This window comes from Centruroides vittatus, unplaced genomic scaffold (genome assembly GCF_030686945.1).
Source record: "Centruroides vittatus isolate TY-2023 unplaced genomic scaffold, ASM3068694v2 contig_503, whole genome shotgun sequence".
NCBI lineage: Eukaryota > Metazoa > Arthropoda > Arachnida > Scorpiones > Buthidae > Centruroides > Centruroides vittatus.
Genome location: NW_027122290.1, coordinates 160956 through 233044, shown reverse-complemented (window position 1 = coordinate 233044; position 72089 = coordinate 160956). Strand labels below are relative to the sequence as shown.

The 72089-nt window shown below is 31.6% G+C and overlaps 4 protein-coding genes across 4 annotated transcripts in view; 1 reads left to right on the top strand and 3 right to left on the bottom strand.

Annotated features, from left to right (window-relative positions):
• Positions 1-36, top strand: part of LOC136978312 (cytochrome P450 4C1-like) — a 2114-nt gene extending 2078 nt beyond the window's left edge. The window contains exon 6 of the mRNA XM_067274018.1: positions 1-36. This exon is cut by the window's left edge and continues 203 nt beyond it. The gene's annotated coding sequence lies outside the window, so the exon portion shown is untranslated.
• Positions 37-15449: 15413 nt separating this feature from the next.
• On the bottom strand, positions 15450-21669 carry LOC136978303 (nucleotide-binding oligomerization domain-containing protein 2-like). The gene is made up of 4 exons (XM_067274010.1): positions 21414-21669; positions 19878-19929; positions 18512-18637; positions 15450-17353 (listed from the first exon to the last, which is right to left on the bottom strand). The coding sequence occupies exons 2-4, from the start codon at positions 19915-19917 to the stop codon at positions 15450-15452; spliced, it is 2070 nt and encodes a 689-aa protein (XP_067130111.1). The 5' UTR covers positions 19918-19929; positions 21414-21669.
• Positions 21670-30365: 8696 nt separating this feature from the next.
• On the bottom strand, positions 30366-37441 carry LOC136978302 (NACHT, LRR and PYD domains-containing protein 2-like). Its single transcript, XM_067274009.1, has 4 exons — positions 37367-37441; positions 36234-36285; positions 32694-32819; positions 30366-31645 (listed from the first exon to the last, which is right to left on the bottom strand). Exons 1-4 carry the CDS (start codon positions 37439-37441, stop codon positions 30366-30368), a joined length of 1533 nt encoding a protein of 510 aa, XP_067130110.1.
• A 9744-nt stretch (positions 37442-47185) lies between these two features.
• On the bottom strand, positions 47186-57459 carry LOC136978318 (NACHT, LRR and PYD domains-containing protein 3-like). The gene is made up of 2 exons (XM_067274027.1): positions 57335-57459; positions 47186-49350 (listed from the first exon to the last, which is right to left on the bottom strand). The coding sequence occupies exons 1-2, from the start codon at positions 57438-57440 to the stop codon at positions 47507-47509; spliced, it is 1950 nt and encodes a 649-aa protein (XP_067130128.1). The 5' UTR covers positions 57441-57459; the 3' UTR covers positions 47186-47506.
• Positions 57460-72089: the final 14630 nt, after the last annotated feature.

The window sequence follows — 72089 nt, the reverse complement described above, 5'->3', positions numbered from 1 at the left end:
TACATAAAAATTGACTTATAATCTAGACAAGTACGATTCTAAACTGTATTAAAATCTCTTGTTTTCGCCTATTACACAAGTAAAGTATAACGTATTATTATTGGTACTTAGACAACTGTATAAAAGTACTTAGCTGTTATAAATAATCATTTATAAATTGTAATTCATGATAAAAGTCATAAAAATAAATTTTAAATGATGGACTCTTGTTTTAGTTTAACGTGATATCGTTCCGCTTAAAATACCTTTTAATCCGATGTATGCATTTTTGCAAGTTTTATATAGTGGTATAAAATTACGTTTCTCAAGTTCTCTCTATAGAAATGTCTATTAACCAATCTTGTTTCAAGGAGGAAATGACGTCAGCGTGTGGTCCAAGCAACTCGGGTGCACATCCGAAGTTAGAAACATTTTTATAATCAGTCGATCTTAGAGATTTTAGCTGACGTCAAGTCTTGTCATTTGACTACCCACATTAAAGTTTGGGATGAAGCCATACTGAAGCGAAATGAAAATAATATTATTTAGTGCTTTTTTTTGTCTTTTACTTTTCAAAGGAGTAAAAATGAAGAATGCTTTTTCTAATGTATCAACATCAACATTTTACAATGCGATCTCAGCACCAACGATTAAAATATTATAAGTACAGTAGAGACTCGTAAATCGGAACCCCGGTAATCGGAATCGCCGGTAATCGGCACGATTTTCAGTCGGACTGTGTCGTGCTGAATCGAACGTTTTTGATACTAAATTTACTTCTAAAGTATAATTTTCATGTTTTTATATCCTTCAATATATTTATTTTGTTTCTACAAAATGCAGAAATAATTTTTAACGATACGAAAGCCTCGATTATTATATATAAAAATTTTCGTTACGCTTAAAATCGACGAAAATTCAACACGAAGCGACACGCAACGGAGAAAAATTTGAACATCGGACAGGTTAATATATTTTTTCGTACATAATCGGTAATCGGAACAAATCACTAATCTGAACAACCCCAGTCCCGAATTGATTCCGATTTTCGGTTCGCTACTGTAGTTTTTTTTTTTTTTATTTAAGTTTCACGAAAACGCTTTGTCAAATTGTTTCAAAATATTATATAAAGTTTTGGTAAGTTTAAATAGAAAATTTTGTAAATTTTGCATATATGTTGGCTTCATAATATGAAAAGTAATTTATTTTCCAGAGACTAACGATTTTTGATATTTACTCTGTTTTTCTTTTTTCTCTCTGTTTATAAAAAGAAAGAAATAGATTAGACGATTCTTCATGTTTACAAATGAGAATTATTTTCATTCTGCTAAATATACGTTTATTTTCAGATTTTCCATTAAGACTTAATAATGTATTATATTTAAAAAATTAGTATTTCTTTTTAGTATTTTTTTGATAAAGAATAAATCTAAAATGAAATTAATCCAATATAAACAAAGGTTATTTCTAAAATATATTTATAGTATTTTCATAATGATTCTTATATTCTAATGACTTACTTATAAAACAATTTTTGTCCCACCTAAAAATGTTCAGTTTAGTGCAATTGTATTGGTTGCACCAAACCAATTGGTTTCACAAAGAGGAAAATATTTTTTGGGAGAAAATTTGCTACTGAAATTAGTAAGAGTAAACAGTCTTATACACCGTATCTCATCACACCATTTAAAGGCTTTATTTCCGGAAAAAAATGGGCACAATTTTATCATTGGACTGGACATTTTTACTCTCGATTCCTTTTCTAAATGCGATAATACAATTCAATATAGTTTTTTTTTACCGCACATTTAGCGAATTTCTATCAGATTTCTCAATATATGTGAAATATACTCCATTCTCATTGGGTATCAAAATTACAGAATATTTGTACGTTATCGTGATTCGTTTGATTTTCAATTTATGATTCGCGCTCACAAACAAATCAAACTGAAAGGAACGTGGGAACAAGTTTGTTCTTATGCTAAAATATATTCTCATTGCACAGATCTTATTTATGTTGAAAATCTATTGAACTTGTATGAATTTAAACAATTATATTTACGTTTTTACCAGATCACAGATACATACGTAAGTGACTTCCAAATCCGCTGCAATTTATCGAATAAATTGAAGTTTAATGTAATTATCGAAATTCACAAACCATTTTCGGTTGATAATTTATACGATATCAGAAGAGTCGTTGCACACATTATTGACGTTATTGATGTGAGGAACATAATTAATGCCGACGTTAATTTAATTCTCGTACACCCTATTTCGTTTTGTTTGTTCTTTGATTGTTTCACGAATGTAAATTACAATTTAAATTTTTCTAACATCCGAGAATTATTAAATATAAGTGAAGACGAACAATTAGTTGCATTGCAATGTTACAACTACTTGAGAGGATCCATCAGGTGTATTCTATCAATATCCCAATACGAAACTTTAGGTGATCGCATCAAATTTCGCATCAGAATTCCAAATTACGTCACACATTTTAAACAGAGTTCAAAATGTGTGGTGTTGTAGATAAAATTAAAAATATATATTATGTTTTCAAACGAAAAAAAATTGTTTAAATTCTACTGATAAAATTAAACGTCGGTCTATCAGTGACGAAACACAAAGTAATCAAATTGATAAAGTAAACGTTGCGGGTCGTCAACTGGAACATTTTTGTAAGATTTTAACTTACATAATGAGTTATAATGAGTTAAATTGCTTTTGTTGAAAATATTTCAAATATACAATGTTGTGTATACAACCGTTTTGTAGACAAATAAAGCGCAATGTATTAGATATAAATGGAAAAAATGTATAGGAAATTCCATTTTTGTTCCGTCCGTGAGTGAAAATAGCAACGAAATTTGTACAGTTTGTTAAACGATGAGATAAACACAAACATTTTCCGTATTAAATAAGGTATTTGCAATTTGTTTTCAAGATAACGGTAAAGAGCAAATAGACCGAAAGGAATTAAACATATCCAATATATTTAATAGTATTTCTGTAGAGAGGTAGAAACGTAGACTCTGAGGATCGAACCATTGTTTCTCAAATGATAATAAAGAAACATTTTTCTTAACCATTCCACATCATGAAGCCAGAGTATACGAATTCTTCGATAATTCATTATAGTGTGAAAATCGAAAGACATAAAACAAGAGCCTTTTCGTAGATTGAGAAGATTTATTTAGACTTTGTTTTAATTACCGTGGAGAGGTCTTATCTGATTTGTTAATGATACATCTGCTAGTTTGATTCCCTCCTAAAACCTCGTAACACGTGTAACAAATTGACTCCCGATTGGAAAAGATTTGGGGATAAAAAAGGGTAAAATCCCAGTTTCGAGGCTCTCGTCCGTCTCTCCCTCTAGAAGAGCTTCTCTACAATTAAATAAATAATAAATTAAAATATATATTCCAAGGTGTACGCAGGAGAACATTATTTAGATGCACGTGTTTATATAAAAATTATTCCACTAATTAAAGTAAATCTTAGTAATTAATCAGATTATTAAAGGAATAATTACGGAAACACTCGACTCCCTTCTTTGTTACTACGATAAATCATTGATGCGAACCACTCCAAAATTAATGTATCGATATTAAAACCTGTAATTTTTGTACATTGACAATAGAAATGTTTAACACCCGTTCAAATTTTAATTATAATATTTAATCTAAAGCTAATTTTCAACTTAAAATTGTAATAAATATATAATTTATTTAAAACGAACACTTACCGAGTGTTTTCCTGTTTGGTCTTCGAAACTTTACGCTTCTACTTCGAATTTTAATCGACTTAAAAACATCAATTTTTGTTCGTTTTCTATTTTTGACAAAGACTTTGTGTGACGTTATTTATTTAATTACAGCTTGTTGATACTGTAAATTAGCGGATATTAGTTATTAAAATAACGTTCATATTATCGTAAATAGATTTATTCAATTCCTAAATTCCCTTTAATTGGTTCGAAATTTAAAGAAAGGCGGAAGGTAACAGAGGGGTGGAAATATAACAGTATTATATGTTTATACAGTTTTCATTACTTTCGTATTCGAAATTAAAATCTTTAGTGCGGAAATAAACAAACCGTCTACTGCGAAACTAACAATATACAAAGGAGTTAATATTTATTGTGACAAAGGCACAATGCCGTGCTGCAATATTTAATCATATTGTTAATTTATAATACGAACTCTTCAACACAAAGTTAGTGATAATTTTTTTTTTTCAGTCAACACTGTCAATTTTGTGCTTATATATTTATTTGATTTTGAAGAAATTTGATAATTAGTTAAGTAAACACGTCTTTTATCACAAATAGAAGACGTTAACGATCTTCCATACAGAAATGTATTTGCACTTAATTACTGCATCCGGCAGCACTCGAGGTGTTGATAAAGTAAAAGAAAAAACAAAAAAAAAAAAAAACATTTTACGAGAAATTGTTTAATAATTAAATATTTTAAATGTTCTGGACAAATTGTGCAATTTATTTAGTAACGTGTTCGTTTCCTAAATTTAAAAACAACACGAATTTACTATTTAATACATTTGTCTGTTTTCCAGAAATAACATTTACTCTGTTGTGTTTTATTTCGTTTATATAAAATAACAGAAATTAAAATTAAGTGAACTGATTTTCTGCTTGTTTAATATTATGTTTATAATTACAACAGCTTATTTAATTGTATTTAAGTTAGAGTTTTAAGACTCGATTTAAGAAAATATTCTCGATAATATTCATGAGTTAACTGATAAAAATTGGTAACTGCAAAATAAAAAACTGAACGTTTTGGTGATTTTGGACGGGTTGGATGAAATTGTAGAAGAATCTAAAATTATTAAATTTATAGGAGAGGAATCTTTCGATATATCGCGAACAATGACTATTTTGGTAACGAGTCGACTTCAAGCAGCGGAAGAAATCAGAGAGGAGATGAAGATGAGAATAGAGATAAAAGGATTCTCTCCAGAATATCAAGAAAAATATGTTCAATTAATACGACTTATTCTCAAAAGCTATTTAAGTTGTATGAATTCAAAGAAGTATACTTATATTTGACCAAAGAAGAATACGAAAAACGGGAGGATTGCGTAAATAACTTCTCGAACCACTTGAGTTACATGAAAAATTTAAAAATTTACCTTTTTCTTCTACGTTACGAATATTTTTCGAATAATTTATACGATATCAGAGAACCTGTCTCGGACATTATCGATTTCCTTCAAGTAATGAACGTAATTAACGCGGACGTTTATTTTATTGGCGTAGAACATTATGCAACTGATCATCTCTCTAGGTTCACCAACGTAAAATACAATTTGAATTCGTCTGAGATCCGGGAATTATTAAATGTAAGTGAAGACGAGAAGTTGGTTGCATTGGAAACTGTTGACGAGTTGGAATCATCTAACAGTTTCATCCTGTCATTGGAACAATACGAAACCTTACGTGATCGTATCTTATTTCAGTCTGCCAGTAAACTGAAATTAAAACGTGTTATGACGTGGAATTCTTTTGAAATATATATTAGGTTTTCTATGAAAGAATCGCGTGACTTCTATTTATGAAATTACACGCACTTATCGGTGACGAAGTTTTGCATAATGAAATGGATAGACTGAATTCTTGAACGTTGTGACTCGTCGTTTAAATCAATTTTCTAAGATTATAAAATATGTAAAAAATAAATAACTGTGTTTATATGCATAGTATAAGTCTTATGTTCAAATTGTTTTCGTAATATTTATTCGTGTTTTGCAGTGTTACAGTATTAATTAGCAAACAATTTACTTTAATTGGTGTTTCGACTATACGTTAAATATGAGGTGATTATCAAATACATACGAAATCAACGAATAAAATACACCAAACTTCCCGTAGAAGTCAAATCAAGTGTGATAACACATTAAAAACTATTTGGATTTTTGTTGTATAAATTCAAATAACTTTTTCACATCAAAATTAAGTGTGGAGGATTGGTATTGGTCAACATTATTATGGTTAAGATCAACGTTATATAAAGGTTAGAAATGACGGAAAATAATCTTACAGCATGTAAATTTGTACCTTATTCTTTCATACAGAATAACATATTCCATTTATATTTACACAAAGTAGTGAAATAACTGGATATTTTTGGAAAATAATAAACAAATCATACCTGTGCTACTGAATAAAATGCAGAAAATTCGATAATAATAAAGTGTACATTGATAAAAATATTGAATAATTGCTATTAAGAAAGTAGTTACATACAGTTTATACAAATGTTTGAATTGATACTACAGTTAGGAAATGATAACATTATGCAGGGTGCATAGAAAAGTCCCTTTGACCGGAAAATTCTTGCAAATGGTGACAGCAACAGCTATGCAAGTAATGTAAATGTATATGTAAAATTCCCGGCGTTATTTGAAATTTCATGAGAATATTTAAAATCTCTTTTTCCCTTAATTCGTCCATTTCCTCTTGGGAGGTCAAGAAAGTAATTATTTTATTGCTCCTATAATTTTTTCACGCGTTACAAAAGTGACCTTTTGGTCTTTGAAAGCCATTCTCGTGTGTCATGACAAATCTCTCCCCTCGCAAACAGGTGTCGGTAGACTCCCCACCTTCGTCATAAGGGAAAGACGCTAAACCAATTAGCGTCAGTCCGACAGTGTCACCTGATATAGAGTAGCCAAAAAGGGTCACCCCTTTCGAAGGGGGTCCGAATAGAATCAACCCCCCACAGTTCCTGTCTTACGCTTTATGCAGATGCAATAATTGACAACATTTGGCGAAAAGAAGTAATAAATTTGATAAGACGTTCGACTTTTTGACAGTTATTATAAACAATTCCCAGGCACAAGTCGAACTCTCACAGCACCTGTTGCATTAGTAACTTCCGCAAAATCGAGTATAAAACGGGGCCTTATCCAAGCCTCGGGCGGACTTCGACGGCGGACATCAGCGGACAAGATCAAGGACCCAACTCTGCCATACACTTCCCGACTCCTCAATGCGGACATCCATATACTTCTAAGCCTACACCTCCTGCCCAACTCCGCATACTCCCGATGATAACAAGTAGTTAATGTCGAGTATGTTCGAAAACTTGTTATTGCTGTGTGACAGTTCGCCTTCCCGTTGTTTTGTATTTCCGTGAATTTGCACGTTATCCTTTAATGCAGTAAAAGAAATTCCATTTATAATTTTTCACGGATTGGTGAAATATCTCAAAATTGTATTTGCGCCGTCAAATAAACTGCGAAGAAAAAAAAATGAAACGACGTAACACACACATTTAGCAGTTACCGTTAATAAAAATAACAGTAGTTTCTTATTACAAATAACAGTTTATATTAACGTGAGAAGAGAAAATTCCGATAGGAAACTAAATACAATATTTTCAGTTTATGGGGAGATTTTTATATGTCTTAATTTAATTTAGAAACAAAAATGAATCAATTAGAGTTTTCGCTTCTATTTTTACGGAATAAAAAATAGAACTATTTAATTTATTAGCCTAAATACAATACAAATATAACGATTTTATTATTAATAAATTATTAAGAACAAGAATACGTTCCCTAAAGTATTATTACATTATAATTTACACTCCTTTAACTATTAAACCAATACACATGATCGAAATTTCGGCACGCTTACAGCTCGTTTACTATTATTCAGTTATAATTTTAAAAAATTTCAACAACAGATGGCAGCAGTTAACAGTAAAACCTCTCAAGGTTAAAATACAGTTGTCATTTAGAATTGCGTAAAATGGGCGAGTGGTAATTAGTTATTTTACGGTAATAAAAGAACAAAGTACTTTTATTTTGAAAAATTAACTTTTTACCAAGATAAAACAGTCGAAATGAAAACTAGGCTGAAAATGACAATGAGTATATGAGCTCTTTTCGAGGGATGTCAGCTTATTCGTCCCATCTTTGATATAATTCGTTTTTTCTGTATTTTCACTCAATTTACGTAAAAATTATTCTATTGTCCTGTTTATAATTAATAGCCTGTCTTTGTTTCTGTTTACTGAATGGAATTTCACAGTAAAATATTCGGAAACTAAATTATAAAAGCCAAACAAATTAAATAGCTTAATTTTTACAATATCCACTTAAACTGGATAAAAGCATTATTACATATTTATTATTTATTCGTGCATATCGACGTCTTTCGAAGAAATAATCATTTATTGTAGAGTTTTTATAAGCTGAAAATTATTCTGTTGTCTTTGATAAAATTTGTTACAATTTACTAATTTTTACAGAAACATTACATTTTAAACGATGATATTAGTTAATATTTATTAATATGTAGGGGAGAGCGGGGCTAAAAGTTTCCGGGGTAAGTTGTTCCGATTGAAATAGCTCCACAAGGAAAACATATATATATATAATTAGTAAATATTTCATGAAATCGAACGTTTCTGCGCACCGACGGCAGCTATCTTAATCAGGCCAGTGACGTCCGGTACATTGGAAAGAGAGCCTGTACGTCGCTGATCCACATAAGTAAATATTTTCGTGTTTAATATTTTTGGTATATCTGGCGAATTTAAATAGTTAGCGATTAGTTGTTTGGTATTTCTATTCAAAAATATATCGAGTATCTTGATATACTACGCTAAAACTGTATGTCTCGTAACCTAATCTAGTAGCTGCTGTTTTGAACCCATGTGCGATCGGGGCTAGATGTTCTCTTCTTTCGGGGCATGTTGTGACCTTGAAACAACTTGCCCCAGTTCATCTGTACCGGTAATGCAGTAAAAATAATGTTTTTTTCCTTTTGCAGTATGCGGACTTATATTCGAAAAACAACACAGGGTTCTGTATCTCAGGAGTTGATGCAAAGAGCTGCAGATGCAGTTATTAAAGATGGTAAAAAAATAAAAATAAAAACTGTTGCCAAAGAATTAGATATTTGTCATATGACGTTATATAGATTTGTAAAGAAGTTGAAATCTGGAGTAGAAAACGCTGCGATTGGATACAAAAAAGTAAAATTGGTCTTTATTGAAGAACAGGAAAACAAGTTAGCAAAGTATTTGTTAAATGTAAGCTTTACTGACGAAAGACAAATCTTGGATCAGCCAGGGTGATCAGGAGTTGTAAATTTGCCTGCAACTTCTGGTGTTATACAAGAACTTGGAAAGGATGTTCCTTTCTCCCCTTTTCTTTAAGAAAAAGTTATAAATGTTGAAACGTAAAAATGTTTTCTTTATAATAAATTTAAGAAAAACAACTAATTATTGATAAGATATTATTGATTAGTCTTTAAATAGATACTTAGTTAAATAAACTATTATTTTTTTACATATTACACCTTCCATAGATCTTGAAACAAATTGCCCCACCCTGTTAACAACTAGCCCCGAACCGGGGTAAGTTGTTACTTTCTGACTTTAAGTATTGTATTATTAATTATAAAAAAACTTACAAAAAATCAACTCCAAAAACTGTATTTATAGCAAAGTTAGATATATTACTAAATTTTAATCTCTTAATACTTATGCTAGAATTATGTTTCCTTAACAAAGTATAAGGTTGATTAAAAAACGGAACTTGTAGCCCCGCTCTCCCCTACACAAATATTAAATTTTAGGCATATTTCTTCGTATTTCTTGGTGATCACGTGACCGAAAGCTATTTTTTATCTTGGCGGGAATTTTCCCACATTGATCTTTGTCATATCTAATTTGCATATTAGTGATAGTACATTACTAATCTTTATTAAACAGATCTAGACAATTTATATTATTTAAATTTGACTGGATTAGTAAAATAATTATATAAAGTTTTTAGTATTTTTCAGGAAAACTTTAATCCAGGTGATGTAAGAGTCATTCATGGTTTGCGGGAGAATTTGCCCAATAAACTTTTTTATATCTAATTTGCATAATTATAATAGAAGATTATTACTCTTTATTAAACAGATTTAGTTATTGTGAATTAATTAAATTCATCGGTTTTTGTGGAAGAATTCTTTAAAACTTTTAACGTTTATTTAGAAATTTTTTGTCACTTGATGGCATTGGACAAGAGCATTTTCCTTTTGTCTATTGTATATGATCAGTTCGCGCCAGATTTCGTAGAGTGCGGTTTAATGTTTCTGTGTTTCTCGTTTTTTCGAAGTTCACTGCGATAATTTTTTATTACGTGGATCCATACATTTTGCGTTGTTTTTAACGGATGAAAGGTGGAAATTTTACTCTGAATATAGAACTTGTTTTTCAGAATATGCTACTTTACAGAAAGAAAAGTTGAAAATAATTTATTTTTCGACAATTTGGGAGAACTGATCTTTGTTTGGATGTAAATGAAGGCATGTATTATAGGTTTACTAATTTATTTCTGCATATAATTATCTAGTTCTAATTTCGAAACATTTATGGTATTTAGTGTTTATAAACGTGTTATTTAGACATGACTACCAATTTAGTGCTAAAACGTAAAAACTACGTCAAAGAAGAATACAAACTTTAATTAGCAAGTAGTCCCTTTATTAGCAAATTAATTTGTTGGTAGATTTTTTTTACATTTAAAGTGTAATTAGATGAAACTAAATGGATGTGAACATAGAAAGTAGAATATGGCAAGAGTAATAGATAAAACTATTATTACATATTACTCAATTAGAAAAATTTATACTTGAAGAATTTTGTTTTGATAATTATGGCCTAGTGTTTATATCAAACATATTTTTTAGTTATATTTGTAATTACAGTTACAAATTATGTAAAATTCAGCTTGATATTATCATATGTCATTCGAATAGTAATGGCGCTTAAATATTTATAGGATTAATTAAAGATTTCGAATTTTGTTTGACAAAACTGAGGAAGGCAAGAGTATCGGCAGTTGTATAATGAACTGAATTTAAGTAAATTAGGTGACTTTGTGTGTTTCGATGTAGTTTTTTATAATATTACGATATACGAACTTTCGATTTTGTAAATTGTATTATACTAAAAAATAAAGTTTTTCGTTATTCTCCTACTTAATGATGTATTTATAATGTTTCTGAACTAAATAATACTTATTAAATTGAAATCCAAGCTTTACAAAGTACTATGAATATTAGAGAAGACCGTTTTACTATAAACTACTACGTTTTACTACAGCTTACTCCAATGTTGATTCTACGAAAAGTAGGTCAGACAAGGACCGTTAGACTAATGACGTAGGCTGTTTACTTTTTCCGGTCGCATCGGTGCACTCCCGATAGCGTCATTTACAGAAGTCACACCTACTTTTTTCTGACGCGAGCCAATTAGGAATATTAATTTTTTTAACCAATCAGATGACGGCGGGAAATTTAAATTTGATTTATGTCGATAGATGGCCGTCTAAAATTTTATATTTATTTTAATTTTCTTTCTTTTATTGTAATTTCTCGAGAACTAAAGGATATTCCAAAACAAAGTTGGAGAACTCAACTACTCGTGAAAATTCTACTACTTCACGAAATGGTCCAGGTATTTTATAAGAACTTTTTAACGACTATAGTCGTCCCTCACCACTGCCACTCGATCGCCTTGGACGACTATTTACGTCCCTCACTGTTAAGAGGTTAACCGAACCGATAGGAATTTACAGGTATGTTTTTATAATAGTTCTGTATAGTTGACAAAAGTTTTAAAAAATTCATTAAAATATTTGATATTTTTATTATTCTCTCCCATCTTATATTACTTACGGATTTCAATGTTAAACCAGTGATATTACGATTTCGTACCTTCCATCTATAAGGGTATGTAGAAAAAAACGTGTACAATTCTTGTACAATGTTAAAAAATTAACTGTTACTTTGGCAGCATCAATTACAACCAAATTTAATGAGACGCACGAGGTACTGTACAAAAAAGCTCCAGAATTAATTTTCCTTAAATTTACGATTTATATATCCGTTGTCATAAAAATTTGTCTTTCCAGTTTTTACCCAAGACTACAAATATTCAGGTACAAAGTAACCGGTTTCAACTTCTTTCTACTTAAGAAGTAAGTAAATAATTTTTTAAAAACTATTTCCGCCCTGTGGACACTAAGACGGCCTCTTATAGCAAGTTCATTATGGGGTCGGCCAGGCCGACAATGTTGCGGCCGGGTGGTGAGGGACAGAAACCGACATATCCAAATGCATCACCTCCGAAAAATTCCTGGGGATTTTTCGATCCGTCTAGATTCGATCCCTGGTCCCCCAGGGCAGCAGGCTGCTAACCGCGATCGCTCAGCCATCTGGCCGTAATTAGATAATTAAGAGATTAGGGAATTGGGGACATAAATAAAACCCTGCCGAAAGAGCAGGAACTTTACTTAAACAAAAGCTTAACTGAACCAATCTCTTGCCGAGTACAGTGCGGACTGATTTCTTCGTAATATTAAGGAGGATGCACACATGCGGCGCGGCAAGGAAAAGCGGTGACGCAAACGCGTCTTCGCCGCGCGGCAGCACGACCACACAAGCGGCAATCCGTTTACATTTCGGCGCATGCGTTCAGTATTCAAGATGGCGAACGATATCGACACTCCGCTATCCACGTGTTTACAAATTGTTTTGTACGGCTCGTTTTATTTAGCTAGAAGATTTCGTCGAAGATTCGAATGAATATTTTGGATTAGAGATATCGTATTGGCAAGAATCTTGCCGAGATATTTTGTTGGATCGATAAAGAACTGATGTACAAAATAGGCTTATTCTTCGATTAAGATCTCTCGATAAAGAATACTATTTCGAGTAAGATTCGGTTGTTTTGTTCTTTGAATTAAATTATATATGATTACTGTATCTGTGTAGAACTTGTGTTAAATTTATTATTCTTTCCTCTTTATTCTGATGTTAGTTATCTCGGTTAACCACGTCGAACTTTCCGCCATTAAAACACCGCGTGATTGTATTTTCTCACGTGACTGCCAGACGAAATATTATTGGCTGATAGAAACGCGTCTTGGCGGCGGCCGCCGCGAAAGATAGAATTCGACCAACTTTCGCGGCACGAGAAAAGCGGCACAAAGTAGACCTTTGCGGCGAGAAAAAGTGACGTCATTCTGCCGCTTTTCCTTGCCGCGCCGCATGTGTGCATCCGGCTTTAGACCAGTGGTTCCAAACCTTTTCTAGGACGCGGAACACTTTCGTGAGCAATTTTCTTTAGCGGAACACTTACTTAAGTTAATATGAAATACATAAGCTTGTCATCAGTTATTTTATTAGAATTGAGCAGTTATAATTCAAAATCTCTACTCATATTATTAACGCCAATTCTAAAACAGGAAAAAATATACCTAAATAACTTTAATGGGAATCTTGTGCCTGATGTTTTTTACATATTTCATTCAGTTTTTATCATTGCCTTTATCTTATTCGAAACAGTAGTACACTCCATAAGTACGAGTCGTACATATATATTTAAGTTTATGAAAATTTTATGATTTTAATTTTTTGATATTCGGCGGCTCGAATACGATTGTACACTTTCCGATTTGCGACTAAATCTGCGGAACACTTCGGAGATGCTTACGGAACACCGGTTGAGAACCACTGTATTAGACAATAAAGACAGAAATTTTTCCAGTTCAATGAAAGTGAGTAAAAAGTTGTAAATTTTGAAAATAAAATTTTCGTGGTCACTGGTCGTAAAACGAATTACAAAACAAATGACGGACAATCTACTTAGTATTAAGTTCAATATATTTAGATTTTTACAGCTATGGTGAGAAACGTTTAAAATTTACAACAACCCTGTCGCGTTTTTTGAAGTGATTCGACAAAAGGCATTTGACATTGACCGGGATTTGCATGCACACCTACCTGGACCGTCTCTGATTCCATAATTAGCCACTCGTATCGAGCTATTTGACTAAGTGGATTGTTTTAAAATTTAAAAAGTAAAGAATATTTTATGTTAATTTTATGTACGTTTCTTTACAAAGCTATATTTAATTATGATTTTCTTTAAAAGTATATTAATACAATCGAACAATATATTGTACCAGGTATGTATATCTACCGCACATTTTATTTCACCGAGTAAGTTTTTATAATTTATTTTCAATTTTAGCCGTTATATCGTGGCTAGCGATTCAGAATGTAATTGTGATATTAAAAATACATTTAGAGAAGTCTTACAGTTTTTACTGGCTTATCGAACAAATGAATACGAATGGACTTTAGACCAGGGATGAGCAACCCTTTTCTGTGTAAGGGCCGCATTTTAAGACTTTTGAACTGATGCGGGCCGCATACAAGAGAAAGAAGGGGGAAAATGTTGGTAAATCAAAATTATTTATTCATATATAATTATAAATTAGCATAGGTATACTTAATTTAGCTTCCGGAACTGATGTAAACATAATATATTAGAAATATTTGGTTAAATATTCGTAACTGCTAGTTTTAAATTAGTTCCGATGTGTCTGTTAGCCGGTTTCTTGTTTTAATTTTTACTAAATTCATTGCGGGAAAAACTATTCACGTACAGAAGTTGTAAAAATGACGTTTGAATTTTCGCTGCATACTTTCTTAAGCTGGGAAATTGATATATTTATTCACATTTTATTCGTCGCGGGCTGCAAAATATATGAATGCGGGTTGCAGGTTGCTCATCCCTGCCCTAGACCGTCACTGACGCGCAATTAACTGATTGCCCCTGGAAGTCGGCTTCTTACAGAAACACAGCTTCGCTGTCATCAAATGTCATGGCACGCCACTGGTATTATACAATTTTCCTATTCGAATGCCATCATACCGCCTGTACAATAGAAAGAAGAGTGTTGCAGGAAGTCGAAGTAATTCGACCAAAAGTAGTCGTTGACCTTTTCCCGAAGAGAGAATAATCAACGACTATTAATTAATACTGACGGCGATAACAACCCACCCAACACGGATCACTTTTCCATTATTAATAGTAGTCCAGTATTAATTGTCATCGACCATTTTCTCTTTCGGGAAAAGGTCAAACATGTTAACAAGAATTTGGTTATTTTAGCCTACGATTGTCACGATTGTCACGTTTATTCTCATACTGTACGAAATGGCACCATTTCAGTGGTCAAGTAAACAGCAATTAAAATGCATGTTAAAAAAAGTTAAGATTTTATATTTTTTGTAATGTTAGCTGTAACAAACTGTTCAATTCACAGCGGAATATCACATGTAATCTGACAACGAATGAAATTTGGCGAAAAATAGACTAAACATGTAAACTGGTCATCCATTAAAACCACTTAAAATATATATTGTGCACGGCGGTAATCTCGTATTATGTAATTTTCCAATTCGAATGCCACAATACCGCTGGTTCGATAGATAGAAGGGACAAGTAAAAGTAGTTGTTGAGATTTTTTGGCAATGGATAATTATATTAATCGCAGTTTCGTTACTCAAAAATAATTGTAATTTTAGAAATAAAAATCATACAATTCTTTTCTCTTAAAAACCTGATATTTATCTTTAATATCTTCTACATCATCACACATTTTGAATTTTGTTTATTCGTAGACAGAATTATGATACGATCACGTAAAATTTCAAATTGCTGTAATTCAAGAATGAAACTCATAGAAAGTTTTTTGTTGTATACAGATTCCAATGCAACCAATTTCACGTTTTGACTGACATTTAATAATTTCAGCGTGTCACCAGACAAATTCAAATCGAAATTTACATTGTTGAATGTATCGAACAGGATATTGGCATTTCTCTTTTTGGCGTAAGTTATCTCCTCTTGAAAAATCGACGGAATACTTACGCCAATAAGAGAAATGTCCAAATTATTTGTGTTCTTTTTTTGAATTAAATCGATAAAACGTGAAACTGGTTCTCTGATGTCGTATTTATTTTCCGAAAACGATCGGTAAAGCGGCAGGATAAAATAAATCTTCAATTTATTTGGAGAAATATAATTGTCGAAGTTATAAATTGCGTCATTAAAATTTTCACCGTGTTCATCCTCTTTCTCATAGAAATGCAAATACAGTTCCTTGTATTCGTATAGCTTAAATTCCTCTTTGAAATCAATAACATCTTCTTTCCACGAAGTAGACATCACTTTCGAAGGAGATTGTTTCAACAATTGTTTCCAATTTGTAATATGTTTGATTTCTTTGCGAATGCGATGAATCAGTTCAGGATCAGACAGTGTTTCGTACATGATTCTGAACAAGATTTTAGGTAAAGGTTTGTGCTTGTAAAATCCCAATAGAAATAATAATTCCATATCTGTGATAAGATTTGGAAATGAAACATATCCGAGATACATTAATAAAGCCGAAAGAAATTCTTTAAATGTGAGATGCACAAAACAGTATTTAATTACATTATCGAATTCAGAAAACGAATCCAGAGTAAGAATGTCCAGTCCAATAATAAAATTGTATTCACCTTCTTTCGCAAACGAAGATTTCAAGAGTTGTGATGTGATACAGTTTGATGTTTTGTACAATCTTCCCAATCTAACTAGCAAATTTTCTCCCACGAAATATTTTCCTCTTTTTAACTTGCCGTTTTGATTATTTTTTCTAACATAACGTTCAGTAATGAGAGAGAATATTCGAATGTATAAATCAGTCAACGTTTCAACATTTTCTATTTCTCCATTCTGATGAAGGCAACACAACATATGCAGCATTAGAGGACATTCTGATATTTCTGTGTAGAAACTGTCTTCTTCCATTTTCTGAACAAGACTTCTCCTTTTACTCTCGTCTTCTCTAAACATTAACTCAATATATTTCTTCTGATGTTCCGGAGAAAACCCTTCTACTGTAAATCTCATCTTCATGTCCTCTCTGATCTCTTCCGCAGCGTGAGGTCGACTCGTTACCACAATCGTCATTCGACGAGAAATATCGAAAGATTCCTCCCTTATAAATTTTAGAATTTTATTTTTATGTAGAACTTCATCGAATCCATCCAAGATCACCAAAATGTTCAGTTGCGTAAAGGGTAATTTCCAATCTTTATCAATTGACGAGTTCTCGTGCAAGTTATCGAGTAATGCTTCTTTTACACATGTATCAGCTAATTTTCTTAAAATAATACATGCCGTTAAGTCAAAATGTTGCAAGTAATCCGTGGATGCCCAATCGTATGCAATTTTTCTGCACAGAGTGGTCTTACCATAACCGGGATGTCCTGTCACCAAAATAGTTTGATGTTCGTCGACCTGGTTAGAAAATATTTCACTCAAATTTGCTTTTTCTCCGCTTTTCTTTCCGAATAAATCTGCCTTTTCTATTGTCAATTCTACGAAGTAATCCTTTAATGAAAAGTCGTTCCTCTTTCCTTCCCACAAGAAGGATCTCATGTAAGCAAAGTATGTCTTGTATTTGTTTTTCAACTTCTTGCAATAGTTGACATAAATTTCTGTAAAGAGAGAAAAATTAATGAACAACTGCGCTAATTTTTAACATATTTTATATAGTCGAAATTAGAAGACAGTTATTTCATGTTTTAAGATGAATATTCCAAGAAATTGAAGGCACTGTGGATGATAAGACAATTACAGATAGTTGTAATCGCAGTTTTGAATTAATTTCGATATAATTTAAACAAAGACGAGCATTGGATTAATGGAAGGCAGCTATGGAACACGTGGAGAATTTCTATGAAAAATCTCCTGTAGTTAAATTTACACACGTAAAGAAAGTACGGAAATCGCCGCGAGGTTTCTGATATTAATTAATATTACACGTATGGTAACAGGTGAAGACAAACCAATTAATGAGAGGAACCTTATGTATAAATTAACATAGACGTGTGCGTAACAAACAAACAGCAGACAAGAGGGGATTCTTGCCTAAAATTTTTTTCTTATAGGAAATGGCGTGATGATATATTCAATTCAAACAACTAAAAATGTGTAACTTAATTACTATTTATTGTCATTAATAATAGTTACTTAATCGAACTTTGTAATTAATTAATCAATATATAATTTAATTTAAATCCGTTTGTCTGCTACTAATTTTAACAAACTGCCAACGAATTAAAGTATTTTGTTGCTAGAAAATAATGATTAAATCAACTCAGGTGTTGACATGACAAAGGTACAATTTTCATTTTTTTCTTTTTTTTTTTTACAGAAAAAGTAGCAGATGCCAATGCCAGTGGCACAGTTAAAGTAGTCAGTCCGAATGTAGAACAGAACAAGTTGAAATCGTTGCTGCTAAACGCCTAAGTTCATATAAATCTAATTTCTTATGATTAAGATGCAGGCCAGAAAAAATTCTTTTCACTTTTTGAGCCACTGAAACATCTCAGATTATTGACTATGTTCGGTGTTCTAAGTAAAACAAATATGATTGCAAAAAAATAATTAAATAAAATCAAAGTGAACAACGGAGAAACTTTTCAAAACGTCACACCGAATGTGTTTTAGTGTTACAGAAATATATTCCTATTGTTTCTGCTTATTTATTAGTTGTATTGTTAATATTTTCTGTAAAATATTTTGCGCTTTAAAAACTAAACCAATTTAAAGTATAATATTTTCCAATAATCGTTGCAAGTGTAAACACTCACCATTTTCTTCTTCGTCTTCTTTCTTTAAGTAACTTGTTTCCGGTTGTTCTAAATGGATTTCTATTTTCGTACCAATGTGAACGTCTGTACATTTCTTCAGTATCACTGGAAATTCGTTACATTTCTCTGCTGAAATTAACACGCAATTAAGTATTCAAAAATTATTACCAAGTATTGTATACCTGGTAGTGTGAAAATTGAATCTAATCATCTAGATGTAACATTGACTTTTACACCAACCCTCATCGAAGTAGGTTCCTACTGAAGCATACGCATCTGAGTGCTCCGTTGACACTTGTGAAAGCGGTTGTGTAACGGGAGTAATAAATCCCAAGCCCTCAGACGAACCTGATTTTTGACACCTGACCCTCAGAGTTGGAAGGTGGACGAGACTAACGCGACCGTGAGGCTAAGATAATATGTGGAGGAAGAAGACCCATGCAAAATTAATTGGAGTGCTGTAAACGAATTTAGAGTGTTGAGTGTCTTCGTTTCCAAGAAGCATAACAAATTCCGAAAGCCGACATTACAATAATTTTACATCCGAACCTGACTCAACCACTGAACATTGTAATTAATTTTGGGTTCGCGCTTCCCCAACAGGCTGAACGTGGAGTTTTCTGGGTTCCTTTCACGTCTGTAGCATTTAAATAGGGTCTAGTTTCCCGTAGAAAGTCTTCCTGAGAGGTATCCCCTCGGCAGATCGCCCACGTGTCGCATTGCCGTAAACGTATAAACCGAATCTGAAAATGAAATTAAAAGGTGTTTTGGTTCCGAACATCAGAACAGATGAAACCCAGACATTAGTGTATATAGCTCTTAAACATATAAGAAAAATAGTTTTTAAGTCTGCTTTCGACAAATGCTATTGGTACAGGAGCACCCGACATCGTAACTCCCCGGACAGACTAGCACCGGAAAAAATTTTGAGGTGGTTTATCCAGATATGTCGAGCCCTGTTTCTGTCCACCCGGTCACCCTCATCGTGGGCCTGGTCGAACACAAGATTTATATGTTTAAAAAGGCCCACAGAGCGAGGACATAAAAAAGAAAACAGATAAAATATCTAATGCTTAACTGTATTGGGTATTTACACGAGAACATAAACTGGGCCCTAATTTTACGACTTTAAACACGATGACACTTTAAATTTGACGAATTTAGATAATTATGATTTAAATGTTATCATTATTATCTAGATTAATTTTTTTCGAGTCTTAAGTAATGGACCTTATTGTTTCTGTCGCGACCCATCTAGGACAATAAAAAATAACTTAAAACTAATTAAAATAATGGCAATATAAAAGCAAGTTTCTAGTAAAACAACTATCATAAAGTAAAATATCTAACTGAAAAATTTATATACCATTAAGAAGTTGCTGACAATTATCTACAGGCTGCAGCATCTTATGAATTGCCTATAAACAAACAATAAATACTTATTATATTTATGTTACTCTTCTATCATTAAATTTACTGAAATTAAAAACAAGTAATATTAAAAAAAAAAAAAAAATTTAAGTCAATTTCTACTTAGGTCAACAAAGAAAAATTTTATTCTAGTTACTTTTTATTAAATAATTACAATTAACATAAATATGTATATACATAAGCTAAATGTCTTATATAAGAAAAATTTTTTTCTTCCATATAAAACTAAAATTAATTATTTAAATTTAATTAATGAATTAATATTTGAAAAAGTTTATTTAAAAATATTATAAATTTTAGTGTTTTGTTCTTAAATAAACGTAGGAAGATACCCTCTAATAATATTGCTTAGCGTAATATATAATATTAAAGGGGTTGATGGAAAAAATATTTTTCTTGAAAGGGTCCAAACATGAATAAGTTTGGTTACCCGTGTAGTAATTATAAAATATGTACATAAAATTAGATATAGTAACATATAGTAGATTATTAAAAATCGTAATCAGGTAAGTTACTGTGTAAAAAAGTTTTTTATCTCCAGAAAAAGCAAACGATAAACTTATTCTGCTCCTTTTCATAGAGTATGTTCAATTGTTAAGATAATTTCTTAATATTAATAATTATAGACACATCAAATTAAGAAGGGCAAAGTGGTTAAATCGTCCGAAATCTTATATACAAACACTAAGACCATTTCTTATGTGTGTTTTTGCTTGTTTGCCTGACTACTGTTCTTCAATTTTTCGAATTTTTACCACTTTTTGCCGAATTTGAGAGATAATTTGCCCCTTGCCCCCGATAAAAATATAATAATAAATATTAAACATTAACCTACTTTCTATTTGCAAAATTTCCTCAACTTTAACACAAAATAAGAAAAAAAGTGAATTTTTAAGAAATTTGCAGGATTTCTCAGTAAATGAAGAATTTTTCCCAGGTTAAAAAAAAAAAAATACAGCGGGAATACCGTTGGAGAAACCCTATTACTATTACACAGCGGCTCTATCATTATAAAACCGAGAGTAACCTATATACATCAAGGACAGGCCGATGCTGTACATACGTCGCATATTGTGACGTATCTAGAATTTTTAAATTTGATCTATGGGCTAAGGTAATCGAAAACAAAATTCACCGTGTAAAACCTCTACAGACCGATTGCGAGTTGTAAGCTAGTCGCGGACAATATATCAATGGAGTCCACGATTGCTGTGAATTCACATTGATTTGTACAAGTTTTTATTTTAATCATTCGCTACAATCATTTAAAATGCACGATGCCGTGACGAAAACAAGTTTTGAATCAGGCCGTACAGTACATGTGTATTTTAACGCTAATTATGCTTATTATATGGCACACGGACTCGAAAACGTACGACAACCTTAGTATAGCTTATAAATAATTTATTAATTTTTAAATATTATTACTTTATAAATTAGTTTTAAAAGATTCATTCTAAAAATATCTTACGTTTCGGAAGTGAAGTTTCCTGCCGTATCCAATTTTGGCATTAACATTTCATACAATTAATAAACATGGCGTACGAATCCTGTCAATCCGCTTAAGTAGAGAGGGAGTGCTTCCACCTATCAGTAAATTCGGACAATACGACGGGTTTTAAATAATAACAGCTACTCGATAACCGGCAACATCACTCCGAAAATGTAATGATTACATAGGTATAACTGTATTAATCATTGTCTTCCTATTAAACCAGCAGTTGGGCATCTCGTCCTACCTGTAGTAACTGCAGGCAAACACTACACAGAGACATTAAAGGAAGTGGCTTTACGTAATTCTAAAAGGAAAACTGTTTTAACCTTGAATGTTTTTTACCGTTAACTGCTGCCATCTTTTGACAATGTTTTGTATTTAATATATTAAATCGTTTCATATTTTAAATCTGGAAAATTATTCCAGATATTTTCTTCTTCATCCTTCTATCTATTGGCTATATTTTTCTATGAAAATTCCAACTTCATCCACATTTTACTTCGATTGGATAAATTTAAATACGTGGTTTACCTATGTCAATTCTTTATTTATGATGTATGATTCACGCAAAGTATTACAGTTTTAATTATATTATTAAACTCACATTTAGTTTATCTTATCAAATAGGATTTATTCTATAAAATAGGGTCAACTGGGTTACATTCGAGAGAGTTTCTCTTATGTACGATTATTTTAAAGCTTTTTTGTCTGAAAGAAATAAATATTCGGGAAATTTTGTTTTGAAACTAAAATTTAATACATAATAATAATAGCAATTTGCATTAAATTCTGGAATAATGGCGATAAAGTTGATCGCTTTTAAGATAAGAATATGATTCATCTTTCTCCTCTATTATCAATATCTATCGTCACGTACAAAGTGAAAACAAAGAAACAAAACGGAACTTTCGGCGTGCACGGCTGATCCTCTGCAGAAAGTATTGCGATTTTCATAGCGATTTTTGCACGATGCAAGTATGAATACTGCAACCTTAATGGTTTCACATCAAAGAAAACATAACTGTTGTACCTAATATTTATAACACGTCAGTACAAATAAAAATGCGCTTGTAAGTGTTCTACGTTAAATAATGATATCAAAATTGGCAGTGCCCAAAACACTCGAGTTGAACACTAATAACAATTTGGCTATTAATGAGGTATTATCACACCACAATAGAAAAGATGACCAGATAACAACTCCTTATCCTTTTCACTAACTCCAAAAGAATAAAGGAGTTCTAATGTGGTCACAATTTTGATTTCATCATTATTTCACGTAGAACACCAATAAGCACTTTTATTATTTGTACTGATATGTAACGAATAGAAGACAAAAAATATATAATAAACAATTACAATAAAAAGAACTTGAACTTCAAAAATAATACTTATTTATTCATACTTTGGTTATAGAATTTATTGCACTGTTTAACAATTTGTACAAACTTTGTTTCTGTTCCATTTATGAGGGAAACAACAACTACATTCACTCTATATTTTATCATTACAAAAACATAGAGCATTATTTTATTTAAAAACAACTGTATACAAGTAGTAATAGCACGTAGTACTTTGCTATTAATCTTAGCTGTATTCTCGCGAAAATGTTTTATCACACGATTCACGTCGTTCTAGTATTTCAGCCTGTACGTTTCTGACATTCAAGTTCGTCACTAAAAAATAAATGTAGTTTTATATGTAGAGTGTAAAGATCCGTTTTTAGCGTAGTAGGTCGAAATGTCACGCGACCGAGATAATTGGTCCCACATGGCGTTGGGGCTATAAACGGCCGGGAAGAACAAAGGGATAGCGTCTCCGTTTATGGGTACACGTCAATGTGTTTGCCACGTGTTGGTCGACTTGAAAAACGTAAACAAGGGACAGACGCGACTGTAAGCTACGTCGTCGAGAGTAGGGCGGACGTCTTTGGAAGTTTCCAGGGGAAAAGCAGGACCCGATTAATCGCAAGTTGTCGCCGTGGAACTCCTTAAATTGTGAGGGTGGCGAGAGGAACGGGGAGAAGGGCGAGAGACCAGATACGTGGTAGTCTCTGACACTTAGGAAGCCCGTAAGGTGTAGAGAGAATGTTCTCCTCTTAGGAATTCCTCTGAGAAGGGTTAGTGTAGAGACCGGATGGCCACACGGTTGAGCCAACTCCGAAAACCGACCGGAGTTTTCCCCAGAGTCTAATAGTCCCCAACAGACAAGCTGTACGTGAGTAACCACACCTTTGTTGCATCGTGTGTGTAATGTTGTCAAATTTGTACATCCTGTAAATATTTGTTTTGTAAATAAACTGTAAATATTCACTGGACTGAGTGTGGAGGTGTAGCTTTCCTCGAACCGTCGTACGGACATTCTCGAGTCGTAAGAACCAACTCGAGACGGATCATCGTAAAGATCGTAACGGATTACATAAGGATCTTCACTTAGAGTTTAAACTATTGTCTCATTTAAAAATCACACGTATATAGTATTTTATACAGGTCTACATCATTACACATTTTGAATTCTGTTTACTGCTTGACTACATTTGATACGATCAGGTTAAACTTCGTACTACTGTAACAAAATAATGTATCTGCCAGTAACTTCTGAATAGTCTCCAGTTTCCAATTCAAACAATTTTTCGTTTTTACTTACTTGTAACAATGACCGCACGTCGTCAGATAAATCCAAATTGCAATTTACATTGTTGAATATTCTGTAAGAATCAGAATAATACAATTTTACGTCAATAAAAAAGATGTCAAAATTCATTGTATGGTATAATGAATCCTTTCCAAATAAATCTGCTTTTTCTACTGTCAATTCTACGAAATAATCCTTTAATGGATAATCGATTCTTTTGCCTTCCCAAAAGAAACATCTCATGTAAGAGAAATAAGTTATGTATTATATTTGTTCTTCAACTTCTGACAGCAATCGTTGAACATTTCTATAAGTCAAATGAATGTGAAATTTCAGTAAAGACCATATTAATTCATTTAATTTTATTTCTGTATTTGAAATTATAAAAAATTATAACTGATATTATGGTAAAATTCCTGTAATTATCGGTGTTAATGTGTATAGAGTTTTAAATTAATGAAAAATTAACGAATTTGTATCAACATTTCAACATATTCAACCCGTATATAATTCACTGTGGTGATCATTAAAGTAGAAAAATTCACAACATTTAAATGAATACAATGGTCGTGTCTAGAACGCGCAGATTTTATTACTTCACCTCAATTACACCAGAAATATATTAACTAATATATTCTACTTTCCGCAGTAATTATCGAGAATGTACTGTATTCTGTTTAAAATTATACGCTATAATTAAAATACCACTTGCATTCAAAATGTCCATGGTGATTGCGATTAAAGTAAGATTATTTATCGCTATGCGGAAAGATATTTAACAGTTCAAATGCAATAAATTTAGTCGTAGTGACATTACAAGGAAAGCCCAAACCTAATCGTAAATAACTTACAAAACTCCCCACCATGGCAATTTTGGCGCTTCCAGCATCAAAACCTAGCCGATTTGTAATTCATACAATTTTTACACGTGCAAACAGTTAAACAGTGCGGTTTATCGAGGAAATATTGCAAATTAATTCCGTTAAGCACGTTGTTTATAGTATTCAGCTTTTACACTTTCACATTCAGCATTCTCTTCTACGTCAATACGTCCACTGTAGCATGAAAAATCTCGTACAAATGAAGTCAGCATTGCTTGCAGCTCCAAATGTGACGAGTTTTGATACACAGTTTCCAGCTTTATGTGTTGAATTTCTTATGTCTTGAACTGTGACCTACTAAATGTCTGTGTAGACAACGTTGAATGCAGATATTTAAATTACAATCGCCAGGTTTATAAATTGTTAGCAATACTTTTGCTCGTACACTTTCAAGAGAACAATTTCTCCTCCTTCCTTTGTTTGCCTGTAAGTAAATAATGTTAGATTTATTACTTTCTTTGAATTCGTTTACAGAGTAGTTTATAGAAAGATAAATAAGAATTGTATACTATTCTTAAACTGTAGTAAATATTAATGCACCAGTATAATGTTATCAGGGCACAGAGTTTGTCTACGTTGAATCAAATTGTTTCCCCCGTTTAAGTATTGTATAGTGCAAACTTTTTTAATTTTTTAATTATTTTGTCTTTTTCTTATGAATAGGGACCATTGTGGGGCTAGCCTAAGCTACGATGCACAGGCTAGAAATGTGTGGCCAATAATTCATTCACTGATGAAGCGATGTAAAAATTAATTATGTTACAGGTTATTTGTTTTACTTACTATTGTAAAATTCAGTAATTTTAGAAATTTCCGTTATAAATTTTCAAATTTTATATCAAAAACTAATTTATTGCTACAATTATTATCTGTGTTGCCGTAACGAAATACATTTTGATGATTTAACAGTTGATAACATGTAATGTGTTACGAACTGTCCAATGTGTTACAAACTTAATCATTTTATAACAGCATTAGCCAAGATTTGGAGAAGAATTTCCAGTGTAGAAGATGATATAGAAATCAGTAAAGGAATATTTGTTCAATGGATATCCCATAAGATCGATGTGAGAATCTTGAGTTTGAAAAAAGACATTTTAGACTTTTTAAATGAATTTTTTGATTGATGTTCCAAAATATTATTTTAAATTCAAAAGATACAAGATTTCTCTCTCTTGTCATCTTCACACTTCCTTTGGTTCACAGGAAGAAGTAACATAGTTCTTTCGAATAACATACTAAAATCAGATGCATCACTTAGACATTGGCTGAGAGTCGCTTTATTTCCCCTAGTGATAAAAGCATTGCATAAGTTTAGGACAATTTCATTAGCCTACAAATAGGTATGAAAAGAGAAGAGTCACTTTCAACTAACGTTTAGGTCGTGTATCGACAACTCTATATCCACTGTGCTTAAACTTTAGTCGCGTAACAGTTACACTTTAGCCACCGTGCTAAAATTATGCCACACTTAGCTAAGTATTTGAAGTCGCTTAATTTAATGCCTCACCCAGTGCAGAAATTGTTAAGCCACAGAATTCTTCACCTCGTCTCCAAATATGTTGGAAGATTCTTGCAACACTTCAGTCTCTAAACATAATGTATCAAGTAACAAACTAATATTCATATGTAGACTCTCATTCGTTGAATTTTATCTAATTGTAAAAGGATTAGAGGTTGAGGATAGTTTAGCCTCTCCGTAGAGATTACATACAGTCAAACCTGTTTTTCTGCGGTCTTTTTCTGTGCGATTTGTTTTGTGCGATTTTTTTATGCGGTATATGAAAATTTCAATCAAATTGGAACAAAATTGACTCCTGTGAAATTTTTAAAAACTCTATTGATTGTTTTCTATGACATCAGCAGGTGTTTTCATTTTTTATTCAGTAAAATTTTTTTCTCATACGTTTATTTCGGTCCCCTCTTATTTTAATAGCATAAAAACCATAAATATTATGTTATATTTGAACAGATGCGGTAAGTTAGCTCCCCTCCAGCTTTAGACTGCAGGTGTGAAATTTCACGCCTTGTTAAATGAAATAACACTTCCTGCAGCTATATTTATCAAATAAAATCATTATTTAACGATTATTTTTAACTTTTTAATGTTAGATTCGTATTTAAGTGGAAATAATTAATTAATATAAAAATTAAAATGCTTAGAGGATTTTTTCCCATTAGGTGTTGCAGAAAAAGGCCCAAGGAGTTAAAAAAGCAATTCCTAGTTATTTCGTACGGTTTCGAGTTATTTTCTACGTGAGACTTTTTTTATGCGGTCCCTATTCACCGCATTAAAAAATATTTTTTTAATTGTGTTGCGAAAACTATTTTTTATAGCCACTCGTGAAGTTTCGCGCGATTTTTTTTTTATGCATTTTCTTTTATGCGGTCCCTATCCCCCGCATAAAAACAGGTTTGACTGTAATTTTCTTTCATTTATTATTATTTTGCTTATTATTAATCTCGTGTAAATATTATTTAGCATTTAATAAATATGTTTGTTACATTTATTACAATAAGTTTTTTGTTTAACTTTATCATCGCATATTAATTGTACGGTAGAATGTTGTTGTTAACACTTAAAACTGTCATTACCAGGAGTAGACAAAGTTGTACGTGTTTTCTTGGCAGTTTTATGTGTCGATTTCCTTTTTTTAAAACAAGTTTTGTTATTATTTTACTAATTTTTTAATTTCAATAATTATTTATACTTTATAAATTACGGAAAGATTTTACCTAAGTGCATTGTCATTGCCGCACCGATCACTTTATAAGTAGCGCGTGACTGCATCGACGTCATAAGTAAACTCAGTAACACCATTATGTAATATTCAATGTAACATCGACCGGAGAACACGAAGATTTTTTAAATAGTCACATCCAGTCCGTAATCTGTAACACCACTACTAGAACATATGCAAGACTACAAAGGTATACCTCTATTAATCATTGACTTTCTGTCAAACACGTTCACTAATTAACAGATGACATCCTCTAATGCAGGAACAGAAGGCAATCTGCCACCAACAAGAAAATTTTACGAAATTCGAAACTGAAACTAAATTTTAACCTTGAAATATTCTATTGTTAACCGTTGCCATCTATTGAGAAAATTTGAAAAAATATAATTCGATAAGTGTAAATAAGCTGTAACCGTGCTGAAATGCTAATCATGTGTAATGTTTCATAGTCAGAGGAGTGTTAACAATATTATTATCATACATTTGATAACTAATTGATTTTGTCGATATTTCTTCACGAATAATAAAACTAATATTCATTATTCAGTATTTAAGTAAATAAATAGTTTCATTTCTCAATCGGTTAAAAATCAAAAGAAAATTATTTTTTCATTATATTCTATTAAGTCACGTAAAACAAACCTGTAGACTGTATATAATGTTATCGTTTCCTAACTGTAGTATCAGTTCACATATTCGTATGAAATGTACTGTACTCTTTCAATAACAATCATTCAATATTTTTATCAATGTACACTTTATTATTATTTAATTTTCTGCATTTTATTCAGTAGCGCAGGTATATCTTTTATATTAATTTCCAAAAATATCGAGTTATTTCACTATTCCATATAAATATAAATGGAATTTCTTATTCTGTATGAAAAAATAAGGTGGAAATTCACTTGCTTTAAGATTATTTTCCGCCATTTTTAACCTTTATATAACGTTGACTTTCGACATATCAATGGTGACCAATACCAATCCTCCACACTTAATTTCGATGTCAATAGGTTATATTAATTTATAAAACAAAAATCCAAATAGTTTTTAATATGTTTATCAGACTTGATTTGAATGAAGTTTATACTTTCTTCTAGGTGCAGTTTCTTGTATTTTATTTTTTTATTTTTCGTATTTATTTAATAATCACCTTATATTTAATGGATTGTTGTAACATCAATTAAAATACAGTAACACCTCGTTTAACGCTGTTTTGTTTAGCGCTTTGTCGCTTAGGAACGCATCCCCCGCGTTAAGCAAGATCTTACTGTAAATTGTTTGCTAATTCATTTAATTAGAAGACCCAGTTTACCATCTTTAACTCTAATTTAATGCTTTTGTAAAATTTATAAATCTATACATTCGAAATACAGTATTTAGCAATTTAAACATTCGTGTTTACCGTATTGTTTAATTATTAAAAAAACAATAAAAATTTCATCTTCATTTCTATTCACGAAGAGTACAACAATTGAATTTAGTATATTTTTATCGCATTATTTGACAAGAAAACTACTCTTTACAAACCTGTAACATTGCGAAGCACGCATAAATATTTTTTAAAAATACAATTTGAAACATAAAGACATAATATACTGTTATATACATATATTACGTATATAACAGTATATTATGCAATTAGTTAATAATAGCAATCATGAACTAATTGCAATTACGCTCAATGACGTGAATGGAATTTTGGCACACGAGCGAAGCAACTGGACCAATATCCATAAATGCCATAATCGCTAATTATAAACGAAATGTCATACAGTATTTTGTGGTTAGACAACACCTATAACACTATATTTCTGAAACTTCAAAATTATGTAAACACTGTGTTTATACATGAATTTGATTTCCATAGGTATAGTGTTATAGGTGTAGTCGACCACAAATACAATTATTTAGGCTTAACTTTTCCATAAGTTATAATCTCACAAAAATGTTTCAACCGACGACTGACGACGTTTAACAATTCAGTTTATTCATTTTCATATGTGGAAATTCGTCACTGATAAATACGTGTAATTTCATAGACTTTACACAATTCTTTCATAGAAAACCTAATATATATTTTAAAAGAATTCTACATCATTACACATTTTAATTTCTGTTTACTGGCAGATTGAAATAAGATACGATCGCGAAACTTTTGTATTGCTCCAATGACAGGATGACCCTTTTAGAACGTTCAAGACTGTTGACGGTTTCCAACGCAACCAACTTCTCGTTTTCACTTATATTTAATAATTCCCGGATCTCAGACGAATTCAATTTGTATATTACATTTGTGAACCTATGGAAATAATCATCCAGAAGACCGCCAATTATTATGCCAATAAAATAAATGTCTACGTTAATTACGTTCATTATTTGAAGGAAATCGATAATGCGGGAAACAGGTTTTCTGATATCGTAAAAATTATTCGAAAACTTTCTCTGAAGAAAAAGGACAAGATTAATCTTAAAATTGTTCATAAAACTCCCATATTTCGAGAAGTAATTTACGCAATCCTCCCGTTCTTTGCTTTCTCCTTCGGTCTCCCGAAAATATAAGTACAGTTCTTTGAATTCATACAAATTCAATAGTTGTTTATAAAAAGTCAGAGATTCCCAATGATCAATTCCCACTTTTGAATGAGAACAAAATTGTTCCCAATTTGTTTTCAGTTTGATTTGTTTATGAACGCAAAGCATGAATTCAGGCGTGAACATTTCTTTTCTACGTATGTTATAAACTTTTTGCGTAAAGGTTCATCCTTATAAAATCCGATTAAAAATAATAATTCCATACCATGAATAACATATGGAAATGAAATATAGCCGATATATATAGATAAAGCTGTAAGAAATTCGCCAAATGTCCGATGAACAAAACTGTATCGAATGAAATTATCGCATTCAGAAAAGGAATCCAGAGTAAGAATGTCCAATCCAGCAATGAAATTGTGTTCGTGTTCATTGGAAAATAAAGACTCCAAATCTTGTGATGTGATACCGTTTATATCCCTGTTAAACCTCCTGTTTAATCTTGTTAATTTCAGTAACAAATTTTCTCCCACGAAATATTTTCCTCTTTTAAATTTTCTTTTTTTATTAGTTTTCCTAACGTAACGTTCAGTTATAAGAGTAAATATTCTGATGTATAAATCAGCCATAGTTTCAAGCTTTTCCATTTCTCCATTCCGATGAAGGCAACACAACATGTGCAGCATCAGAGGACATTCTGCTATTTCTCCGTAAAACTCATTTATTGTCAGAACCGAAATAAGTTCGTTCGCTTTTATTTCATCTTCTCTAAACATTAATTGAATGTATTTTTTTTTATATTCTGGAGAGAACCCTTTTATCACTATTCTCATCTTCATGTCCTCTCTGATCTCCTCCGCTGCTTGAGGTCGACTCGTTATCAAAATAGTCATTGTTCGAGAAATGTCGAAAGATTCCTTTCTTATAAATTTTATAATTTTAGATTTATCTACAATTTCATCGAATCCATCTAAAATCACCAAAACGTTCAGATTTTTATCTTGCAGTGTCCAATTTTTATCAGTTAACTCAAGAATGTTATCAACTAATGCATCTGTTACACTTTTATCACCTAATTCCCTTAAAATTACAAGAAAAGTTAATTCAAAGTGTCGTAGATAATCGGTAGATGCCCAGTCGTACGCAATTTTCTTGCATAAAGTAGATTTACCATAACCGGGATCTCCTGTAACTAAAATAGTTTGGTGTCCATCTTGTTGTATGGCAAATATCTCATTCAGACTTATTTTCTCTCCGCTTTTGTTTCCAAATGCATCAGCTTTCTCTACAGTTAATTCTACAAAGTAATCCTTTAATGGAAAGTCGTTTCTTTTTCCTTCCCACAAGAAAGATCTCATGTAGGAAAAGTAAGTCACATATTTTTCCTTCACCTTCTGGCAGCAATTGTCGAACATTTCTATAAGTAAAAAATATCATAATTAATCAAACATTGCGTTAATTTTTTTATTTTATTTCCGTATTCCTAGTTATGTAGAAACTTATTTCGGGTTTTTGATAAGTTTCTTCTATTTCTCTTAGTACTATGATGTATATCAGTGTTTATTTTTTAATCTTTCCTTTATCGCGGATCAATATAAATACGTGACTGTTAATCGTGCTTTTGAATTAAGCTTAGAAATGCTTATTTATAGTAACTGAACGTAACAAAGTACGTACACTAACTCGCTATTACTATTTAAATGTCTCCCGTAATCAACTGCGCTAACTAATGTCAAATATTTTTCGCAAAGGGATACCGGTTCGTGTACCAGCGATTGAAAAACACTGACGTTAATTACTATTTAAATAAAGTTTTGTTAAATATGTGAAAACTTAATGATAATCTCAGTAAAGAAATAATTATGGAATATGGGCAAGTGAGTTATGAATATCGTAATGTACAAATGTGAGTGTACTGAAGATAGTATGAAACATATTCATCCATTGGCTACTCTTCCAAATTTTTACCAGCTTGCCAATTATACGAAATTTATAAAATAGAATTAAATAGTGAAAGTTTGGGCAAAATGTATGGCCGGATATTAATTATACACCCGGTTATACTTTCTGCCCAACCCTGTACTATTTACATTTGCTGAATACTGAGCAGGTAGAAAATAAAACAATAAAAAATTTCAAGTAACGTAAGAAGTTCTCTTAAAAATCAAAAAAATAACAATGCAACGATAAAAACAGACATAAACTTGGAAGTACGAATGTATTATCACGGTAATTCGCTGCAGATGTGACGTGATTTGACGTCGCCACATCTTGATAATTATATAAAGCTCTTTATATAATTAAAACTTCACGTAATGGTGTAATATGATTAACTAATCATTTTGTAATTAATTCATTAATATGGTAAATTAAATAAAGAAATTGATTCTCGGCAAAAAACAATACAGAAGTCAAAATTAAAAAGATGTTCCTTTTTTATGTTTATTATTAAGACACGCACTTACCATTCCTTTCTTCGTCTTTCTTTACGCAACTTGCATTCGGTTCTTTACAATGTATTTCTATTCTCGGTCCAACGTGAACTTGTGTACAGTTCTTCAGCATAGTCGGATATTGATTACAGTTCTCAACTGAAATTAACGCCCAATTGAATATAATATTGTATTGAATCATTTAAGTTTAACAAAACAAGAGTTAGGTGTTAATAAAAATTGCTGTGTACAATATAAGAAATTTTCATGCTTAAGATAATCATTCAAATAATTAATTTTCTCTGTAAAAAATATTAAAAGATAACAATTTACTCTCAGTAATTCATGATTAGTTTCTAAATATTTAGCACACTTTCTTGAATTTTCCTGTGTACATTTTCGTCATTTTCGTTCCCAATACTCTGTGCTATAAATGTGAAAATAATCACTTTTCTCTACGATAAGTTTTACGGACTTATTCGAAAGTTATTAAGGTAATTAATTGTTAACATCGAGTCAAGTTCAAGCATTTAAAATATTTTTCTTTACTCTATCAATCCTACTTTATGGGTTTTATAACAGTTTACATTAACCGATTTTCGTGGACTCGTTAGAAACCAGTGGCGTGCCCTGACATTTGATGACAGGGAAGCTGTTTTTCTGTAAGAAGCCGACTTCCAAGGTAATTGCGCGTCAGTGATGGTCTAGGGCAGTGGTTCTTAACCTTTTTATACTCGCCGCCCACCAAATATTTCATAATTTTTTTGTGACCCCCATTTTTTAAATAATAATTTATATTTGATAATTTATCTATAATAAATTGATTTTTTTATTATTGCTTTATTTTTTGTATAATAAATGTAAATCATAACTTTATTATTTCATTATCTATTTAAATAACATTCAAACTTCACAATTAAACACGAAAACTCATTAATTTTTAACAGAAAATACAATAAGAAACATGTCGATAAATCGATTCAATGTCGATGCTAAAACTAAACTAAAACTAAAACGCCCACTTGGTAAGGATTTTGCATAACTTTTGCAAAAATATTTAAATTTTCAAAGCCTACTATTTTTCCTAATTATTTTTAAAATTCCGAGCATTAATAGTTTCTTAAAATTGCTTTGGAATAAAAAAAGTAAATACTGCGGTGTAAGTAGCATATTTACATTTATTTCTTCTGTACTAACAAAGTTGTATGTAGGAAGAAATACAAAATAAATAAATAAAAACTAAATAGGAAAACTTTATCTTTCTTATTTCACTTTTCAATACGATATTCGGATTATACATCAATTTTCTTTTTATTATATTCCGAAGGAAATTTTGCATAATTTGGCGGCCCCCGGCAAACTTCTTATGGACCCCCAGGCGGCCCCCCTGTTAAGAATCACTGGTCTAGGGTCCATTCGTATTCATTTGTTCGATAAGCCAGTAAAAACTGTACACTTCTCTGAATGTATTTTTAATATCACAATTACATTCTGAATCGCTAGCCACGATATAAGGGCTAAACTTAAAAATAAATTATAAAAACTTACTCGGTGAAATAAAATGTGCGATGGATATACATACCTGGTACAATGTATTGTTCGATTGTATTAATATACTTTTAAAAAAAATTATAATTAAAATATAGCTTTGTAAAGAAACGTACATAAAAATAACATAAAATAGTCTTTACTTTTTAAATCTTAAAACAATCCACTTAGTCAAATATCTTGATACGAGTAGCTAATGGATAGAACTATTGACGGTCCAGGTAGGTGTGTAGTGAGTGTGTGCGTGCCAAATCCCGAGGGTGCCGATACCGGTCAATGTCGAATGCCTCTTTTGTCGAATCACTAGTATATCTCAAAGGACGCCACAGGGCTGTTGTAAATTTTAAACGTTTCTCACCGTAGCTGTAAAAATCTAACTATGTTAAACTTGATAGTCATTCGTTTTCTAACTAATTCGTTTTAATACCAGGTGTACACGGAAATCAGTTTCCCACTGTACTGAGCGAGTGATTGGTTCTGTTAAGGTTTTGTTGAAGTAAAATTCTGGCTCTTTCAACAGGGTTTTATTTATGTCTCCATTCCCTAATCTCTTAATTATTTAGTCACTTCTTAAGTAGAAATAAGTCGAAACCAGTTATCTGTAGTCTTGGGAAAACAGTGGAAAGACAAATTTTTATGACAACGGATATATAAATCGTAAATTTAAAGAAAATAAATTCTAGAGCTTTTTTTTTGTACCATTGTATGTACTGTACGTCTCATTCATTAAATTTGGTTGTAAATGATGCTGCCAAAGTAACTTAATTTTTAACACTGTACTAGAATTGTACACGTTTTTTCTGCATCCCCTTACAGCTGGGACATACTAAATTGTAATATCACCGGTTTAACATTGAAATCCGTAAGTAATATAAGATGGGAGAGCGGAATAAACGCAGAATAAATATATCAAATATTTTAATGGAGTTTTTTTAAACTCCCGTCAACTATACAGAACTATCATAAAAACGTGCCAGTAAACTCCTATCGGTTGGGTTGTTATAAATCTAGTCTAGGGTGGGCAACCCTTTTTATAACATGGGCCAGAATAAATTTTACGTTTTTTTCCGCGCAGTAGTAGTTAATTGACGCCTTCTTGTGACTCGTAATTTTTTTAGTCTGCAAATATGAAATAAATAAATAAAAAGTTAATTACTACATTTATTTCTCTTATCGTTTTCGAAAATTACAAAAAATTGGAAAAATAACTATTAATTGGTTATTTTTCCAATTTAATAATCTATTAAAGATCTCGCGGGCCGGATAGAAACTTTTCGCCAGCCGTAGCTGGCCCGCGGGCCGGGGGTTGCCCGCCGTTGATCTAGTCTGCTCGTGATTCACATAATCGGGCGAGGGCGGCTGAACATCTAGTAGGCAGGTGCCTAACAGCCCACAACCAATCCGGGATATAAAGTCGCGGACTCTTTACGCGTGTGTCGCTTCTACCAGCTAAACCGTGACGTTGGTGCTCTGTACAGCGCATGCGCCAATGCCTATAATCTGGCTGCTTGGAAGTTGACAGGCAGGTGGCTAACAGCCCACAACCGCTCCGGGATATAAAGCTGTACTCTTTACGAGTTTGTCGCTTCTACCAGCTAAACCGGGTGAGGTTGGTGCACTGTAAACCGCATGTGCTAATGCCTATATAATCTGGCTGATTGGAGACTGACCCGATTTCGACATTCCTTCCGCCACCGAATTATTCGAATATACAATAGCGATCTTATCGTTTTTTTCACATGTAGTATAGAAATTTGTAAAAGATACATAATGCAGTTATAATAAAATATTAATTTTAATTAATTCAAAGTACGTTAAAATATGAAAATTTATATTTTATAAAATTCAAGGGAAGGTCATTGGAAGGTGGAATCGGCGCTTCCATCGCTTCCAATGACGGATCGCCACTGTTAGAAACTCAGAATGATTAGAACGAAAATAGAAAAGTAAATAAATTCTGAGAATATTCTTCCTTTATATGAATTTTAGAGTTATTTTTAAAAGGAGAAAAACAAAAGCATTTACCGTTTAGAAGTTCTTTAAACATTCTTTCATTTTGCCTCACTCTATCTATTGCCTGTAATTATATAAAATATTCATTATAATGTTCCGTCTACAGAACTGTTTAAAGAAAATTTAATTAAGTATATAAAGTGTATTTTATATCATTGCTGCACTATAACGTTATGAGGATTCTCCGTTTGAGTACGCGTATCTGAAAGTACTTTTCTTCACTTTACTGTTCTATTGTAACGGCTACTCATTAGTCATAATGCATGAAGAAATATTAAATTTAATCATAGTTATTTGTCTCTATTATTGCTATAATGAAGCCAAATAACGAAGCTACTTAATTCAGTCATTTGGAAAAAATTTAACATACTTTTTTAGTCATCATGGAATAATACATTACAAAACAATTTTCTATAGCAGGGGTCATCAAACTTGTTCACAGAGAGCCACTTAAGTGAGAGAATGAGCCGGTCCGCAGAACCATTTTGTTCAATATAATACACTAAATACACAAAAAATAAAGACAACCAACATACAGTATAGGGCCATTAAGCAGCGGGCCAGTAATCCGCGAATTCGCTTAAGCCGCGCAAAAAGCTTGGATCCTAATTTGTTGACACTATGGATCATACGGACCTGGACACTTGTCTCAAACACTCGAGACAGGTGTTGACAGCGGTCATTTTGGCATTTCGAATGTTTGTGATTGACGTGCTATGCCCTATTGCGGATTAAATAGTTATATGCTGACTTATAACTTCGACGAGGTATTTATGGGAGATTAATCTGTTATCTATCAATAAACAATAAAATAACTTACAATAAAATTCAAATACAGTACTAATCTCTTTTATCCACGCTGAGTGTCAACGTTATAAAGGCCGCCATTGTAACCGATTCACGCCTTACAATCCGCGGACCACCTGAACCGCGATTAAGCAGTTTGGACCCCAATCACCGCGGCTTAATGGCCTTACACTGTATTTATCTACCTACGACAGATTAATGATATTTCCATATAAATCATTATATTTTAGCTCCTTTGTGGCACAGTGCAAGGGTGGGCCGGATGAACTGACCTCGTAGGTCGTAGTTTAGTGACCCCTGGTCTATAGATTAAAATAAAATGCATGTTACCGACTTACGTATGCTGCTTGTGTGTAATTAGCTGGACAAACGACGACATTCTTCTCCTCACTCGAAACTGCTGCTTCTGCCATTTCTATAATTTAAATGTAAGAATTTACATATAAGATTTTAAAATTTTATTTACAGATTCATTCGTTTAACTCTAATTTTTATTAAATAATAAGATTTTAAATTAAACATATAAATATTTACCACAATATTTCTTACATAATATAAATATACTATTTTTTATGCTTAAAAATGTATGTAATAGTTCTTGGTAACTGACACTTAACAGGAAGTCTGTGTAATTACTGCTTATATATTTATGCAAAATATTTAAAAATTTACACTCCATAGAACACCTTCTGTAGACATATTTTATAAAGATAATATTTTGAATTACGAATTTGCAGCCGATTCGAGCTTTCAGTCTTTACCCAAGCATATTGTCTTAACATACCAAAACACAGTAACCGCTAACAATCTAATTTTATAGGATAAACAAAAGGCAACTAACACTGCATGGAATAGTGTAAAATTTTCGTGTGGAGACCCATTAGCAGTTGTAATCATGTCATTCCTAGATTAACCACAGACTAACCGCAGCAATTGGAGAAAAAATTAATCTTATACGAGGTTTCCTCGGGAATCTGGAATGTCCAATTACACACAATCTTATTATAAGTATGAGTACAGCCAATTCAATGAGTCCTAGATTTTGTAAGGCACGTCTACTCCGTAATCTGCACAACTATGACATAAAACGTACTTGAATTGCAGTGGCGCTTGAGTTTCTCGTGTGTCAACGGAAATATATCCGTAAAAAATTCTTAACTCTAGCTTATTTCTACATTCCTTACATGTAGGAATATACTTGTTTTGAAAGCGTGGATATAAATGTCGACATATCACGGAGGTAGAGGACAGAATTTTCATCTGTTCTACAAATGTAAGCTACAGGTAAATTATAATTTAATATATTTGAGAAAAATGATAAAATTTCTTATTACTACGTAAACGAAGGAACAGACTTGCTTTATTAAGCTACCTGTACACATATAACGATTATCATCTGTTTTGAGCTATTATGTCTTACACCAGCAGGATTAAACGGATTACAATTTTCGACTATAAGTAATATATAAATAATTAAAAATAAATAGATAAACATTCTTAATAGAAGAAAAAAAAACATAGAAACAAAACATATCGGTAAGTGTTTCGAAGATAACTATAAGAAACTAATTAAAAAGATAGGTTATCCTACACTTACAGAAAGAGAGGAATGGAGAAATAGTAAACACAACAAACATTGAAATACCAAACCCTATAAGGGGAACACTCGAACTAGGAGCCAATTTCAATGGGCCAACAATAGCGAAAAAAGAGAGATTTTGCTGTATTTACTGAACACTTTTTATGGAGAATACCGGAAAAGAACAGAGAGACAACAACGAAAGGTATGCAGAATATCTTAAAAAAACCGAAAGTAAAACAAAACACTATGGACAAGGTAAAAAATTATAATATAAAACTAAATAATGCTAAAAAAATTTTTAACAGAAAATAATTTAGTGTTACTCGAAAGTGACAAAACGAAACAAACTATAATTATGAAGGCAAATCAGAAAAAAAGACATAATTAAAGATCTGATACAAGAGGGTGGATACAATTTAGTAGAAAAAGATGCAAGCAGATGTATGGGAAAGAAGTTACATAAAAAATCGGAAGAATTAAAAACAACAAACTTAATAACAGAAGAAGAATTTGAGGAAATAAAAAGTAAAAACAATAGAATACCAAAGTTTAATTTCAAAGTTAAAACCTCATAAAAACCCAGTTGAGTATAGACCATTAATTGATGTCAAAAACTACGTGTATTATAATTTAAAAAAATTTTTAAAAAGTAAGTTAAATACGCTCGAAACTTCTAATTATAGTTTTAAAAACGTTGATGAATTAATAAATAGGTGAAAAAACGAAAATATAGCAATTAATAATTATACGAATCTTTTATCTTTATATATTAAAAATATGTACCCAAGTATAACTAAAAATAATATTAAAACTTCTTTGCAGAAAAAGCCCCACAATATTAGTCATCTAATGACTAATTCCATGACTAATAAACTCTGTATATTAGTCATGGAAATTAATTATTCCAAGTATGTGAATAAATCGTAAGTTTATAAATTTATTGTCGGTAAACCATGTTTATTTATTTATTTTTAATTATTTATTTATTATTTATAGTCAAAAATTGTAATCTCTGTAATTCTGCTGACGAGGGGCATGATAGCCCGAAACACAGATGATAATTGTTATATGTGTACAGGTAGCTTAATCGAAAAAGTTTGTTTTGTCTGAGAATTTCCTCATTCTCGTGTAAATGCTTAACACCAGTATAAATGTCCTGTTAATGATTAATGTCCACGTTGACAAATATATAATAAATTGAATAAGGACGGTAAAGCAATAATAATTGACGGAATACATCAGTTAATTTTTTTTTCTAAATACTTATTCTCTCAGCCCTTTATTCATCTGCCACGCGAATTTTCTATGTAATATGTCTCTTGAACAAATGCATCATAGATGATGAAGTTACATTTACACAAATAAAGTAATTAAACAATTTATCCTTGTAATGTCACCTCCTTTCTTCTATCACTTAGTCTGAACATATCTCTGTTAGACCCACATCTTTTGTCTTGTTTACGTTTAGTCTTTAATAAAAAATCAATTCGAAGATTTGTTATAACCATTTCTTATTTATCCCAATTTATCCCGTATTGTATCCTTCTAATGTTCTAATATAGTACATCCCAAAAACACTTTCATAAACTTCACACGCGGCGAAGTTTCGGTCATTCTCTATATAGTATCCATTCTTCAATACCATATTTTGATGGTTCTTTTAATCCTCAAGTCTTGTAGTAATCATCTTGCTGACAAATATTTTAACTATCTCGTTTATTTCTATTATTCTTGGCGACGATAAAATTTGTTAAATCGATAAAAAAATTTGGTTACTTATGGCACTTAATATTCTTTCTCGCAACTCTACGCCATACATTACGAGCAGCGGCAATTTCGAATAATCGCCCACAATAGAAAGACTTTTAAAATGATTCATTATGAAAGTATACATTATTTCATATAATCGGGCAATTCTTTATCTGCGGAAAGCCTATTAATTAGTTATTTATGTTATTTACAGGAGAAGATTGGGCGTAATGAATAGGCATTGTTTTTTGTAAGTGTATTGATAGATGGAAACAGACTATTGCAGTGCAGATAACATGCATTAAATTTCAAGGTAATGTGATCAGATAAGTGGCATAGAAGTTTCCAGAGTGAATTGTAAAATCCTTAATATTTTGATAGAACACAGACATTTCAAACATGGAAATAGTGAATCTGCAGTTAAAATTGGAAAACGTGCTAATTACAATCTCGAAAATTATCAATCAATCAATTTTTATTACTTGATATAACGGTTGTTATTACAAATTGGTTAAAGAACGTCATTATTTTAATTTAGCTGCATGAACAAAGAAACTGTATAATTTATACAGAGTTAGCATGAGAAAACTATCACCGAATAAGATTTGGTAACAAAATTCAGATGGCATCTCGAATATCCAAAAGAATGTTGCAAGACTCGAGAAGGTGTTTTCTCATATCCATCACTGTTGTTCCACAAAAAGAACATTTCGAGTCATCTAAGACATTAATTGATTTAACATTTAGATTTATGGAAAACCTATTTAGTCTAAATTGTGCAGCAAATGACTTTACTTTATAACTCAAATCGGACAATAAATAAGGCACTGGACTCTACATTCCATTAAGGAAAATATCACTGTTCCAGTTTCTTTCAGTCAAATATTGAACATTTTTGAACCAATATAATTCTCTTAGTCGTTGATCACAGTCCAGAAAAAGCAGACTTTTACTTAAATACATATAGCTATATGACAATCCTATATTATTTAAAAATCCTTTAGCAATAGCAGGCCATGGCTTCAAAAAGGAATTACCATTCATCTTTGAAAGTCTTGTAAAAATCAGTTTTCGGTAATCGTCTTCCGGTATGTCAACTAATTTCCTCCAAAATGTAAACAATTTTATCACCAATCCAACAGCAAAGGGAGGTCTTCCAATTCCATTCTCAATGCAGGTCCCGAGACAGATCTGTTAATATGGAACACCCGCTTAAAGTAGAATAACTGTATCGGTTCAAATTTGTCTATTAAAAGACCACCCCAAACCGGAAAAGCATGAAACATACTTGGTCCAATCAAGGAATCAAATAGTTCAAAATTATTATTTAGTGAAGACGCTTTAATTTTAATAAGAAACTTGATGAGATTGGAGATTTTAGATCTTGCAGCAGGTAACACCTTGCTTAAATGATAGGAGAATGTACTCTGTGAAGAAAAATAAATACCTAGATATTTAAAATTTGTCACGATTTCCAGTTTATGATTTTCTAAACTGAAATTATCTGTATACAAACGTATTATAAGTATGAGTTCAGCCAATTCAATGTGTTTGAGATTTTCTAAGGCACGTGTACACCGAGGTCCTACACAACTTTAGTTATTGGTATGTCTACGAAGATATATCCTTTAGAAGGCTCCTGCTCATCCCTACAACATCTTACATGTAGGAATATACTCGTTTCGAAAGCTTGGATATAAACGTCGGTATATCATAGAGATAAAAGACAGAATTTACATCTGTTGTACAAAGAATATAAGCAATATGTAAATTATACTTTAATATATTTGAAAATAATGCTTAAATTGTATATTACGTATAATAAAAATATTGTTTTACCGGTTGAGCTTATATAAAAATTTGTGTAAAGCGATAGAAATTGATTATAAATACGTTAATTAAATCAAATGCTTTGAATAATGCACTCCCTATCTCGAATAAATACACTAGAAAATTCTAATGTTTGTCGGAAGACGAAGCAGAAGCGTGATTTGAACCAAACCGCTCCAAACTCCTCTGTAGCATTAATACTGAGAATATTTAAAAATGCTCTTGTAATACGAACTTTCTCATTATATCAATTTCTAATAAAGACAATTTCAAACAATTCACTTGAAACTTAAACAATATCGATTCAAATTTCGAAACCGCTTACTTTTACATATAAAATATACTGATCAGAGCAGCAACAAATAAGTATAAACGACGGACTATAGCAGGTAATTATTTTTTCTGAATAGTTATTCTGTCTCCCCTTTATTCGTCTATCACACGAATTCTCTACGTAACACGATTCTTAAACAATGCATCTGAGATGTTTCAGTCACATCTATACAAGTAAAGAGCATCCTCATTATCGTAATGAAACAATCCATCTTTGGGATCGAACGTTATTTCTTCTATCACTCAGTTTCGAACATATCTCTGTTCGACTCACGTCTTTTGTCTCGTTCACCTTTGGTCTGTAATAAAAATCAATTCGGACATTTATTATAACCATTTCTTCCGATAATCTCTGTATGTTCTACTTCCCGTATTTTATTCCTCTAAAGTTGTAATCAACTACAACCAATATTCTAATAAAGTTCACACGCGAGTAAGTTTAAATCGTTGAAAAGACAATATACTGTAATGAATTGATTTTAAAAAATATGATAAATATTTTACTTTTTCGAAGTGAAGTAAATTAGTAGTTTCACGTCACATTCCAGTTTTGTGTTAACATCTCACACAATTGATAAACATTGCGTACGAAATGCGTGTGTCACTCCATTCGAATAGCACGTGAATACATCGACGTCATCACTAACTTCAATGACCTCATTATACGATATTGAAAGTATCTTCGATTGGACAATCCGAAGCGTTTTAAATAATAGTAATTACTGGATTACCAGTAACAATACTCCAAAAATATAGTGACTAGAAAGTTATACTTGTATTAATCACTACCTTCCTGTTAAATTAGAGGTAGGCCATCTCCTAACTGTAGTAACTGCAGGCAAACACTACATCCAGACATTAAAGGAAGTAGTTTTACGCAATTCTAAATGACAACTGTATTAACCTTGAGAGGTTTTACTGTTAACTGCTGCCATCTATTGTTGAAACTTTTTAAAATTATAATTAAATAATGGTAGTTCCTGCTTCCCCAACAGGCTGAACGTGGAGTTTTCTGGGTTTCTTTCACGTCTGTAGCATTTAAATAGAATCTAGTTTCCCGTAGAAAGTCTTCCTGGAAGGTATCCCCCTCAACAGATCGCCCACGTGTCGCATTGTCGTAAACGTATAAACCGAATCAGAAAATGAAATTAAAGTGTTTGGGTTCCGATCGTCAGTACAGATGAAATCCACAGCCCATTAGTGTATATAGCTCTTAAACATATAAGAAAAATAGTTTTTAAGTCTGCTTTCGACAAGTGCTATTGGTACAGGAGCACCCGCCATCGTAACTCCCCCGACAGACTAGCACCGGAAAAAATTTTGGGGTGGTCTATCCAGATATGTCGAGCCTGTTTCTGTTTACCCGGTCACCCTCATCGTGGGCCTGGTCGAACACAAGATTTATATGTTTAAAAAGACCCACAGAGCGAGGACATAAAAAGGAAAACATAAAATATCTAATGCTTAACTGTATTGGGTATTTACACGAGAACATAAACTGGGCCCTAATTTTACGACTTTAAACACGATGACACTCTAAATTTGGCGAATTCAGATAATTGTGATTTAAATGTTATCATCATTATCTAGATTAATTTTTTTCGAGTCTTAAGTAATGGACCTCATTGTTTCTGTCTCGACCCATCTAGGACAATGAAAAATAACTTAAAAATAATTAAAATAATGACAATATAAAAGCAATTTTCTAGTAAAACAACTATCATAAGGTAAAATATCTAACTGAAAAATTTATATACCATTAAGAAGTTGCTGACAATTATCTACAGGCTGCAGCATCTTATGAATTGCCTATAAACAAACAATAAATACTTATTATATTTATGTTACTCTTCTGTCATTGAATTTACTGAAATTAAAAATTACAATTAATATAAATATGTATATACATATGCTAAATATCTTATATAAGAAAAATTTTTTTCTCCCATATAAAATTAAAATTAATGAATTAATATTTGAAAAAAACTGTATTAACATCAAGTGTCATCTACTACAAGTTTAAAAAAATATATTTGAAGTTGAGTGGATGAATAAAAAGTATTTTATTAACGATTGAAAATTTGAACAAGATATATGAATATATTGTATAGGGAGAGTGTGAACTAATAGTAGGAATTTAATAAGTTCTATTCTACACATTTGTGAAACTGTAAATTACTTGAACATAGTTACGGACAATATATTGAGCACTTCTAGGTGGCAATCAAGGAAGCAAGCCCATAATAGCGTAATATCTTGCATTTGCATCTGTATTAAAACTGATTTACCAGGCAACGTGCTGAATATGCTTCCAAGTAAGTACACCTTTTTCCTTGTTACGTTGATAATAATCGACAATACACCTGACAGTTCATATCGCTTGAATAAATAATATACTTGTTGTACTAATTCAGAGTTTTCCACGGGGTCGTCTAGACCAGGGGTGGCCAACTTTTGTGCACATAAGATCTACTTTTTATCGTAAAAATGTGTCGCGATCGACTTGTTGTCACAGGCATAGTCTAAGTGGGGAGGGGGAAGTGTGAAATATACACTATGTTTATACACTGTTTCAGTACGAAGTGCACTCACTGCTTATGAGTCGAGTCATAACTGCATGCATATAGTTGCCTTCGGTTACAAATATAATACATTAAGTCAAGACATCGCTAGCGATCGACCAAAATTGGCTTGGCGATCGACTTGTTGGCCCTGGTCTAGACTAATTAGGAATTGATATAACTTTACGAATTTAAAAAGTTTATTTAAAAATATAAATTTTAGTGTTTTGTTCTTAAATAAACGTAGGAAGATACCCTCTAATAATATTGCTTAACGTAATATACAGGGTGGACCAGCGAAAACGGAACGGCAGAGTGTTCCTGTTCGTCCAAGCAAATCGCTCGGACAGGTCGATTTTATTCTCGAGGGGACATCTTTTGCAATAAAGTTTTTGCGATTCTGAATACAACAGACAACAAAAAATTTTAAAAACTCATTTATTTTGTATTAACTAAACAAACATTTATTTCGAAAAAAAATGTTTATTTAATATTCAGATTCGCAAAAACTTTATTGCATAAGATGTCCCCTCGAGAATAAAATCGACCTGTCCGAGCGATTTGCTTGGACGAACACGAACACTCTGCCGTTTCGTTTTCGTTGGCCCAGCCTGTATAATATTAAAAAAGTTGATGGAAAAAATATTTTTCTTGAAAGGGTCCAAACGTGAATAAGTTTGGTTACCCGTGTAGTAATTATAAAATATGTACATAAAATTAGATATAGTAGCATATAGTAGATTATTAAAATTCTTAATCAAATAAGTTACTGTGTAAAAAAGTTCTTTAACTCCAGAAAAAGCAAACGATAAACTTATTCTGCTCTTGTTCATAGAGTCTGTTCAATTGTTAAGATAATTTCTAAATATTAATAATTATAGACACATTAAATTAAGAGGGACAAAGTGGTTGAATAGTCCGAAATCTTATACAAAAACACTAAGACTATTTTTTGCTTGTCTGCCTGACCATTGTTCTACAATTTCTCGAATTTTTACCAGTTTTGCCGAATTTGAGAGATAATTTGCCCCCTGCCCCCGATAAAAATATAATAATAAATATCACATATTGTTAAGCAATCTACTACATAAATAACTTTTGAATAATTACTAATTATTAATTAGTAATTTCAATTTTAAAACCAGATTTTAAAAATATTATGAATAACTTACTTTTTTGATTCTGTTAAAAATCCACTTAAAATCTTTTCTTGTAAGATTTACGTCCGATTTGGATCGATTAGAAACCTTTGTGTAATTCGTAGGTCAACAATTTATTCGCAAACACGTGCGAAGTTCAACGTCACTCGTAATTTCCTAGTGACGTGAAACGTACGATGATATCGACTCAGCTTTTTTTTTACAAACAATCGTAGCTGCTACGTCAACATCACTCCGAGTTTATATCGAACAGAACAGGTTACCTGTGTTAATCAATGAACACTGTGTAAGCAATATTAGTGACAACCAGTTAATCGTCTCGTTTGTAACAACCGCAAATACCGACCCACTCTAGAATAGAAGTCGCTCATCCAACCTTAAGCGCGTGACAATTGCGTAATACACATGAATTCGATAGTGTACTGTTACGTGGTGCCATCTGTTGGCAAAATATTCCGAAAACATAAGTTGATAAGCGTTAATAAGCTGTAATCAAGCTAAGACCCTTAAAAACACCATAAAAATTATCTAATTGATATGTTTCATTTTTCATTTGGAATACATCTACTTAGATTAGTCGCGAATTTCATCGCATAAAAGTTTTTTAACGATCCAAAATATTGTCCACATTTTCAAAATACTTTATTTTCCTGCTATACCGAATGACAATAGCAAATAAAACGCCACAAAGTGCCGAGCACTTTCGTATTTGAAGGTACGTACGTTGTGATTTTATTCCTAATTTATTGTAGTAAACACTAGATTTCGAATATAGTATTTGAAACAGAAAACGTTCTTGTTTGCTGTACTGTTTAAAAAGCTATACAAATTTAATTTCTGTTTCTATTCGCAAGAGAACCAACTATTGAATTCACATTGTATTTTTCCATAATAAACTCTGGAATAGAATTTCACGTGAATGGAAACACGCGAAATGTGCGTTAATATTTTCGACAAAAACAATTTTGAACATAACAATTATACGATGAACTTCAGTGAAATTATTTTACTTTTTTGTAACTTATATTCTAACAAGAATATTTCAACTGAACACTCGCATCGTCTAATCATTAATGTAAGCTACATCCTCACATAAATATTACATCCAACGATTGTCATTGTGTAAGGTTTCAGCTTACCCATTTCTTTACATTGAACTTTGTCACAGAATAATACATGTAATTTTCTAAACAATCTTCATGCCATTCTCTTATTTCAAAACGATAATATATATTTTCTATTCGTCTACATTATCACACATTTTTAATTCCGTTCACAGGCAGATTTAAATATGATATGATGACGTAAAGTTTCGTATTGTTTCAAAGAAAGAATATATCTGTTAGAAACTCCTACGAATTCTTCAGTTTCCAATGCAACTAATCGCACGTCTTCAGTTACTTCTACTAATTTCCGCGTGTGGTCAGATAATTCGAAATTGAAATTTACATTCGTGAATCTATCGAACGAATCATCCAAGGGCTTACTTACGCCAATAAGAAAGATGTGCAAATCACTCGTGTCTGTTACATTAAACAATTCGATAATGCGTGAAACGGGTTCTGTAATGTCGTATTTATTTTCCGAAGGCCATCTGTCAAGTGAAAGTATGAGATAAATCTTCATATTATTCGGAAAAATCCAGTAGTTCAAGAAGTAAATTGATTCATTCTGCGTTTCATCGTCTAGATTTCTTCTCTCATGAAAGTAGAAATATAACTCTTTCAATTCATACAACTCCACTAGCTCTTGAAAAGAATCAAAGTCTCTCCAAGAATAAAATATCACTTTCGCACGGGAACAAAATTGTTCCCAGTTCGTTTTCAGTTTGATTTGCTTGTGAACTTGAAGCATGAATTCGGGCTTGAACATTTCCTTTTCTACATATGTTAAAAACTGTTCGGGTAAAGGTTCATCCTTATAAAATCCCAATAAAAATAAAAATTTCATGCCAATAATACTATTTGCAGGTGAGAACATACATGGATTGGTAGATTGAAAACTGAAGTACATTGATAATGCTGATAGAAATTCGCCAAATGTGCGATGTACAAACCTATATCGAATTATATTATCGCATTCAGAAAAGGAATCGAGAGTGAGAATGTCCAGTCCAATAATAAAATTATATTCATCTTCATTTGGGAAATAATTCATCAATTGTTCTGAGGTGATAAAGTGAACTTCTCCCAATTTCAGTAGCAAATTTTCTCCCACAAAAAATTTTCCTCTTTTAAAGTTGTTCTGCCGATTTGTTTTTCTAACATAACGTTCGGTTATGAGAGAGAAGATTCGGATGTATAAATCAGTTATTGTTTCAACTTCTGTCATCTTTCCATTCTGATAAAGACAACACAACATGTGTAACATCAAAGGGCATTCTGCCATTTTTCTGTAAAAGTCTATTTCTTTTAGTACTGAAGACAGTTCTGTCGCTTTACTCTTGTCTTTTCTAAACATTAATTTAATATATTTCTCTTGATATTCTGGAGAAAACCCTTCTACGGAAAATCTCATCTTCATGTCTTCTCTGATGTCCTCTGCTGCTTGAGGTCGACTGGTAACCACAATCGTCATTCGACGAGCGATATAAAAAGATTCCTTTCTTATAAATTTTATAATTTTGGATTTTTCTACAATTTCATCGAACCCATCCAAAATAACTAAAATGTTCAGTCGTTTATATGGTAGATGCAAATCTTTGTCAGTTGTTGGGTGTTCGTGCATGTTGTCCAGTATTACATCTTTTACACTTCTATCGCCTAATTCTCTTAAAATTACAATAAAAGTTAAATCAAAGTGTTTAAGATAATCCGTGGATGCCCAATCGTATACAATTTTCTTGCAAAGAGCAGATTTTCCAAAACCGGGATCCCCCGTAACTAAAATAGTTTGGTGTCCGTTTTGTCGTACGGAAAATATCTCATTCAAGCTTGTTTTATCTCCGCTGTTTTTCCCAAATAAATCTGCCTTCTGTACAGTCAATTCTACGAAATAGTCCTTTAATGGGAAGTCGTTCCTCTTGCCTTCCCATAAAAAAGACCTCATGTAGGAGAAGTAAGTCATATATTTATTTTTCAATATTTGGCAGCAACTGTTGAACATTTCTATAAGAAAAAAAGGAGAATATGATTAATGAAATATCGTGTATATTGTATTTATTTTATTTGCAAATTAAGAATTATAAAAGAATTTAATCTTTTTTTATCCTAGAAATTCCAACCAATATCAGGAGTATACAATATCATATGTCACTAAGCATTCAGTATCTTCTAATGTAATAAACATATGAAAATTTGCTTAAATCTCCCTTTATACTAGTTTGATAATAATATTGATTTGAAGGACCAAATACAACGATGACTTGCCACTTCTATAATAAAGAACGTACAAAAATATTGCGGTCTCTCCCGATAGCTTTTTTGAATGTCCAAAACGAAATCTTAGAAGAATTTTTTTTATATTTCGAATGTTCTCGAGTCAAAATATGTAAAAGTACAAAATGTTTCTTAAATTCGGCCGATTAAATTTTGAGAACCAACTCAATTTTATTAGAAACTGCGAACAGCTTTTGCTAGCGCATCGCCTTAGTTAATGATTGAACGGACACTATCCTACCAGTAGAGTAGATCATCTGCCGGGTTTAATAATTTTAATCGCTTTATTGTACAGTATTGAAGTATACTAGGAAGACAATCTATACGTCGACTTCTAGAACAAGCTTTGAAGCAACCGCGAAATTCTCAATTTCGTCATCCGGCTGCTAGGAATCGCAGAATAAAACATGGCAGCTTCCTTGCGGCAAGCAAACCGTGCGTTCGTCTCGGCCTCCTATTTTCACATTTAAAAAAGGACAATCAGAGAAACAACTATATTCTCTGGTAGTTGCTACTTCTATGGACCATCGACTCCAATCTCTCAGTTATGCCAGGCAACGTGTGAAGCGACTTTGCGCTGTTTTCTTTCACATCCCCCGTAGAAAGAAAGACCAAGTTTGTTCTTTCAGGTGTGTGTCTCAGATTCCATTACTTTGCACCAGAAACTGGCCGAAATTGTTTTTTCTATATTGTGTTACTTATGGCCTGCATAATGCTAATACATACGCTAATGTTTTCATTTCAGAAACACGATTTCTCATTTCATACTCGGATCTGATGTCATTTTCAGTTCAGTTTTAGAAGTTCATTGCTCACACTTGGATAATTTATTATAAGTATGTATACTGCTACTAAGATGAGAGCGAATTACAGTTCGCCATGTCGACTGATGAAAAAAATTTTATAATACTTTTTCTGTACGTGTTTATATATTTAGAATATGCAAAAATTCACCTGTTTCCAACAGTCATTTTGATTCACCGTCTCATCTGCAATTTTTGCGGCTATTCTACCGCCAATTGCATAAGACCGAAAAAATTCTGGTATATTCCTGGTAGAAGCATTTTACAAGCGCATTTATCCTGCCCTAGCCTGTATCAGCAGGTTAACTTGCTGTCCAAAGTTTTGTATGTATCGAATACACTTCTTAAAGCCATTTTTCTTTACCAAACAAAAACTAATATAATATACAATTGTAATTTTTTTGAAGTTTTAATAAGGTACTGTACAGTACATTTGTCAAATAAGACAGATCTAACGCTTAAAGACATTTTGTATTTTCACTATTAGAAGGAAAAGACTGAAAGTTGTACTGCAACATATTAAGATGTTTACTTGCAGAAATATGAAATTAAAATTAGCAGCATTCGAAAAGTTTTCTGTAATAATACAATTTTCAAAATTTTTGTAATGGACCGTATTTAAAAAAGTGGTTTCAAATGATATTGAAAAAGTGGTTTCAAATGATACCCATATGAAAGAGCCTTAAAAATAATTTATTAATTAAGGTAAAAAGTAAGAGCTAATTAATTTAATACAATAAATGTATTTGACACAAATTTTGCAAAATGATAGACCTATTTGATGAACGGTTGCTCTATTCATTGATCCTTCCTCAGTTATCTCAACCTATATGCCAGGTAAAAGGTTAACTTTTCGTTCAGAATTTAATCTGTTCCCTTTTAAAATAATCATAGGTAACATGAGTTGATTTAGTGCATTTCAACACTAAACAATAAACAAGTTTTCAACGTGATAAAATGCTACAAGTGGCACTCTTTTTTCTCATTTTTTTGGCGTACACATTTTGCTGTTTACGCAGAGCGAGTCTACAGCCTTTCTCGTTCTTGTCGAAAGTATTTAATTGGGTTAATACATCCTCCACTTTATCAAAATAGTCGCTGACAACACATCTATTGATCTTTGCAGCCCTTATCAGGGGCATACTCTTAGTATTTCTTCTGCCATTTTCCAGCCGATGATGATTATTATTGCATTACTGCATCTTACCGAATTTGTCTATGAGCTTACAATAACGTAACTTATGCAAAAAAATTGATAAACCAAATTAGTTTATCAATGATGTGCCTTATTTGTAGCTGTTAACCCGCGCTTTCTCTCAGTGTTTTATTACAGATGAAATAATGCCAATTAACTGCAAATTGTAAATACCTATATCATCTTCTACTCATTAAATTACCATGAAAGAGTAAAAACAAAAATGTTCTGCTGATGTTCACACTTCAATTGTATCAAACACGGCGGAATCGTCTTCTTCCACTGATGTAGTTTTATGATATATAAGGCAAGTGCTTTTAAAAACAGAAAATATTGTGGAAATGTTAGTGTTTTCTTTATAAAAAGAAAAATGGGCCTTATTTGGCGAATGTTTCTTACTAGAAAAATTTGTATCATTCTTTACATAAGTGTTTGTCTTTCAGGAGAATCTAATTCAGAATTTTTAACTAACGCTACAGTATGAATTTTTTACGTTACTGTAAATATTTTTTACATAAACAGAGTGAGATGAGAATGGATATTTTCATTGGAAAATAAAATACTTAGTGTGAATCATTCCAAGATACTTAATGTACAAATTAATTTATATATAATCATGTTAATAGAAAACTTTACAATGAACTATATACTAAAACTATACAAATTACCGCTTTTTTCATTACTGTAAATTCACTTTATAGAATTAAGTAATTCACGTAATGTTTAATATGATAAATTACTATAAATATTCACTCTCGGCACAAAAGGACACAGAAAATAATATTATAATATTTTATTTATTTATTTATTTATTTTAAGCATTCTGGTACAAAGACCCTGATGCGGGGATAGAACAAAACAAAGTATACATAATCTTATAAAATAACAAAACATATTTCACAGATATATTCATCAATTGTAATAACATTAATAATTTAAAATTATAATTGCAAAATTTATAAACTAAATCCAAATCAGAAAATAAAACTTAAAGAACTACTTGGGAGAACTATCCGAAAGAAATTAACAACCAACAGAGCTAAAACTTACCTAGAAAGAAAAAAAAACAGCAATTCAAACCAATTGTTCAAAAGAAAATCGGATAGTCTCCCAAGCAGTCCAAGCAGCCACAGATTAAATAGTAGGCAGACCACGCCCCAAAACGTAATTTACATAAATAAGCACAGCTTTCGCTTTAAGCCTAAAAAAAACAATGAAAAAGAAATCGAAAATCAAATATACAATAAACATTATGAAATAATCAATTTAACCCTCTTTATGAAAATAAATACCTTAAAGAATAAATCAAAATCAGAAATAACTTTTTTAAACTGATTAAATGAAAAATTGGGAACCCCAAAAGTCTCCTCACGTAATTTTGACAAAAGAGAACAAACAGCAATAATATGAAATGCATCCAATGGTAAGTCCGCCACACCACATATGCAAATGTCCCTTCTGTAATTACATAAAAAACTTAATGAATTACATCTTATTTGCATTAATACGGCCATAACATTAGAAGAAAAATTACTATTATAAATAGAACAATCAAAAAAAGGTTTATTCAAACTCTTATACCATTCACAATAAGAACTTAATAATATGCCATGATTCAACTTCAAAATATAATTATCAAAATTATTTAACTTTAGTAAATAAACACTATTAAAATCTTGTAACAGATTATCAAAATCGATTCCGTTCCTTGAACAACTAGCCCACCAATACTTCGACAAAGGCAACTGAACATGTTTCACAACATAACGCAAACAAATCTTACTAAGGCGTTCTTCATTTAAACTCAACGTTCTAAAAATCCAATTAACAGATTTGTTCAGGATCAAACAAGACAAAGGAATCAATGAACATTCCATAGACACTAGATAACTAGGAGTACACCTTGGAAGCCCGTACATTCTCTTAACAAAAGTAGTTAATACCGTATCCAAACTCTCCGCCTGAAACCCCCATACCTCCGAAGCATAAAGGAGAGATGAGCCCACCACGGCATTAAATAACCTTAACCGATCCTTCAAATTACACAACTTAGCAGACTGACACATATGAATAACTTTGTCCATTTTTATCTCAGCATTAACTTGACAAGACCTCACATGAGTATTAAAATAACCATTACTTTTAAAAATTACACCTAAATACTTATATTGAGATACAACCGAAATTGGAACACCTCGAAACCACCATTTGTCAGCCTTAGAAGCCTTACCACCATTTCGAAAGACCACAATTTTTGATTTAGCAAGATTCAATTGTAAACTATTATCGCTTAAATAATTATCCAGAAGGTCAATCGACCTCTGTAATGACCTCGGAGAATCCGCCACAATTACCACATCATCCGCATACGCTAATACTTTAACAGACACACCACCGACAACTATACCATCTCCGCCGGAATCATCAATACAATTTAATAAATCATTTAAAAATAAACTAAAAAGAATAGGGCTTAAGATACAACCCTGTTTAACACCCTTATCAGAAAAGAAAGGCTGAGAACAAAAATTCCTCCATTTAATCCTAACATTCGAACCACTATATAACTCTGCCAATAAAGATACAAACTTAAAGCTTAATCCAAACTTTAATAATTTCCTCCATAATAAATCCCTATCAACAGAATCAAATGCTGATGCTAAATCTATAAAAAAAGCATAAACCTTACGCCGTTTCCTACTTAGTGTCTTAGAGATAACAGTATACAGAATAAAAATATTATCAACAGTAGAGTAACCTGCACGGAAACCAGCCTGACTCTCTGACAGAATATCTCTCAAATTCAACCAACTTATTAACCTGTAATACAAAACTCTACAAAAAATCTTAGAGACGCAGCACAACAACGAAATACCTCTGTAATTAGTAAGCACCGACCTTGAGCCACCCTTAGGCACCGGAACCAATAAAGAACTCTTCCATTCATCTGGAATAACACCAGTTCTCAGAACCTTATTAAAATTATCTAATAAACAGAGAAAAACACTATCAATTTTCCAAAATTCAGTAGGAATACCATCTATTCCCGGAGCACCGCCAACAGTCGACTTACTTAAAACGACTCTAAATTCCTCCTCCGAGATGTAAGAATCCAATATTTCGTTTGACCAAGTCACACAATCATTAAAAACCACTAAATCAACATCATATGGACTTTCAGAGCCATAAAGGGAGAAAAAATAACTGAACCAATCAAATAAACTAATATTAACCTTAGCATAATTTCCCCTTGCTTTACATAAATTCCAAAATAATCTATTATTTTTATAAAAATTTTTAACATTTTGTAACCTTTTACAAAATTCTTTCTTCTTTGCTAAACATAATTTTTTTACCAAACTTCGGTATAACACAAAAACTCTCCTCTGAGCCGGCAAACCATTTTTCTTGAACTCTAACCAAGCTCTATTTCTGGCTCTAACCATTAATCGACAATCCAAGTCAAACCAATCATTAATTCCAACCATAGTCTTTTTCCTTTGAGTCAATCCTTTCACTTTGGCAAAATCCAATATCACCTTACTTAGCTCCAACAAAGATAAATTGGGAGTCTGCTCCAAGCAACGCCACAAATCAGCGGACAACGACTCCAGCTGACCACTGTCCCAGAAAATCCTCTGGTAACAAGTACCAGAACCGCCCAAAGAATCTATGGCACGATCTTCCAAATAAAGTACTATCGGGCAGTGATCGGACCAAAAACAACTCTCTACTCTAAAACATTTAATACAGTTCCACACAGAAGGAGTAACCATTCCCAAATCAATTACTGAGGACCCTCGGTTGGAAACAAAAGTAAACTCTCCCGCTTCATCACCAGAAGCACGACCATTTAAGATTATTAGATCATTATCTGCACAATACTCAAGAACTTTCAGTCCTCTCACATTCATATTTACATCTTTGGAGGCTCTACTTCTCTTATTAACAGCAATACCACTACTATCACATATATTTGTCGAAATCACATTATCGTTCCCAGTCCGTGCATTAAAATCACCCAACCAAATCCAATTCGATTCGTCGACCTCAAACCTGGACAGTACATCAAAAATTTCTTGCCACCTTTGTTCCTGCATATAAACAAAACCAATATTAAACTCTCCTAATGGTAGCAGAATATTAATCAATACAATGTAACTATCCCTATAAATAATATTAAATTTCAAAGATGATTTAATGCAAAGCAACCAACCAGCCATAGGTCTACCCCTACTGTGAGCCCTCAAAGCATCACCAACAATACAATGATATTCTCTTAATTCCTCCCAATAGCATCTGCTCCCACCCTTAATAAACCAAGTTTCCGATAAAAAGACCACATCATACTTCAATAAATAACTCCAAAAAGACCGCGGTTTATTACCAATCCCAGCACAATTCCACGCCATAATAGAAAACACAGAAGACATTACTGGTTGCTATGAGATCGGCACCACCTTAGCTGATACTTCATCGACTTTATACCGAACTCCATCTACCAGTAACTTATCATAACTTAACCGAACACTTCTTGCTCCTTCTTCCCTTTTTTTCTTCCCAAATACCCTTAGGTTGTATCTGATATCTCGCAAACGTTTAGAAAAATCATCATACACAGAAACATTAAGATTCCGATTCTCAAATACAGTCTTTTTAAACCTCAATTTATCACTAAAAGACCCAAATTGGCAAATCACTGGTCTGGGTTTATCTCCAACTCTCTTCCCAACCCGATACGCATTTACAATATGCAGCGAGGATAAATTTAATGTATTAACCGCAAAAGAATTAACAGTGTCAAATATTTCCAAAGAAGTCTCTTCTTTCCTCTCTTCCAATCCGTGGATAACAACATTGTTCATCCTTCTCTGATTATCCATAACATCCAGTTCTCTCTCAAAAAAAGAAAATTTCGTGAAAATTTTATCCATATCCAACGAATGCTCAACACCAGTTACCTCCCCTCCAACCTTTGACTCAACCTCCCCCAACCTCATCTCGAAGTCAATCAACGCCTCATCTACATTCTGAAGCCACTCTGTCAGATGATCCAGTCTTCTGATAAATTCATCAACCTTACCGTTCAGCGAAACATGCAATCGCAATAAAAGCCTAACTCCCTCTGCCACATCAAAATTTGAGTCCTGTAATAAATTCGCAATATCCTCTTCACCAGAAGAAGTCTCACCCCTAAACCTAGCTGTTGATCTTTCAGGAACGGTTGGAGAAAAGGTCTTCCTCTTCCGAGCTTGGGACATAATTATAAACTAGACTTACCTAGAAAGAAAAAAAAAACAGCAATTCAAACCAATTGTTCAAAAGAAAATCGGATAGTCTCCCAAGCAGTCCAAGCAGCCACAGATTAAATAGTAGGCAGACCACGCCCCAAAACGTAATTTACATAAATAAGCACAGCTTTCGCTTTAAGCCTTAAAGAATAAATCAAAATCAGAAATAACTTTTTTAAACTGATTAAATGAAAAATTGGGAACCCCAAAAGTCTCCTCACGTAATTTTGACAAAAGAGAACAAACAGCAATAATATGAAATGCATCCAATGGTAAGTCCGCCACACCACATATGCAAATGTCCCTTCTAGAAAGAAAAAAAAACAGCAATTCAAACCAATTGTTCAAAAGAAAATCGGATAGTCTCCCCAAATAATATTATAATAATGTTTCTTTTGTATGTTTATGTAAAAACACGGACATACCATTCCTTTCGTCCTCTTCTTTCTGTAAGGATCTTGTTTTCGGTTTATCGGAATGAATTTCTATTTTCGGTCCAATGTGAATTTGTGTACACTTTTTCAGCATCATCGTGTATTCATTACCATTCTCCACTGAAATTAATATCCAATCTATATTATACTTTTATCTGATTATTTCGTAAATTTAACTTAAATGCACTTAAATAACAGAAAAATTGTAAGAGTGTAACTATTTAATATAGTGATGTAACGAATATTCGGTTACTACCCGGTATTCGGCCTATTCGACCTATTTTTCGTTATTCGGCCAAATACCGAATATTTAAATCACTATTCGGCCGAATACCAAATACCTAAAAACAGGAGTAAGAACTAACAAAAACACAGTAATTTAATCATTTTAGTAACTTTTATTAATGCTGAACATTAAACTATAATTATTAAAGTTAATAAGAAATAGCGTCTAACTCTAGTATTAAATTCTTTCGTAATAAAATAATAATATAGCCTTTATCTAGCCCGATATCTTATGGCATTGATGGCGTGTAGGTTAGAATGTATCGGGCATTAATGTTATTGTTTAGTTAATTATGTTATATTCGTATTCTTGTATATTTTAATATTTTTTACGATATTTTTAAATGATTTACGAAACGTTTTATTGAAACTTAAATAAATAATTCTTTCATTAAATACGATATTTCTAGAAGATGAGTAACTAATATATAAGTTATTTTATATATAAAGCAAAGAATGAGCATTTCTGATTACATACAAAAGATAATATTTAAAATCATGTTAATTTTAAAAATATTGACAAAAACAATAGCAACAAAATATCACAAAACTTCACAAATAAACCCCCCAATAATCTATTTGAACTGTTCCACAACTGGAGAGAAACTAGACCATATGTCCCCACTAAAGTATATCCTTAGGGTACACTATTCAGTCTACAAATACGTAGTAAAAACAAATTTTAGTGTTTAATTAAAGAGTTAAAAAGATCGATTGCAAATAAAGTAACTTATAAGTTATAACTTACATCTAAATACCAACAACTGCCGAATCATGTCGGGCATGGAATATTAAATGGATACCCATAAAATTATTAAATTCTTCTATATATATGGAGCGAAAAATAACAGAGATATAAAACAATGTGTAAAATTAACTTTGTGTATATTCAATAGCAGGGATGTTTACTTCCTTTCCCACCCTATATATACAGTAGTTTGGGTCCATATAGCAAGGTGTTCAGTGATTTTCTTTTGCATTTTCTCGGTAGTATTATATATCTATTTATTACTTGTTGTAAATTGTGTAAATAATAATAGTTATCCCAACGACAATATTTATTAAATTAAATAAAAATCCTATATTTTTGCCATAGAAGTTTGAAGACTGATTTATGACATGATTTTAATGCTTGTAAAATCATTAAGAGTTTGGTATAACACAATCAGACACTTTAAACATAACTCCGAATACATAAATGAGACTCTATTGAGAATGCTCTGTAAATTTCCAAGCTTACAATTTGCAATTATTAAGCGTTCAAATTTTACCTATTTATTTATTTAAATTTTACGTACAAATTAATACGTAGGGCCTATAATTTTTATAATTATACTAACGTAAAATTAACGGATTCGCTATGCCCCGACTTTCCTCGAATAAACGGAACAATATATCGGATCGTTTCATATCAAGTATTCATTATAAATGAATAGTAATATGCAGTATAGCTTATAAATAATTTATTAATTTAATTTTATACGGTAATATAATTCGATACTTACTTTTCTGAACTGAACATTCGTGCCACATCCGACTTTTTTAATATTTTATACAATCGATAAACAAGGCGTACGAAATGCGTGTGTCAATTTACTCGAGTAGCACGTGAATGCACCGACGTCATCACTAACTTCGGTGACCTCACTATATGATATTGAAAGTATCTTCGATTGGACAATCCGAAGCGTTTTAAATAGTAATAGTTACTCGATTACCAGTAACATTACTCCAAAAATATAGTGACTAGAAAGGTATACCCGTATTAATCACTACCTTCCTATCAAACTAGCAGTTAGCCATCTCGATCTAACCGTAGTAACTGCAGGCAAACACTACACTCAGACATTCGAGGAAGTTGTTTTACGCAATTGTAAAAGGAAACTGTACTTTAACCTCGACAGGTTTCACTGTTAACTGCTGCCATCTATTATTAAAATTTTACAAAAATATGAATCAATAACGGTAAATAAGCTGTAAGCAGGCTAAAATTTCGATTTTGTGTATTGGTTTATAGTCAAGGGAGCGTAAAATATAAGGTAATGATACTTTGGGGAATGTATTCTTGTTCTTAATAATTTATTAATAACAAAATCGTTATTTTTTAATGTATTTAGCTTAACGAGTTAAATAGTTTTATTTTTTATTCGGCGAAAATAAAAGCCAAAACTATTCTAACTCATTCAATTTTTTATTCTATATTTAATTATGACGTATAAAACAATCCTATAAACTGAAAATATTGTATTTAATTACCTAACAGAATTTTCACTTCTCACATTAAAATATAAACTGTTATTTGTAATAAGGAACTACTGTTATTTTTATCAGTACATTCAATATTCACATGATGATGACATGGTGATGTTTACATTTTTAAATTTGAAATTAACGCATGCTGGAAAATTAGGTTGGTAGTTTGTTTACATTATTATAGCAATTACGATATTTAATTATTATATTAAAAAATCACACACAAGAGTTTCTAATTTATTCACACTAATTTTTGTTATCCAATATATTTATTTTATTTTTTAAACTGTTATAGAATTAAAAGCGAATGTATAGTTAAAAATATAATATATATTAGTGAAATTAGAAAACTAACTTCATTTATTTGTGTATAATAAAGATTGAAAAATTATTATTATTTTAAAATTAATTAATTATCCTTTTTCTGTCAACTTTTTCTACCATCTTTTCGAAGCCATGTTGGAAACAGAAACAGAAACGTCACTATTTATTATGCAGCCTGATGCTAACATTTCCAATTTATCTGCATTAAGAAAGTGTACATTATGTTTATAATAGTCGTTAAAATTCGACGGAAAAAAATTTAAATTCAGTATCAACTAGGACACACTGCATGTTTTTCTCATTACCATGTAAACATGGCGTCGAAATGACGGTAGAGTGTACTGAGAACACGTGGTTCATCTCTATTTAAAAAACATATAATTTTTGAGGTATTTAATAAGAATTTGTTTTCTTTACACAGACAAAAGTCATGACTCCACCGTCTAATGTCGAAAATAAACGCACGAGGGGTGAAGACTTACGACATGACTACATTTCTCTATGTTTCTACTATAAATTGTATCCTTCTAGATCAGACCTGGCCAACTCAAATTGTTTCGCGGGCCACTTTCATCACGCGTAACATTACGGTGGGCCACAGTTTAGGCAAACATGCTTTTAAAAAAGTAAAACAAATACAAAATGAATAAGATTTTATTGTTATACCAAGAGTTTGTACTCGCACTTGCACATTATAACAATGACACATGCAAATTTTCATTTATTTAATTGTTTTGGTATACACATAACGGAAAACAAAAGTTTTAATGGATATATATAATATCGTTTAGCTGGCCACACAAGTTAACGTGACGGGCCACATGCGGCCCGCGGGCCGCGGGTTGGCCAATATTAGAGAATCATATTTATTTTGCTATGTTATGATTATTTAATTATTCATCAAAGTTATACATTTATATAAAATATAGCGACTCAAGTAACTCCTCAGAAATTTTTATAGCTGAATTGGTTCACAAATATCTGGTACTGGAACTTCTAATTCAACCACTTTATGGAGCTGGTGAACTTACAATAGGCATAAATATACGGAAATACTATAGATTGCACCCTATGGAATTTCGGGACTTTGAGTATATATTTGAACTCAGGGGACCGAGACGAGTTCAACGATACCCTGCTTTTCGACCGGAGGCGAAAAATAAGAAAGTTATCATACTTTGTACCGACGATCGCGCAATGATCAGGAGTCGCGTCGCTGTCCCCACGAAGCCTATCGCGTGTTTAACAGGAAGTCCGGCAAGTCTGCCATATATACCTTCAACAGAGGCAGATGTTGATCCACGAGCACACTGATCGTCTACAGTTAGTTAAGTCCTTTTCGCACACACTCGCGCTCCTCGACCTCGGGGCCAAAGGCCCCTCAGCCTCCGACACGCTCGCTATAGCTCGCGGTTGGCTAGTACTACGCGCCACTTTCGCGGCTTGTCCAACAAACTAACTTTACTCTTTACTTTACTTTACTCTTTACATTTTCCAACAAACTAACTAACCTCTGGGAAATGACCGTAGTCCGACGTCATGGTTTACAGATTTTACCGCAAGACGGCGTTACTAGTATCTACGGTGCTGTCTGCATGATAGCATTAAAAATTATGATAACGTAAAAAGTATGATGTCTTTCTTATTTTTTGTCTGCGGTCAAAAAGTAGGGTATCGTTGAACTCGTCTCGGTCCCCTGAGTTCAAATATATATTAATACTCAAAGTCACGAAATTCCATAGGGTGCAATCTATAGTACACCCAAAAATATAAAAAGAGTTCTCTTAATACGTGCAAAATGATCATTAACCTCTTAACAGTGAAGGACGAGAATAGTCGTCCAAGGCGATCGAGTGGCAGTGGTGAAGGACGACTATAGTCGTTAAAAAATTCTTATAAAATACCTGGACCATTTCGTGAAGTCGTAGAATTTTCACGAGTAGTTGGGTTCTCCAACTTTGTTTTGGAATATCCTTTAGTTCTCGAGAAATTACAATAAAAGAGAGAAAATTAAAATTAATATGAAATTTTAGACGGCCATCTATCGACATAAATCGAATTTAAATTTCCCGCCGCCATCCGATTGGTTAAAAAAATTAATATTCCTAATTGGCTCGCGTCAGAAAAAAGTAGGTGTGACTTCTGTAGATGACGCTATCGCGAGAGCACCGATACAACCGAAAATGTAAACAGCCTACGTCATTAGTCTAACGGTCCTTGTCTGACCTACTTTTCGTAAAGTCAATATTAGAGTAAGCCGTAGTAAGACATAGTAGTTTATAGTAAAACGGTCTTCTCTAATATTCATAGTACTTTGTAAAGCTTGGATTTCAATTTAATAAGTATTATTTAGTTCAGAAACATTATAAATACATCATTAAGTAAGAGAATAACAAAAAACTTTATTTTTTAGTATAATACAATTTACAAAATCGAAAGTTCGTATATCGTAATATTATAAAAAACTACATCGAAACATACAAAGTCACCTAATTTACTTAAATTCAGTTCATTATACAACTGTAGATACTCTTGCCTTCCTCAGTTTCCTCAAAACAAAATTCGAAAACTTCAATTAATTCTATAAATATTTAAGCGCCATTACTATTCGAATTAACTGTAATTACAAATATAACTGAAAAATATTTTCGACATAAACCCTAGGCAATAATTATCAAAACAAAATTCTTCAAGTATAAATTTTTCTGATCGAGTAATATGTAATAATAGTTTTATCTATTAGTCTTGCCATATTCTACTTTCTATGTTCACATCCATTTAGTTTCATCTAATTACACTTTAAATGTAAAAAAATCTACCAACAAATAAGTTTTCTAATAAAGATACTACTTGCTAATTAAAGTTTGTATTCTTCTTTGACGTAGTTCTACGTTTTAGCACTAAATTAGTAGACATGTCTAAATAACACGCTTATAAACACTAAAATGCCATAAATGTTTCGAAATTAGAACTAGATAATTATATGCACAAATAAATTTACATGCCTTCATTTACATCCAAACAAAGATCAGTTCTCCCAAATTGTCGAAAAATAAATTATTTTCAACTTTTCTTTCTGAATTTAGAAGTAATTCACAGTAAACTTTATGCCTTAAAATATCCATTGCAATCAACGCAAAATGTATGAATCCACGTAATAAAAAATTATCGCAGTGAACTTCGAAAAAACGAGAAACACAGAATTATTAAACCGCACTTTACGAAATCTGGCGCGAACTGTCGTATACAATAAACAAAACGAAAATGCTCTTGTCCAATGTCATCACGTGACAAAAAGTTTCTAAATAAACGCTAAAAGTTTTAAAGAATTCTTTCACAAAAACCGATGAATTTAATTAATACACAATAACTAAATCTGCTTAATAAAGGTTAATAATTTTCCATTATAATTATGCAAATTAGATATAAAAAAGATCATCGCGCAAATTCTCCCGCGAACCATGGATGACTCTTACGTCATCTGGATTGAAGTTTCCTGCAAAATACTGAAAATTTTTATATAATTATTTTACTAATCCAGCCAAATTTAAATAATATAAAATGTCTAGATCTGTTTAATAAAGATTAGTAATGTACTATCACTAATATGCAAATTAGATATGACAAAGATTACTGTGGAAAAATTCCCGCCAAGATAAAAATAGCTTTCGGTCACGTGATCACCAAGAAATACGCGTTAAATTTAATGTTTGTGTACAAATTAATACATTTTAACTAATGTCATCGTTTAAAATTTAATGTTTCTGTAAAAATTAGTAAATTGTAACAAATTTCATCAAAGACAACAGAATAATTTTCAGCTTATAAAAACTCTACAATAAATGATTATTTCTTCGAAAGACGTCGATATGCACGAATAAATAATAAATATACAATAATGCATTTATCCCTTTTAAGTGGATATTGTAAACATTAAGCTATTTAATTTGTTTGGCTTTTATAATTTAGTTTCCGAATATTTTACTGTGAAATTCCATTTAGTAAACATAAACAAAGACAAGCTATTAGTTATAAACAGGACAATAGAATAATTTTTACGTAAATTGAGTGAAAATACAGAAAAAAACGAATTATATCAAAGATGGGGACAAACAAGCTTACATCCCCAGAACAGAGATTATAATTCGTTGTCAATTTCAGCCTGTTCCTACTTTGACTGTTTTCTGTTGGTAAAAACTTATTTTTTCAAAATAGAAGTACTTTGTTCTTAGTGAAGAAAGATAAAAGTATCGAAATATAATATTCAGAATTAAAAATATTGATGTATGTCCATATTATTAATGTATATTTTTTTCTAATATTAGAAATAATATCACGAGAAAAATATTAAGTATATGAAATACGGGTCATAAACAATTTCTTTCTGTCAAATAAATTACGGATTAAACAGGCTTATTTAGAAACATTCAATCGCGAATAACTGACTTTAAATATACAGAGGTTACAGTATGCTTGTTATGTGATAGTTATCTGCGTTTACAAATTAAAAGAATTTTCCGTTTTTATACACATTATTATGCTATAATCTAGGAAACTATGTTAATACACAAGTCATACTACAGAAAGGGTAAGAAAGGAACGTCAGTCATTGTAACTAATGTATTATTGAAAGTTTCATTCATATAGATAATTAATTTTATCAAGATACATTTCTCCAGAAGAAAATTATCGATATTTCTCGTAAATATAAGTAAATTTTATTATAATTTAGATAAAAACTCATTTTTTCCCCACGCATGGCTTCTTTCCCCTCCCTCTTACTCCTATACTTGGAACATTCCATTTCATAATTTGATGTAATAATAACGTTTAAAATGATTCTAAATAAAATATTGACACTTAAAGTAGGTTAATATAGGCCTATATTGTCACGAGTCTCAGGTGTATTCATAAAAATGTAATAATCTATACAATAATACTTTCTCACATGCTCCATGTGTTAAAGTTTGCAGCTGTAATTGAAGTAATATATAAAGAAACAAAATGTTTATATTATCAATAGTTATAAAAGATATCTTATTTTCACGTAGAAAAACAAAATAAGACAGAAGAAACAGACAATCACACGATATCTCTATCCAGGACATTCTATAATTGATTTCAAATTTCTAATGTCGACATACATGAATATTTTTGTGTGTGTGAATATTATATTTCGATACTTTTATGTTTCTTCACTAAGAACATCTTAAAACATTAACTTTTTACCAACAAAAAACAGTCGAAGTAGAAACAGGCTGAAAATAACAACGAATTATAAGCTCTGTTCTGGGGATGTAAGCTTGTTTGTCCCCATCTTTGATATAATTCGTTTTTTTCTGTATTTTCACTCAATTTACGTAAAAATTATTCTATTGTCCTGTTTATAACTAATAGCTTGTCTTTGTTTATGTTTACTAAATGGAATTTCACAGTAAAATATTCGGAAACTAAATTATAAAAGCCAAACAAATTAAATAGCTTAATGTTTACAATATCCACTTAAAATGGATAAATGCATTATTGTATATTTATTATTTATTCGTGCATATCGACGTCTTTCGAAGAAATAATCATTTATTGTAGAGTTTTTATAAGCTGAAAATTATTCTGTTGTCTTTGATGAAATTTGTTACAATTTACTAATTTTTACAGAAACATTAAATTTTAAACGATGACATTAGTTAAAATGTATTAATTTGTACACAAACATTAAATTTAACGCGTATTTCTTGGTGATCACGTGACCGAAAGCTATTTTTATCTTGGCGGGAATTTTTCCACAGTAATCTTTGTCATATCTAATTTGCATATTAGTGATAGTACATTACTAATTTTTATTAAACAGATCTAGACATTTTATATTATTTAAATTTGGCTGGATTAGTAAAATAATTATATAAAAATTTTCAGTATTTTGCAGGAAACTTCAATCCAGATGACGTAAGAGTCATCCATGGTTCGCGGGAGAATTTGCGCGATGATCTTTTTTATATCTAATTTGCATAATTATAATGGAAAATTATTAACCTTTATTAAGCAGATTTAGTTATTGTGTATTAATTAAATTCATCGGTTTTTGTGAAAGAATTCTTTAAAACTTTTAGCGTTTATTTAGAAACTTTTTGTCACGTGATGACATTGGACAAGAGCATTTTCGTTTTGTTTATTGTATACGACAGTTCGCGCCAGATTTCGTAAAGTGCGGTTTAATAATTCTGTTTCTCGTTTTTTCGAAGTTCACTGCGATAATTTTTTATTACGTGGATTCATACATTTTGCGTTGATTGCAATGGATATTTTAAGGCATAAAGTTTACTGTGAATTACTTCTAAATTCAGAAAGAAAAGTTGAAAATAATTTATTTTTCGACAATTTGGGATAACTGACCTTTGGATATAACATATGGATATAAATGAAGGTATGTATTATTGAGTTACTAATTTATTTGCGTTTATGTGTATTTTTGTACTGTAACTTAGTTTGTTTTACTATGTTCGAGAAAGTAGGTCACACATTGGATTTCTGAGATAAAACTGTCAGCTTTTTCAGAGTGAAGCGAACCCACTCAGTGAAGTGTTTTAGGGAAGTTATGCTTTCATTTCTGATGCATGCCAATGATGAAAATTGTTTTTAAAATTAAATATCGGTCAATGACGATAACATATGTTATAAATGTGAAGATGAATATAAAAATATTTCTACATTTTTTTATTGTTTTGTTGTTTCTTAAAGATTAATTTATTTAAATTTATTATATGTCAAGTAAGTTTATTTACAAAATGCTAATATTTTAATTCGCTTTAATATTTCGGCGTAAATTTGAACAAGGAATTTTAAAATTTTAAATAAACGATATACTGAAATTTTCTTTTATTTACAATGATTACGTCACTTCTACAGAAAGTAGAACACGAGACGACCTTCACCCACATTTCAGTCTGGGGGAAAGGCCGCCAGTTGTAGTCATAACAACCTTTACGTCTTCTATTGTTGTGGATGAAATTCGTTAACTGTCAATTACATTTTCTTGAATTTGATTCGCAGGTTGGAAAAAATCGTCATTACTTAAATGCCTAAAACTTTAAAAAATTTTATAAAATTGAAAATAAATTCAAAAGTTTTGAAAAAATCGTATCGGATAAAAAATCAAAAAAGAATTTAATATAAATTTGAAAAAAAAAATTTTAGCAAACAAATACCGCTAAAAAAATTCATATATAAAAAAATTATGTGACAATAAAGAACGATTTTTTCTTTACAAGACGTAACTGTTTAAAAATTTTTTTTCCTAAACGGAAACGAGAAAAACGCGTGGGAAAATTCTTAAAAAATTTCCCACGCTTCTACTCCACAACTACTGGTAGCGCCACGTCTGATTGTTCCACTGTTAAGAGGTTAATACCAGTGGTGTGCCGTGACATTTGATGATAGGGAAGCTGTGTCTCTGTAAGAAGGTGACTTCCACGGGCAATCAGTTAATTGCGCGTTAGTGATGGTCTAGGGCAGGGGTGGCCAACATACTGCCCGTGTAATGGGTTTATCCGGCCCGCGATTAATTTTTCAAAATTAGCTACTTAACTTCTAATAATTGGTGGAGTGGATTCGCGATACTTCTTCATGATTTAAAAAAATTCCATTGTAGAGATTTACAACTTTTGCATTCGTCTGTCATAAATTTACACTATTTGAAGAAGACTCCACACTCACTGAAACTCATTTGCCATTTTGCCATGTTACTCTGTCCATGCGGACGTGTGACGCACAGCGCCACCTGCCTGTCGATCTTTTCTTTTTTACTTGTTTGCTTGTACGTTTCTTCACGTTGTAAAATGGCGTTGCGCATGCGTCAGGAGCTTCTGTTATTTAACATGATTTAATTTCAATATTTCGTTCGGCCCGTGAATGAATTTTTCTGTCCAATCCGGCCCGGGGGCAAAAACTGTTGGCCACCCCTGGTCTAGGGTCCATTTGTATTCGTTTGTTCAATAAGCCAGTAAAAACCGTAGACTTCTCTAAATGTATTTTTAATAGATTATTATGTAAAAAGTTATGACGTACTTAATAAATAAACATGTTCAATATAATTACCTTTGTTTTTATATTCAATAGATTCCCTAAATGCCAATTCTTGCTTTGATAAAAAACATTACGGCTAATAGATATATTTTATGTAAATAAATAGATGTTATATCTATCAGCCGTAACTATCTTGTTATAATTTTCAATATTTATTTTATATTACAGTAGAGAATCGATTATCCGACCCCCGATTAACCGACCGCGTTCTTGTCAGCAAATTCAAATGTCCGCTAGTGATGTGGCGCTACAATGTTTGGTTATGTCTTGGCTACTTTAATATTATTTTTGTTAAATTTTTGCATGTTTTAGCTGGCAGCACTGGCTCGACCATAAAAGGGAGGCTAGTATTTAAACCAGGCCTAATACACTATACTAATAATATATTTTTTCATACTTTTCGGTTATCCGACCTTTCAGTTATCCGACCAACCCCAGTCCCCAATTGAGTCGGATAATCGATGCTCTACTATATTTAATAATGTTAAATTCTAACCTGCTTTGATTTCCAAATTGCTTCAATTTTACGAAAGAATCGACGTGACATTTACGATTTTCTTGTCTTTTGCCAGCTTTACTCAAATTATTTAAATCGTCAAATCCATTCTTATTCCACACACTAATTTCATTTGGAAATACTAGGCAAGCCAACAAAACAATTTTTGCATTTTTATGCATCCACAAAGCCATTTTACGTCTTCATAAATTGTATTTTCCCCCCACAAAAAGGAACAAAATATGTCATTTTTGTCGTTAAAATATTACTTTAAATTGTTGATTAATTGAATACATCTTTCACTGATTAAATAAAATTGTTCTGTATGAATTGATAATACAGTGAGGAAATGATAACATTATATGCAGTCTACAGGTTTGTTTTATATGTCTTAATAGAATATAAAGAAAAATAATCGAAAATAAGTTATTTAATATAATCTTAACCGATTGAGAAATAAAACTATTTATTTACTTAAATACTGAATAATAAATATTAGTTTTATTATTCTCGAAGAAATATCGAAAATTACAATTAGTTATCAAATTTATGATAGTAAAATCGGTAATAAGCCTCTGATTATAAAACAATACAAAAGATTAGCATTTTTATATGGTTACAGTTTATCAACTTATATTTTTTTTAAATTTCATCAAAAGATGGTAACAGTTAACAATAGAACATTTCAGAGTTAATTAAATATAGTTTCACTTTCGAATCGTGTAAAGTTTTCTCCTGGCTCGTTGGCAGATTGCCCTCTGTTACGTCATTAGATCTCACCTGTTAAGTAGTGAAACTATTTGACGGAAATACAATGATTAATACAGGTATATCTTTGTAATCATTACATGTGTTCTAGTAGTGATGTTACAGGTTAGGAAGCACGAATGTTCACTTCAGAAAATTAAGTATCAAATTGTATTACCATTTATAACTAAATTATGCAGTATAAATAATTTAAAATTAATAAATTACTTATAAGCTACACTGCATATTACTATACATTTTTACTGAAAACTATTTAATCTTATATTTAAATTATTAAATTTGAATTAAAGAAATGGCAGGAGCAGAAGTTTCAAGTGAGGAGAAGAGTGTCGTCATTTGTTCACTTAATTACAGACAAATTGCAAATGTAAGTCGGTAACATGCGTTTTATTTTACTCTATAGACAATTGTTTTGTGAGACTTCACAATGACTGGAAGACTATGTTTAATATCGTCCGAGAAACTGAAATAAATAGCTTTGTTATTTAAATTCACAATAATAATAACAATAAAACAAATAACGATAATTAAATTTCATATATCTTCATGCATTATGATTAGTAGGTAGCCTCCACAATAGAACAGCGAAGTTAGGAGGAGTAGTTTGACATACTCGTACTCAAAGAGAGTGCCTTTATAAAGTTATAATGCTGCATTGATATAAAATGCACTTTATATTTTTCACTTAATTTTCTTTAAACTGTTCTCTAGACCAGCGATGCCCAACCTGCGGCCCACTCAATGTTTTTGTGCAGTTCTTCTAAAACAGTAATTATCTCCTATAGATTTTTATTACATTGAAATTGCCCATGTATAGTCAAATACATTAATATGACGTATAACATCTTATCACGTATAATCAAAAATTAAAACAGTATTAAATATTTTTTAATAAATCTTCGAATGTATTACATATAATATACATGTAGATACAATACATACTGTATATATATGTATTTAATCAGTATGCTTACAACAACAAATATTTTTAAATTGGTATTTTGGTATAATGAAATTATTATTATTATTATTATTATTTTTAATTTACCCTATACGTGAGTAGTAGTCAAATGAGTAGCACGAATCACAAAATTCCCATAGGATAACATGTATGAGTAGCACGAATCACAAAAATTTTAAATCCCATAGGATAACATGTATGAGTAGCACGAATCACAAAACTTTCTCGTACGATAACATGTATGAGTAGCACGAATCACAAAATTTTCTCGTACGATAACATGTATGAGTGGCACGAATCACAAAATTTTCTCGTACGATAACACAAATTTTTTGAGTAAATCAATTATAAGTTAGTTGATAATAATTTTTCGACGTCGATATAATTTTTAGATCGCTTACCGTTCGATAAAATTTCTGCGCGCGTTATATCACGAAGTGAGTGTGATTTGAAATAATATAACACTGGAATTATTTTGAAAGATTTTTATTTTTACAAAACGTTTACAATTTTTCTTTCAGTTTGTCTAAACAAAGACACATTTCTGACATTAAGTACAAGAATAAATTTTCGCGATTGCTAACAATGTATTCCTTGCGTAAATTTTGATATTTAATAAGATAACACCAAGAAAGTTTAGTTTGGAATTCGTTAATAAATTCTTCGTCAAGGGTTTGATAGCGAGAAACAAAAATCCAATTGAGATGGTTTCGTATTTGACGTAAAGTCGATGTACTTAATTTTTGGTGTTTTAAAATTTTTTTAATATCAAATTTATGTACGAAGGCGATAATAAATTCTTTTGAAAGAGATTGGAATTCGGCGACTTTATTCCAATCAAGATGATTTGAAAAATTTGTAAGGAAAACGTCGTCTAATTGCTGATATTCGCAAATTAAATCCCATTTTGCATAATCAAGATGCGACGTAATAAACGTGGTAGGAAATTTGTAATTTTTCCATATGTGTTCCCAATTTAATCTATCCGCATAATCCGAAATAAACTTATGAGATAGATCGCGTCGTTTGCTGATTGTTCCCCAGTGTACGAAATTTTGAAATTGTGTTATCGTTTTCTCATCGATAGGCGATGATGAGAAAGCTTCCCAGTCGATGGGGGATGGTTCATTAACTACAAAGAAATAAATAAACATTGTTTATTTAATTACATTACTTGAGTACATTAATATAGAGTACATTAATATAGAGTACATGATTTAACCCGATTACAATCTTTGAGAAAAAACAATATCGTCACAATCTTCAAAACTTTGAGAAAAAACAATATCGGTGCATTCTCCAAAGCCTTTTTCATCTCTGTCAGTACCGTTCAATGAATTTGTTTCTAAAAACATAGGATGCAAGATTCTTTCAAAAATTAATTGTGCAATAGCTGCTCCAGGTTCAAACACAATAATTTCTGATCCGAAATTATATAACAGAACTCCGATATTTCCTCGATAGTCGGAATCGATAACTCCACCGTTTACTATAATTTTCTTCAAAGACAAAGAAGATTTTGGAGCAATGCGGCCATAACAGTTTTGTGGCATTTCAACAGCTAGATCGATAAAAACTAA

Coding starts and splice junctions, on each gene's coding strand:
- LOC136978303 (XM_067274010.1), bottom strand. CDS start 19,917: ATGCTGCAGCCTGTAGATAATTGTCAGCAACTTCTTAATG. Junction 18,638..19,877: donor TTGTCAGCAACTTCTTAATG/GTATATAAATTT, acceptor TAATTTCAGCAG/AGAAATGTAACGAATTTCCA. Junction 17,354..18,511: donor AGAAGACGAAGAAGAAAATG/GTGAGTGTTTAC, acceptor CTCTCTTTACAG/AAATTTATGTCAACTATTGC.
- LOC136978302 (XM_067274009.1), bottom strand. CDS start 37,441: ATGGCAGAAGCAGCAGTTTCGAGTGAGGAGAAGAATGTCGTCGTTTGT. Junction 36,286..37,366: donor ATTACACACAAGCAGCATAC/GTAAGTCGGTAA, acceptor ATATAATTACAG/GCAATAGATAGAGTGAGGCA. Junction 31,646..32,693: donor GAAAGACGAAGAAAGGAATG/GTAAGTGCGTGT, acceptor TTTTACTTATAG/AAATGTTCGACAATTGCTGC.
- LOC136978318 (XM_067274027.1), bottom strand. CDS start 57,440: ATGATGCTGAAAAAGTGTACACAAATTCACATTGGACCGAAAATAGAA. Junction 49,351..57,334: donor AGAAGAGGACGAAAGGAATG/GTATGTCCGTGT, acceptor TTTTTCTTATAG/AAATGTTCAACAGTTGCTGC.